Source organism: Phragmites australis, chromosome 8 (assembly GCF_958298935.1).
Source record: "Phragmites australis chromosome 8, lpPhrAust1.1, whole genome shotgun sequence".
Classification (NCBI taxonomy): domain Eukaryota; kingdom Viridiplantae; phylum Streptophyta; class Magnoliopsida; order Poales; family Poaceae; genus Phragmites; species Phragmites australis.
This window is the reverse complement of record NC_084928.1, coordinates 28,925,722-28,996,988: the sequence shown is the minus strand read 5'-3', so window position 1 is coordinate 28,996,988 and position 71,267 is coordinate 28,925,722. Positions and strand designations below refer to the sequence as shown.

Sequence of the window (71,267 nt, the reverse complement as noted above, 5' to 3'; positions counted from 1 at the left end):
TAATTTACATGGGAGAAAATTGTACTAATCAAATCCTTATTCATTCTGAAAACTTGACTGGTAACCTAACACCCAGTCGCTAGGTTCATGTTTATTCAAATAACTAATAACTACTGCATATAGTTCTAATTTATTATGTGGAAATGTCACTTTCTTTCAACAAGTTAACAAGGACACCGTACCTGCCAGTATCATTATCTTCATGGACAGCAAATGGGGTCTCTGAGAAAATCTGAAAGATAAGAAAGGTTACAACTTAGCTGTCAGGTAGGCAAATGAGGATCTTCAGCAATCATTTGAACTCACCTTGCCATTCTTGCTAGTTGATATCATTGGAAGACTAAACTCATTGATTTTCGATGTGAGCGTCTTGTCCAGCAGGACATTTTCTATGTTGAGATCGTTCAGTACAATGCCTGGAGCAGTCACATTGTGCAAAAACTGAATCCCTCTCGCAACACCAATGGAAGCAGACACTCGTTGCGGCCATTTGAGCATTTCGCGTTTTCTCCACTCTGTAAAACCAGTGGATCCGTAAGTTGGCAGTCTTGAAGACTTCAGTTATATAATTGCATGCATGATGTTGTTCACTATAATTACCAGTAAGATGACTTCTTAGAGATCCATTTGACACGCATTCAGAAATGAGGTATACTGAGCTAGCAATATTAGGATTCTCCCCATCATTGGCAATACAATGACCAATGATGCTGACCAAATGCCGATGCCGAAGTTTAGAAATTATCTCCATGTACTGGACAAGGCTCTGGGGAGAATACTTCGGCTTTAGCCTCAGACATCTGACCAAGACTCTTGAGCCATCTTGAAGCTGGCTGTTGTAATGCTGGGAGAATGAGGCACACAAAAGCTCAAAATTAGTCTTCACAAAATTTTCTAGCATAAAGCGGTAGCACTGATGGTAAGGGTGTGACGTAAGGCCAACATTAATTGATGACAGAAAATATGCATAATACACAGAATAAAATGGAAAAAAAAACAGCAATAAATCACTAAGCCTGCAGGCCTGAAGGTACTATGGGACAGCAATTGTTTATCAAAATAATAAATGCGACAGAATTTGAGCCTTAAGTTCAGTTAGACACTGATAAATTATTGTAAATATCAGAAAAAAGAAATACTATCAATCCTAATTACTTGATTTGTTCCCATTTGGACTTGTCTTGTTTTTCTCGAACGTGCAGGAGAGCTGCGTGTCATTTTATTGAAAAGGAAGAGAGGATTTGTCTTGTTATGTTAGTTAAAGTTGAAAGTCTTCAATCGCAAGTTAAGTTTTTTTGATACAAGAAACTTGTTGAGTTTATTAAAATTTTCTTTTACAACTAGCCAAAGCCTGTGTTTATCAATTGTAGAAACTGGCCCAAATGCAAATAACATAACAGGACAATAATTGGCAGTACACGGTTGAATCCTGCCATAAGTGGAGATGATTCAGTGGACCATTTGAAAATTTTCTAGCCTAGAATGCTAGCAGAACTAAACGTGTTTAAAAAAATATATAAACAGAAAAGTGAGAAACAAAATTAAGAAAATTGAGCATGACATTATTTGTCAACCACACTTCGAACTGCAGAAGTAGAACCATTCTACGGAGGAAGTAGTACACCCTATACGGCGAGCAATCGAACATTTATTTTGTATATTCATTGTTTTCCACCTAGCAATTGAAGCTGAAGGAATCCATTACTGCATACCTGTGCAAGAGGACTACTCTTGATCAGGTTGGTTGAACTAAAGTTGTTGGTTGCTTCTTGGAGCTCCTCCAGTGTATACACACGGTACCCAGGTACTTCCAGGGTATTCACCCTTGCAGCTTGTGATGCATGCCCTGTGAAAATGGAGACCATGTGCGAATGAAATGCAAAATCTCCAAACTTTATCTCGATAAACTAAAATTACTGATCACTAGAGCCTTTTACTTTCCTTTATTGGTTGCGTGACTTTGAAGCCTTTTACTTTCTCAAAGTCTTCTTTGAAGTAAGGAGTAAAGATCAATCACATGTTTCAAAAGCTCAGAGTCTAAGTAAAGATCCACACTACCTCAAGCAAAGATTCCCAATGTTTGACTAAAGTGAGTAGACTTTATTCACAAATAAAAAAAAATGCAGGAGAAAATGAAAGCAGCTACTAGATGTTCAAAGGCACTGGCACTCCAATTCTATATTGTCCCTTTGTACCACTAATCATAGATCACTCATGCATTTGTAATTACTGGCCCATAATCTTCTGTTCCATTCTTAAAGGAAACTAAGACTAAGAACCACACTAACAATTGAAGAACATAACAAAAATGTGTTGAACCGGGCAATGCAATTATGCAAACGAATTTCTCCTCTTACTCTTATCAACAGGAGTAATGATCTTCTGGGTCGCCTTAGCCGAAGCCTTCCGGCCATCCGCCTTCTTCGCCGGGGTAGCCACCGCCGAGTTAGGCAAGACGTTCAAATCTGGATGCTGCCTCCTCGCCGTCCTCAGCACCACCACCATCACCAGCACAATCAGCAATGCGCCACCCACAACGCTGCCCGCAATGGCAAGAACCATCCCGACCTCACCGCCCTTTCCCTTCTCCTGCCCTCCCCATCCGTTCCCCTGCGGTGGCGGCAGCACGGCGGCCAGCGCCCCGGGATTGCAGTACGTGCTCGGCCGCTGCTGCTTCCCGCCGGCGAAGCAGTTGCCCGCGTCAAGAACCGTGCGCGCCGAGGAGTTGCCCCTCATGCACGCCGGGCGCACCCCGGTGAGCAGGTTGGCCGAGACGTCCACGAACTCCAGTGCATCCGAGCATGCCGTGCTCGCCGGCAGCTGCCCGGCGAGCCGGTTGCGCGACAGGTTGATGTACCGCAGCGCCGGGAGCGCGAAGATTGAGGAGGGGATCCACCCCTGGAGCCGGTTCCCGGACACGTCCATGAACTGGAGCTGCCCCAGCGAGCTCACCCCCGCCGGAATCTTCCCGGTGAAGTTGTTGTCGGCCAAGACCAACCGCACCACCGCCTTCCCCACCTCCGGGAACGCCGGTCCCAGCCTGTTGTGCGCCAAGTCCAGCTCCTCAAGAAACTGGAGCCCGGACAGGGACGGCACGGTGCCGTTGAGCCAGTTGTTGGACAGCACGAGGCTCTGCAGCGAGTACATCCGGGAGAGATCCCCGGGGACGGCTCCGTGGAGGTAGTTGGAGCTGAGGTTGAGCACCTGCAGCGCCTGGAGGCGGCGGAGCTTGGCCCCCGGGAGCGGGCCCCAGACGCCGAGCCTCACGAGCGAGAGGCGTGCCAGCGCCGGGAGCCTGGTGAGCGTGGTAAAGAGCGCCTCGGAGGAGAAGCTGGACGGGAGTGCGGCGCGCCACGCAGCGTCGGGGTCGCGGTCCCCGAGGACGGAGAGCGCCGTGACCTGCCCGCCCTCGCAGGCGACGGTGAGTGCCGGCGTGGGCGGCAGGGCGCAGGGGTCCGGCGCCGCCCGAAGCGCGTCGAGAACGGGCGGGAAGAGCAGCAGGCGGCGCACGCGGAGGAGCGCCTTGGCCTGAGAGGACGCCAGCGGCTGGGCGGCCGCGAGGGTGGCAATGGTCGTGCAGAGGAGAAGTACTAGGAGAAGCAGAGCGGCCGGCTTGTGAGACGAGGAAGAGGGTGCCATTGTGTCGTGGCAGTGTTACATACGGCTGAGGATCTAAGCTGAACTGGCAGCAATGGCGAAGCTGGGCAGAGAGAGAGAGAGAGGTCAGTAAGGGGAGGGAGAAGGAAGGCGTGTGCGGCAGGTGGCCATGGACGACGAGTGCGAGTGGCGAGTGCTTTCCAGCCGAACTTGCATTGGGGACACTAGGACTAGTTTGCACCCCGGGGTTGGACTAGTCTCTGACACGTGGGGTCGTCCACTCGGGCTGGGTCCGTGTGTCAGTACAGTAGTGCGATGCGTGGCGTGGTGGGCTGGGCCCGGAACACGTGGCGGAGCGGAGGTATGCGTACGGCGACGCGGATCCCAGCTGGCGCGTCCGCGATAACGCCGGAAGCGGCGTGGGAGGTGTGTGTCACTGAGCTGTGGGATCGAGGCTGTTCCCTGGGCCCATGGGTCGGGGCCAGGCGATTATTGACGGCGAGTGCTGCGCAGGCCGGAGTTAACTTCACGCAGATGCAGGCCGGAGCAGGGAGTAGGCAAATACTAAGAGTCTGTTTGTCTACGTTTTTTATTTTGATTTTTTTTAAAAACTGTTTTTAATTTTAGTTATTGATTTTATAATAATTTTTTCGACTTATCAGTATACTGTTTCTCAACTTCTAGTACATTTTTTTAAAGAGATTTTTAGTTTTTTTAAAAGTCACTTTTCAGCAAATCCGTTTATCCGTACTTCTAACTTCTGAACTTCTGACAGAAGCAGAAGTCAAAAACAACATAAAACAAACAGATTCTAATTCTACGTGGAGTTTCATTTCATTTTTTACAAGAAAAATAAGAATTTTAGATATAGGTGAGCGTTCTAACTCTGTGAAAACACAAGGTTAAGGTTTGTTTCGTTTTTAACAGAGCAAACCAATTTGTACGCAAAGTCATAAATATGCGACTGATGGTGTCAATTTGGATCATGGCTAAATCGTTCTAAAAGATATTTTCACTGGTAACAATTTTCCAGCGAACGAGCATGAAAAACAGTGTAGAGTTGGAGTGCAGTGATGCTGCTGATAGTGATGCGTGGTTAAGCAGTAGGCGCCAAGGACGGTGCGGAACACAAGGCCGGAAGTCGCCGCGTATCGGGCCGGCTGGCTTGTCCCTGCCACCGTGCTCGGCTTGGGCTACGTGCAGCTCGGCGTGAGAACTCTTGCACTAGGGACCCCAGGCCTCCAGCTTGGACTGCACCCAACTTCCATTCCACGAGTCAACCAATCGAGTGCACTGGCCGCGGCAGTACTGCTTGCTACTCCTGCCTCTTGGATCGCTTCTCTTTCCCTGTCACCTTTACCAAAAAGCCAAGGCTGCTGCAGCGCATGCGCGGCCGGTGCTGGGGTCAAACTGGCAGGGTTGCTTCAGCTTCTGATTCCCGGCCGGCGGATCGGTCCAGTCCAGGCCCGGCCACAGTTTGGCAGCAACCGGCCGGCACGACGAGTCGACGACGACGACTAATGATCGGCTACGGCTATTACGGGCTCTAGAGACGACAAACGTCTGAGTGGGTTCGGTGAGGACGCATCTGTTCGTTATGCGTCGGGGATGGCGAAGATCGTATCAAACTCAAACGGATTAGGCTGACTTAGACGGGAGTTTAGCTGTAAACTTTTATATATATCAGATGGGTGATATATGATGTAGTGCTGTTTATAAATGTGTTTGATTGGAAAGATTGCTAGAAAGCTGGACTAGAAGTATATATGAAGTGAAATAAATGAAACTTAAATTGCTTAGATGAAAACTTATGTTCCCTTCTCGCAAAGAAATAATATTTATGTTACCAGTTGTGTTTTTCTTTTGTGTTTCTTGATAAATCCACAAGTGTAAGGGATTTTAGCTCTGTACACACCCATGTACTACAAAGTTAGATACCGAGATTTGAATTTCAGTGGATAAAAGTCATACTCAGATGATTCTACCGTTGCACCACTGTCGAGACTAATCTCATCTATGTGCTGAGTTTAGAAATTAATCCTAACATATAATAACTTTATAGATAAATATTATTATAATATCAAGCTTAATCATCATTAAATGTCTTACAAAAGTAATCTTAAGGGCAAAGATCCAAATAAAACTCTGCAGCAAAACTATATAGACTCTAATATTTTAAGACGACTCCACAGGCACGACCGATATAGAATGCACCTTAGAACAATCCATCATCAATGAACTCTTCAATTTCTTCTTCAACTGAGTGTTTGGTAATAATAAGAGTGAGTACATACGTACTTAGCAAATTGTGAGGAAATAATATACGTATGAAGGCTTCATATCAATATGACAATATGCCTCTTTTGCACAAAACAACATTTAAACAAAACATTTGGAAACCGGTAATAATTAAGTGAACAATAGTAAATAAACAATTATCTCAAGATTCTAACCATCTTGACTTAATCATCCTACTAACACTTCAACCAAGGTTTCCAACACCAAGATTAAACAACATCTCAATCATAGTTCTCACCACTATGATTGACCAAACCATCAAGTTCTAATCATGTGAGGTTTTTCTTGCCACTCGTAATTATGAGTACGACTGATTAACTAGTTTTATACTTTACAGATGTCATACACTTTACCTACAAGTCATGATTTTCTATTGTGCATGTGCTCATAAAACACTAACACACTTCTGAGGTGTGCGGCGAGAAAATCACTTCAAAACCTTTACATTCACCCCTCTCAGCACGTGTATACCCGCTAAGGTTTCACTGCCGCGTGAATACACCTCATCAAAGAAGCTCCATCTTGTGCCAATAGAACACTGGAAGTATACCCTTCTGTTCCACACAACTAAATGATCTACACAATGCTGAGAGTATGCAAATTAATTGGATAGGTATGTTCTATCCTAGGCTTGTGGTTGTAGTGTTTATTTAAAAAGATCACTTCATGAACCGGTCCTTAGATTTGAACAAGACAACCACAACCCAACCGTACAACCTATATCGGTCTCAATAAACCATTGCTCAAATCCCTATACCATAATGCTACAAAAATTATACCATCATCTTTTATCATTGTTACATATGACCATTATCATATTCATTGGGTCATTATCATGATCATCATCTAAAAGCCTTGCTTTGAGATGATGAGCATCATCTACCCTTCCATAACCAAACCATAGCTATGGCAACAAAGATGATAAGGGTAAAATCTAACTCTGAGATTCCTAACAAATTATTAGCATGCATGTTTATAAAATAAAATATTTTAAAAACTAGAATAAATATGATTAAAAACATAACTTACCTTCACTATAATCAGTTAGATCTTCAAAGTCTTAATCATAAAGTCCTTCTACCTCCTCTGAAATGTTGGTGTCTACTCGCAAACATAAGCAAAAGGCAACACATAAATACCAAAAGTCCAAAAATAACCAAATATCATACAACAAACATCATCACACACAAGATAACACTTTTTTGGATGATCTGGACAAAGAATGGGTTAAAACGAAGCTACAATTAACAAGTTACGACTTCCTAAATATTCAACATGACTAAAAAGATTAACTACATATGAGATTATGTGATTAAGAATTTTTCTAGAATTTTCCAAAGTCATATATGGTTTTCTAGGATTTTCTATTTTTGTTTGAATTTTCTAACATTTATTTAATTTATAAAACTATATAAAAACATTAAATAGAATTAAACAAATAGTAAATATTATTAAAATTATTTTGTAATTTATTCCTATTTTTAGAATTATTTTTGTGCCGAAAATCTATCTATAGCGTAATATATAAGGTTTATGATGCCATCAGAATAGTAAAACAAAAATTGAAAAGAATTGCTAACTAGGCGCTTGACGTGGCAGCCACGCGTGTGACACTTCAACACAGGAGGGTGAGGTGATGGCTGACTGGACAACTAAGTAACTAATAGTGGCGGTTGATGGCATCAAGGTTCAACTAACGTCGTTAGATCTTCATAAAATCCGGTGCATCCATGACGGATTGGAGGGTCGACATCTAATCTAATTCAACCGATATACTCAATCTAATCTTGGTCGCATACTTAAGATCAGACCACTCATAGCGTACCTCAATGAACTTCGGCTTGGGAACAACGACTCGATGTAGTTTCGTGGAGGAGCTTCGCCAAAAGGTCACCAGAGTCACGTCTTGTTGCTTGGTTGTCTCCGACGAGCAACAGAACACGTTCTCCGGTGCACGCTAATTATGTAATTAAGCCTACGTAATCATCATGATGTTATGTTTATACATATTTGGTTGTTAAATTGAGTTAAAAATGTTTCAAAAGTACTAGGAGATAGTTTAGAGCCCTGTAGGAAAACCCTAAATGCGTTGGAGATGAAGAAGAATAGAAATTTGCAAATAGAATCAAGTTTTCAGCATAAGACCGCTTTCGCGGTCTGACTGTCAGAAGCGCAGAGGCTCACTTAAGGGATCGATCGGTCTTCTCTCTCTCTCTCTCTCTCTCTCTCTCTCTCTCTCTCTCTCTCTCTCTCTCTCTCTCTCTCTCTCTCTCTCTCTCTCTCTCTCTCTCATTTTCCCTTCCTCACTCCCCCTTCTCCCCAAACCCTAGAGAGAGAAGGTGAGGTCCGTCCGTGGCGTTTGGAGGCCAGATATCGTCGATGAAGACTTGTCCGAGCTTTCAAAGGCTTCCTTAACTTCTTCCCCCTCTTTCCGTACCGAAATCGTCTCCTCGGACGTTCTCCCACCGTGAGCTCTAACACCACTTCGGAAGCCCGATCCGGGAATCGAAGCTCTCCCAGAGGATTCCAATTCACTAAGAAGTTCCTCTACACAGAGGTAAACGTCCCACTGCCATTTTTCTGTCGTTTCCTAGTCCTAGGCGATCGCCGTTGTGATTTTTGCTATGAAACCCTAGTGAAAGCTAGATCTAGATCTCATTTTGGGGTTTTACGTGTTTGCACCGTGCATGTCGTTCGAACGACTACGTAAAATATTCCCCTAGTTTTGTGGAGTACTTTGGTGCCCTTCGTCGTTGAAGGTTTCGCCGGAGTCCTTGCCAATGACCCCACAAAGGCCCTGTCGACAATATCTGGCGGTCTGACCACCGCTAGGGCCAGTCTAACCGCCAGTTAGGACCGGAACATTGAATTCAAACCCTTATACAAGATTCACACCACCGTTAGGGCCAATCTGACCGTTGGTCGGTGGTTTGACCACCACCATGCCTTCGGTCAGACTGCTGGGCACAAAAACACTCTGTTGGTTGTCGGTCTGACCGCCACTTCAACACCGGTCTGGTCGCTAGCCATTCAAGGTTGTATGCACTTAGGTTACCTTGTCCAGGGTTTTAAACTTTGAAACTCTAATCTTTTGGAGGTCTTTTGCAAATGTTTTCGAAATATGTCGCTCTATTATTTTTCAAGCATGCATCATATGGACAATTTTTCATCGTTTGATTATTTATTCGATGCATTCGTATTTTGTTTAGAGAGTGATGCATCGTCGTTCTTCGTGGTCAAGATTGACGCCAGATTGGTTGTAATCGTGAGCGAAGCACCTGGAGCAGCAAGGCAAGTATCTAAACATATTGCACCCTTTAGTTGAATTTAATGGAGTCTAAATTGATAATTTATCGCATATGTATGTTTGCATGTTGAGCGATGTTGATGTCGGGTTTATATGAGTAGAACCTATATTATTTTGCATTACTTCTACCTTGAATTGTTGGTGATCCATATCCTTGTAGCCTTGATAACATTGTCGATGTCTAACTTAATAGTTATTCAAAATGCTTAGCGATGCTTAGGTCTTCGGTAGAAGTCGAGTGATGGTTCAACCATTGTTTGCGAACTTAGAGCTTACTTATTGTTCATAATAATATTGATTATGATATTAGAATGTATGAGATGTGAGGATGAGACGAGATGTGGACGGTGCTAGGAGTATTTTCTTTACCGGAGGAGTTTCTTGGTGTAGTTTGGGAAAGGTACCCGGATGCCATAAACTGCTTGCATCGGTTAAGCACCGACCGTTGTTGTAGTTAGCTTATGCGCTTTCCGTACTTACCACATACCCGGATATGGGATGGGTAAGACAAGTATCGTAAGTTGTCGCGTTCATTTGACCCATGAGTTGAGGTGTGAGTGAGAATCATGTTAGGGGCGCCTGAGATTATGTCTAGTAAGTCATCGTACGCTAGGGATCTAGGTGGCCTCCACATTACTCGACATGAGAACAAAGGTTCGGGGTGGGTACGTGAATGGTTCGGACGTGAATCATCACTCTCAACTGACAGGTTGTGTGGATGGTGGTCTCGTGTCGTGTGGGTCCAGGAGTACTGTCGGAGAGTTAACTCCTGTCGCAGGGATACTGAGGGACCCCTTTTTAGAGATTCGGCCGGAGGGATGATTGTCACGTCCCAAATTCTTAATCACGCAATTAAACATAATCATGCTTTTAAGCATTATATTTAAATTTGCGTAATTCTAATTCGGATTACTAATGCAATTCGTTTGAGATCATTTGGATGAGAGAAAGAAATTCGGGAGAGAAAAGAATTAAATTCGTGAGAGAAAAGAATTAAATTCATAGTTAAAATATACCTCTTTCTCTCTAACATGTGGGACCCACCTGGCCCCACCATCCCTCCCTCCACTTGGGCAGCAGCCCCACCTGCTCCCTCACTCCCACTCACGTGCCTATCTCCTCTCCCAACCAGCCAAAGCAAGGGAGCAAGAGCTCACTCTCCCTCTCACTTCCTCTCTCCTTTCTCCCTCAAATCCGCGCTCTAGGAGCCGAATCAAGGTATGCATGTGGTACCATTGCGATCACAAGCTCACAAGCATTTCATTCCTCCAATTTGTTTGCTCATTCCCGAAGGATTTGAGCCGTATTTGGTGTCTTTTGGTGTTAGGGTTGAAATGTGAAGAACACCAGATTTCTTCGTCTCCCGAGCTTTTCCCTCCGTTTCCTCCTTCAATCGATGGTCCACAACCTTGGTAAAGGACTTTGGGTGAGTCCCCTAAACTCCCATGGCAAGAATCCACCTTTTGGATGGTTGGATTTCGAATTTTGAGTTACGGGTTTGAAGTTCATGAGTTCTTGATGAATTAGAAGCAATAGCCGAGTTTTGGTCGATTTCGACGTATGCATGTTGTCCTATGTGGTAGAGGAAGTCAATGTGATGCTCTAGGTCCAAGTCCCCACTCCAAATATCACCGGAATCGTCGCCGGTGAGCTCCCTAAGTGCCCCCGGCGACTCCCAGCGGTCTGACCGCCACCCTAGGCCGGTCAGACCGCCAGGGGCCAAAACTCTCTGTACTGGGGCGGTCTGACCGCGTTTCTAGCAGTCTAACTGTGAGTCTTGGCGGTTTGATCGCCAGTGACCCTCGGTCTGACCGCTGTACACCCACACAGCACATTTACTGCTTGCTAAAACTTGTAAAATTCATAATAAATTCTCTGTAGCTCCAAAAATTATGAAACAAATTGTGTTGGTTTCATAATAACCTACTCTACCTATTAAAAATATCTCCAGCCATGAAATAATGAATTGAATTTCTGAGATTAATTAATTAGGTTAAAGCTTCATTAATTCACCGTTAATTCATCATAAGTCCAAAATTGATGAATCCAATTTTGCTAGTTTCCTTATGACTTGTTCTATCTAGGAAAAATGTTTTCATCCATTATATGAATATTGTGGCATGTATTTGCACTTCATTCATACTCATTGCATTGCACGCGTTGATCCTTTTTAGAGAACGTCGATCCGTCGATCCCGGAGGCCGAGGTCGATCCCGACGTGCCTTTGTGAACCAGTGCATCAAAGCAAGAATCTATCATATTGCACCGTGTTAACTTGAAAGTCTAAAGTGTTATCTATGCTTATGTATGTATGCATGTGTTGGGCACCTTTGGGTAGAACCTATGTCGTTGCATTCTTCTACCTTAGTCACGAGTTCATGTATGTTCCCTGAAGCCTAGAGATGATGTCGATGTCTAAAGGTCTTCGCTATGCTTAGCAATGCTTAGGTATTTTGGTAGAAGTCGAACGACGGTGTTCTCCGTTGTTCGCGAGGATAGGATCTACTACTGTTCACAATTACATGTTGATGGTGATGGTATGGTTGGTGAGTGGTGAGTATGAGGCGAGGTGTGAGCGGTGCTAGGAGGGTGTTTAGCCTGCCCGGATGTGGAGTTCCCCTGGGTAGGACGGTAGAGGAAAATCGGGCACCGTAGACCGTTTGCACCGGTTAAGCACCGATCGTCGGGGTTGTTGGATTTAGCACTTACCTTACTCACCACATGCCGATCTAATGGTAAGGCGAGCCGAATACCTTTGCAGCTGTGTCTTTGTGGGCGTGAACAACGACGGTGTGAGCGGGCGGGCTTGTAAGCGGTACTAGTTTGCGTAGGGAGTAGTTCTAGTACCGCCGCGCCGATCGTTGCATGCCCCACACGGTTGGGGCTGGTTGGGAAAGGTTGTCACGAGTACCCCCTTGTGCGCACTTTGGCCGGTGGCACAAGCCGAATGGTCCTCGTGTCGTGTGGGTCCAGAAGTATCCCCCTGCAGGGTGTATAAACATTTCGAAATGCCGCGCTCTCGATCATGAGCATGCTATTGTTTCATCTGCACCTGTCATAGAGTTCTCGTTGTGGTTTGTGGATGATGGAATGAGGTTGATGGGTGGGCATGTGATTTTGGTCTGGGTACGGTGGTTGGTGGTTCGAGTTGGCACTTGTTCACATTGATATACTTGTTGTTACTTTTATATATGCTTAGTTGTTGGTTATGGCAGTGTAGTTTCATATATGTTGGTTAAGCTAGTTGCTCACACATACGTCCAGGTTGCTTACCGCTTAATTAACTTAACCATGTTAATTCTTGCTACCAGTTTAATGCATGATCGTTGGAGTCGAGAATATATATACCCATATTGTGTAAGACTTGCGAGTACCTTCGTACTCAGAGTGCTACCCTTAAGTTGATGCAGGTTCACAGGTTGGCGAGGAAGAGGCGGTGTTTGGCTACTTTGTGCCTGCCGATCAGGGTGGCGGGCAGGAGTAGCACATTCTACTCTGAACTCGGTGTTCTTGTTATGGAGCCTAAGGGCATGTGGCTCCATATCCTTTTGTTGTATAGTTTATTTTCTTCCGCTGCGTAGATCTTTTGTTGGTTAGGAGTTGAGGGATTTTGTCTCCTCCTAGCTCGCTTTTGTTGTAAATTGTTGAAATCAGTTGCATGCTTAATATTTGTAATATAAATGTTTATTACTTGCTCTTTATTAAGATGTGTTGTGATGCACTATGTTGGAGGCATGTGTTCCGATCCTTGGGCACAAAACACGTGCCGGGACTGCCGGAATGATATTCGGGTTAATCGTCGAGGTTGGATTATGAATAATGATCCGTCTGATGATTAATTTGAATATTGTTTGGACGGGTCCTCACAATGATCCTGAATATGTCTGTGACTGGCTGACACCTCATCAGTGGGCCCCTGTGGGGGCCACTGTCAGGGGGCTTCCTGGGTCGTCGGGGAACTGAGTGCTCGGGGGTCACTGTTCACCTCCCCGAGCACTCTCTCCCGAGAACGCCCTTCTTGGTCCTCGGGGAACCGAGTGCTCGGGGGCTACTGTTCACCTCCCGGGCACTCTCTCCCGGGCACGCTTGTACGGATCCTCGGGGGACCGAGTGCTCGGGGGCCGCTGCACGCAGCCTCGAGCACTCTCTCCCGGAACTTCCTTCAGTGGGTCCTCGGGATACTTGGGTGCCCAGGGGGCCACCGCTCGCGACCCCGGGCACACTTCTTCCAGTACTTAGCTTTCCTCGTTGTCTGGGGACTCGGGTGCTTGGGGCTCACCGCATACCTCCCCGAGCACTTTCCTCCCGGCACTTAAACTTCGCAGATCATCGGGGAACCTGGGTACTCGGGGACCACTGACCGTGGCCCCGAGCGCCCTCTCCCGGGACTTAATCTTTTTTACCTTGCGAAGGAGACCCCGCGGAATGGCGCCACGTGGCGGATTGCTGGCCTGGCCTCGGGATTCGGGGACCCTCGGTTCCTGATTCACCGACAACTACCCCCTGTAGGGTATAAAAACAATTTGAATTGTCATGCTCTCGGTCATGAGCATGTTTTATGTCCATTTGCAGAGTCGTAGAGTTCTGCCTTTGAGAATTTAGGGTATGTTGGGTTACGGTTGAGATGGTTATGTTCACAGCGATTACTGTTATTGTTCCAGTTACCTTTATGTTCCTGTTGTTGGTTACAAGGTAGAAAGATATATGTGGTTAAGTCTAGATGCTTACACATAGGTGTTAAGGTTGTTTACGCATATAAATTTACTTAACCTTATGGCCTACTGCTTACTAATGGCTCAATTGCATATTTCTTGGAGTCGGGTTATTATTTGTATCTAATATAGATTATTCTTGTGAGTACCTTCGTACTCACGATGCTCTTTCAGGTTTGCAGGCGAGGAAAGGATAGCTGTCGGCTACTTCATGTCCGTCAACACTGGTGGCAGGCAAGAGTAGTGTTATCTACTCGAGTGGCGTGCTTTTGGTTGGAGCTTAAGGGCATTTGGTTTCATCTAGTTATTGTTCATAGATGTTACTTTTTTGCTATGTAGTATCTCTGTAAATTGTTGTAAATGATAATCTTCTAAATGTTTGTAATATAATTTAATTACTCACTCTTTATTAAGCTTTGTTGTGATACTATATGTTGGAAAGACATGTGTTCTGATCTTGGGCACAAAACACGTGTCGGTACTACCGGGATGGTATTCCGGTTAATCATCGTGGTCGTGATTAAGCAAATGATCATTCTGATAATTAATTATAATACTATTTGGATGGTTCCTCGTAGCTTGGGTTGCTTTAAGGGGTCCCGTTAGGCGCACATATATACCCCCAGTCGAGCTAGAATCCAAATCCAACTCGATTTAGGGTATTGGGTCGCCTGCAATTTTATTCCTCTCGGTTTCCATAATCAAATCATGATTTACTTGGATATATGGTGTCCATGCGGTCATGTATCCCTCACGGACTCTATTGCGAGCTTCTAGATGGATAGGACCCCGTGTACCGGTTGGATTTGCGGTGAGATGTCGTACTCGTGCCGGATTGTGCACAGTGTCGATAGGGATTTTGGCAAGGTGGAAGACGACCTCGGCGCAGGTTGGCTAGGCGTCTCACGTGCGTTGGGCCGTAGGGAAAGAGATAGCACGTGACCCAGAACAGAGCGGCGGGTTGAGAGAAGTAGAGGGCAGGGTGGATCGGGCCAGCAAGAGGGAGTGTTGGGCTGGGTTGAGAGGTGGGTTTCGGCCTGAGAGACTTTATCCTTTTCCTTTTTCTTTTCTATTTCCTTTTCCTCCCTACTATTGTATATACATGTATATTTGTATATATACATCATATACTCTTAATATATATAAGGTCACATAAGTAATCAAACAACTAACAAGCAATTATTTATTTATAGATATATACCTATATATACTTATATATATAATATTGTTATGTATACTCATATATACATAACAATATTATGTGTACATATGCATGTGTACACATATATATCCTTAGGATTTATTTAATTTTGCAAAACTTTTTATTTCCTTTGTAAAATAGCTTTTTTCTGTTAGGTTCAGAATTTGGGATGTTACAACAACTTCATGTACACTTTATTCAATTTGTAGTTTTTTTAAGGATTAATTCCTTATATGTTATTAGGATAAGCTTATATCCTAGATCTGTCACTAGTAAACTTGATATCTCTTCAATGCCACTAAGTTAAATTTTTATTTCGTAAAAGCTAGCGGGAACAAAACCTCTATACATGTTCATTAATCGAGAAATTCCCCTCATGCTATGGTGTTTTGTTGTAGAGCAATTTAGAACTTGCCACTAAATAAGTGGTGATTCCGCTATCCACCATCAGCCATCACTAAACCAATCAGTTAACCTTGCAAAAGACCATTTTGCCCCTACAAAAAAGACTATTTATATGTAACACCCGGGAGACCACCACAAGCTAGGAGTGTCGCCAAACTAGCCTACAAGACTACCGAACCCTAAAAAAATTCAGCAGAACCTGGCAAGAGTAAGAGATAAGTATATTATCACTAACAGTAATAAGCATCCTAGCAAGAGGAACATACCTCAATCATACAACTATGCCACAACGAGACAAACAGACATCATAATGACTAAGAGATACCAAACTGATATTACAACCAAAAGGACAAAAAATGAAGGTGATCGTGCATAAGTCATGATGCTACCCATCCGCATGCTCGACGTCACCTCAAGGTGCACCTGGAAAGATAGCAAGTGTGAGATTCAAAAATACCAGCAAGTGAATTTCTTTAACAAGCTATTTAATTATAATTGATTAAATATTCATCTTTAACAAAGATATTAAGCTGAACATATTTAATATTTTCTAAAAAAACATAATTAAATATGACGATACAACATCTACATTGTTTCATACGCTTAAGACTTCGCAATTGTAGTATCATCCAAAACGATATTAAAGACTTCCTAGCAACATAAGATCCACATCGATCCATTTGAAATAAAGACATACATATGAATGCATATGCATGCACATGACATGCTCTTCCTTACCCTTACCCCTCCACGAGCAACGTAAAGTTATGCACTGTACCCTTTATTGGGTAACATACGGTGTGGTACCAATACAATTGTGGCTATAGGACGACAACATAACTTCCAATAAGTAGGATAAATATGTATGACATGTTTCATGCATAACCAACAATATAAATTCTAAGATATGCACGATACTTCAAGATTTAAGTAAACTTCATAAAAGTAAGTATTAAGACAACAAGCTCATGCATAATCGAAATACATAACTTCCAACATAGATATACACATCATGCTACACATACGAGAAATATTAACAACTGCCCCCATCTTAGTTGCACCCGCCCCCTGCTCTCATCGGCCAGTGGCTAGGCAGCGCTTCGATTGAGTAACGACAGGGGCAGGAGATGCAGCACGATTGGCAGCTCTCCGATTGGGCGATGCCAGCGGGGCAGGCTACGACGGTAATGTGGCTAGGTGGCGAGGCGGCGGATGGCAGTCGAGCTGTGGAAGGGCAGCGATGGCTAGGGTTATGGAGGTGACTAGGTGTGTGGCGTCGGGGGCGAGCCGACTTATTCGGTTCTTTTTATTTTTTAATCTAACTATCTAAATTTATTGGACTCGTATAGCTTCACCGAGTGTCCAAACAAGATGTTAGATAGTAAAATGAAATCGTCTCAACGAGATCTATGCATCTGTGGTCTCCGATCGTCCATCTGAGCAATGATTCAAAAGGTCACACTTCGCACTAGTTGCGGGTCCTGTGGTCCACATTTGATTTTTTTTTTTAAAAAAAACCTCGGGTATGGCATTATATTTGAGGCACTTTATCACCTAGCATTTCACGATAGACAAAACTTATATAGATTGTATCTAAACCATTTAACATAAAAATAACACATAAATGAATTAGAATTGGAGGGGTGGTTTTGACTGGCTGCAGCATGCGAGCTGACGTTTTACTAGTCGCGTGTTGGATTCAGAAATCAAAATACACCAAATTAAAAAATTATCAAAATTTTTATATAAGATTATCAGGTTTATCTTTTTTTTCGGCAATAAATTTTTCAAAGACCCTTCCTCCCACGACTCATTCCTCTTTCTCCTCGCCCTTCCCATCCACTCGGTCTCTCTCCGGCACGTGCTCCGCACCGTTGCCGGCTCCATCCGCTGCCACGGGTCCTTGCGCCTCATCTGCCGCCGCGTTTCTCTGCCTCCTCTGCGCCGTCTGCCAGGGAGCTCCTCGCCCTTTCCCTAACCCGCGTCGCCTTCTTCCCAGCCGGACCGGTCGCGCGCGCGGTCGTCTTCCTCATGACCGACGACTCTCCTCATGGCCAAGAAGAGCAGAGGCAACTGTGCAGCAAACATCTCCGTCGATCCCCTTCGTCCTCACCTTCCACTCCGCGGTCGAGCTTGAGCTACGCTACCGTCTTCCTCAACTCCGGGCGGCAACCGCGCGAGGTCGACCCCACCATCGATCTGCCACCACAGCACTCCTCCGACCCAGCTAACCGCAGCACCAACCCAGCAACATGCCCGCGCGCCCATCCCCTACTCCATGCGCTCAGCTGCTCCCTCCCCGGCAGGTGCTTCGCTGCCCGGCCGCCTCCCCGTGCCACTCTGCCTCCTCCCTAGTCGCCTGGGTGGCCTCGGTGCCGGTGTCGGCCTGCCGACCAGAGAGCTCGGTGGCGGTGTCAGCCCGTCTGGCCAGTGGCTCAGAGGCACGATGGCTCCACCAGATCACGCGCGCGCCCATAGGACGCAGCGCGGTGCGACCTAGTCTGTCTCTCCATCGGCGGTCATGACATGATGGCTGCGGTGGCGCAACATCAACTGTGACCAGCTCACCAGCCCGTCAGCCTCGAAGGGCTCACGCGGCGAGCCCTTCAGTGCCGGTTGGTCTGCCCTCTCGGCCTCTCTCCTCGAGCCGCGTATCGTCCCGGTCCGTTCCGATCCATGAATGAAGAAGAAGAAGAAACGGGCGAGCCTTCTGCGTCGGTGGTGATGCGGACGGATTCCTTGCCGCGTGTTCCGAGCTCATGTCAAGGCGTGTGGAGCCCGCGGCTGAAGAGGAACGCGTTGCAGATCTTGCACAGGAAGAGAGCTGCGCATATCATCATGCCACGGCTTTTAGTTGGTGCGGCAGATGGGCTTCATATGGATGGCCTCTTCCTGTCGTCTCCCTCTTCAGCTCATGATTCGGCTCCCGGGCGCACTGCATGCCACCGCGACAATCGCCATTTTCTTCATGAAATAAACACTCGATCTTGCCGATGCTGCTAAACCATGTCGAGAAGATTCTGGTTTGAAGCTCAACATGGTGCTCTTCCCTTGAACAAAATGGAGAAAGAAGCAAGGAAACGCTTGCCCATTGCAAGTGCCACGTCAAGAACAGAGTTACACTAGGGATGCGATGCAAGAACCTCGCCATCAGCTTTCGCCACTGCCCAACTGATATTCCTTCCACCAAACTTTCCTTGTTCTCTTCTTCGGCATCGCGCTGCTGCATCTGTTTTCTCACGCGACCCACTAATACCAAAACGTCATTTTGTGCGGCAGGACACGTATCTTCTTTGTCATCTCCTGTCCTGTACAATTGTTATAATCTTATACCTCTCACGAGTCTACTCTCCAGTAGGTGTAGGCCTCGCTGGACTGGATTGCGACGTGGAAACTAATCTGCAGTGTCCGTTTGGCCTTGCATGAGGTGATGGCCATGTTTCCAGCATCTTATGCTGTTGAAATACCTTAATCACGTCAGCATCTCTCAGCTCCTAAAGCCAAGTTCAAATATCATGAAAAATATAGGGAAAAACAGTGATGAACACAAATGGAATGAAGAAAAGGACATGAGCACCGAAAACCCGATATCGGGCGAATAATTTGTAGGCAAAAAGTTTTGTTACGTAATGTTTACAGTTAATCGAAACCAACATGTGTGCTCTGGATTCTGTGGTGGATCCAATAATAAGGAAAACCACGTGATCACACAGCACATACTCCTGCCCCCATACAGCATAACGTGCGCACACGTGCATAGAATTCCATGAAAGCACGCAATTGAGGAATCATTACATGAACTTGACACAAACATCAGGAAAGATCTTCTGGCCAGAAGAATTACACATAAAAAATCAACTATATTCAGATGCACGACTAGCGCATGCAAAGCTGCAAACCTAATAAAGGAATACAAGCAGGTATGGAAATCACGCAGACAATCTTAAAGACCTGTTTACGGTTTGGCAATCACATAGACAAGCTCCAGAAACATATTAACAATGGAAACCAAAACAAGCAGCACACACTGGTACTTCATCTTCAGCGATAAAATAGGATTGAATCTGAAGTCGATCCGGCTGTTCTAGATCTCCTGGGCTACTCCAGCATCCATAGCCATTTCAGAATATCCCTACAAGCAAATGAAATCGATTAGCAAGACCAAAACAATAACCTGTTGCTGTCCTAAGAAAAGCTCGAACATGTGTAATATTTACCCTGTTCTCTTTATCTACATGTGTAATCTCCTTCACATCGACTGAAAAGTAAAAATACAGTTAGCACCGCATAATATTGCATGCATGTCATATTATCATTGCACAATGATATTTACCAGACTCCTGATCTGGAGGGACTGCCAAAGCCTCACTATCTCCACTGCAAATTTCCTGCTGACCCTTGGCCTGTTTCTTAGTTTTCTTACTAGTGTTTTTGGCAACTACTTCCTTGGCAGTGGTGCTTTTGGCTGGATTCCTGTTATAGGAGCCTCTGACCTTTGCATCAGGCTTTATCTTCTGAATGTTCTCTTTCTTTCCAGCTTCCTTATTTTGAGTTGCATCAGAGTTCAGTGACCTTGGCTTCAGGTTACCATTTGGTGACGCATTGGTGGTAGTAAGCACAACAGCCTTGTCAGACTTTTTTGGTTGCTGTGAGGGACCTGCAGAGATCTTCAGCTTCTCAAAATCCTCCACAATATCATAAACCTGTAGAATGTCCTTCACTGGGTCCTCCAGTTCTGCTGACAGGCCATGCCGGACTATGTAGGACTTGAGTTCTTCCCTCATCCGATCCACAGGCTGTAAAAAACACGCATCATTCGAATATGATTGATGTAACAAACTTAATAACAATTCAGAAGTAACCAAGTAATGAAACAGTACTCACCTCGCATTCTGATTCAAGAGCAAGCTTAAAGAAGCCTAGAGACACCGAGTGCTTGGAAGCAGCCTCTGCCAGCCTGATCTGTGTCATCCAGTATGAGATTGAGGACAGTGTGCTGAACTTGCGCCTTGCAGTGGGCATGGACATTTCTGATGTCGGAGTATCAAACCTCCCCTGGCTGTCCAATCTCCTTGACCGAACCCCAGACACCGGAGTGACAGTTCCAGAAGGAGTTGGCCTGGGACTAGCTCCTGGCTTGGTTTGTATTGAGTGCCTCCGTGGAGGTTTGGCTGATTTATCCTTCACAGAAAGGTCAAGAACACACATGCTCTTGCTGACATCTGAAGGCTGTCTTGCCCTATATGAGGAATCAAATGAAAAATGCTTTGTTAGAGCATGTTAGTTCCTATAAAATATTAAGCTGGACCTTGATAGGTGTCCAACAAAAATTCAAGACAAATGAACATTGACATAACACCAAACGATCAGCTGCTTAGTTTTGAAGCGATATTCTGCACATCTGCACTCTTGAAGGCTGACGGATGGTTTCCCCAGAGACTGTTTGAAATATTGATAGCTCAGCCTTGTGATGAGTAATGCTCCTCAACAAATCAGTGTGGGACTACCATACCAGGACGTACGATATCTAAAGTTGTACTACATCAAAAATAAGACCCACAAAGAAACACCACAGAATTAACGTTTCTGACTTATCTCGTAGACATGCACTCTCAGTTCGAACTGTTGAGTTCACGAACAGAGAAATTACAATATGGCAAGCAGGATGATATTCGCCCTATCTTAGTTTTTTTTTCTTTTTTTTTAGAAATAGGACCCACACTCATCCATTTTTCAGATAAAATGGACGAGCACCCCGGGGGAGCGTCAGGGTTCGAACCCGGATCGCCCCCGGGAGCTGCCTCAGGGACCATTCAGTCCGACAGCCCCCTATCGCCCCCATCTCAGTTAGACAGCTCAAACTACACGAATGGATATTTTCCTCTTTTTAACTATTTTTCAGTTCTTTAAGTACCCAGCTATAGCGACCAGGCTTACTTTTCTAATTTTAGATTATCAAAGTAGAGTTTCCCCGTAAAATCTTCGGAAGCTCTCCTAAAACTCATCGCCTATATCTCCATATAGTTCTCCGTAAAAGATTCCTCCTCTATATCTCCTCTCTCCAACATAACCCCTATTTGTAAATTAGTGCATCAATTAACTGTGATTACTGGAGAGGCCACACAATTCTTCGCGGGACCCACCTGCTGACCTCTCTCTTTTGTCTATTTTCTCCCCACCCGTGGCTCTCTCCCTCATTTCCTTCTCTCCCAAGATTCCTGTGTCCGCTCGTCAGAGTTCACCCTACCCCAGCTCCCCGCTCGCAGTCGCAAACTTTCGCGTGCGCTGTGTAGTCGTCTTCCGCCGCCCGGTCATCGAGCGTGCCGCTCTCAAGGAGCTGCCCGCCTAGTCCCCGACTCCCTGTCCCCGCCCTCGACGCTGCCGCAGAAGGCAGAGGAGACCACAATCAAGGCGGGCTTGAGCGAGGGCCGGGTCCAAGGGATTTGGACCGGGGCTCCCGGCCGGCGTCGCAGCCACCGGGAGGTGCCGGCGTGCTGCTGCTCTCTCCGGGGACCACCGCCTCTGTTGTGCCATTTTCGTTTTGGCTTCCATCTCCGGCGCTCGAGAGCAGCAGCAGCCGCCCACCCTCCACCCGTCCCCATCGCCTGAGCTCACGAGAAGGACGTCCACGGTGAGTTCCTCCACTACCTCCAGCTGCCCCACTGTCCTTGCCAGACCCGAGTCCAGCGACCTATTCTTCTTCTTCGTCGAGCTGCGCGAGCACCCCAACGTTGATCTCCTCGCCCTGGCCCTCCTCCGTCCAAGCCAACCGCACCATGAGATCGCCCATGAGCTGGTGAGCCTCCAGCGCCCCACCCTCTCTCCCTCTCTCCCTCTCTCCCTCTCTCCCTCTCTCCCTCTCTCCCTCTCTCCCTCTCTCCCTCTCCCTCTCCCTCTCCCTCTCCCTCTCCCTCTCCCTCTGCCATGCGGGTCTGTTGCACGCTAACATGCGGGAGTGAGCTGTGGCCACGCGGTGCGGTGAGGGACCGAGCTGACGCCGTGCAGAAGCGGGAGCCGGAGCGCGCAGGGATAGGGGATCGAATACAACCCCTGCATTTGGGGATTGGGAGGTTGATTTAGAGGATGGGGAAAAATAGGGAACCATACAGGGCATCTATTGGAGTTGCTCGAACATTCCTGAAGAGGAATCGCACCTACAGCCCTTCACATGTCAGCAAACGCATCATTATATAGTTTCATGTAGGCTACATTTGACCCTGAGTCGTTTTCTGAAAAAGGCAAAACCATTTGCAGAGCTATCAGCCACTAATCGAGAACTACTTCCTAACAATGCGATGAGGGTTATGGGCACGAGTGCAAAACTTTGTTCCAGAACTCTTTTCTACTATTCCATTCCATGTGAGAAAAATCGAAGTTGAACAGGTGTCACCCGAACAGTCGCATTTCAGTACGCGTTCTACAGCTACACAACGGAATTACTAGTTCGCAACTAAATCACAATATTTAAAACCGCGCATAAGAATCGCGGATCCACGCATGAAACAATCCGATTGCCCCATCGTGAAAGAGGATAAAAAGCAATAAGATGAAAAGGCACCTTCTCGGAGCGGAGACGGTGGGAGGCGCATCCGCCGCCGGGGGCGCGGCCGCCTTACCCCTGCTCGCCGACCTCAGTGGGTACCTCAGCTTCGTCACCCTCGCCGCAGAGCCTTAAAAGAAGATCACAGGAAACCATCATCGCCCGTCATACACACGTATTTCACCTCAAAATCCACCGAAACCAACCAAAAAACAAAACTAATCCCCCATACCGCCGCCAGCCGATTGATCACCGGAAGTGGCCATCGAACTCAAACCCTGCCGCGCGCTCGGGCTTGACCACCACGGGAGTTGAAGAAACCGGCGACGCGAAATGGAACCTTGGAGGGGGCGGTGTGGGACTGTGGGTTTTGGGTTCGGACTACCGGTTTCGTCGTGAGGGGGAAGAGGAGCGTATAAATAACGGCGCTCGCGGCCACGCACAGCCGGGCGGGGTACCCACGGGGCCCACGAGGGCGAGCTGTCACGCCGGCGTGCGGACCCTGTTGGTTTTTGGGCACACCTGTCAGTGAGGTACGGTGGAAGGAGCTGGGTGGGTTGCGGTTTGATGGGATGGGGAGCGGGGGTGCGCCGCCGTTTGATTCGCAAGTCGCGGGGCGGGAAAACGGGGGATTTTGAAATCCGAATATGGGAGGAGAGTATATTTAGCGGGGTGTGGGGCCCTGGGCAGGGCAGGGAAGGTTGGTGACTGGCGCGGCAGGACGGGAGGGGTTTAAGGGTCTGTGGGTCCGTTTTGAATAGCTGTTACTACTGCACCTGGTGTTATCTGGACTGGGCCTACTCACTTGTGAACCATGCTCGGATGGGATGGGTTACTTAGGCCATCTTGAGCAGAGGTAGTATTTTTCAGATCCAGCTGCTACAGTGTTGCGGGGACACTGTTCACGTACTGTAGCAATTCAAATAGAATCGGTGCCTAGTGCTACAGTACTGCGAAGAGAGAAAATTGATCTGCAAATCTGCGGAGCTACTGTAGCACCGTGACACTGCATTAATACTGTAGCAGTACTGTATTAATACTGAAGAAAACGAAGTCCGTACTGTAGCAATACTGTAGTTGCACTGTAGCTGCGCTGTTCACAGAGGCTGACAGCGGGTCCGGAGAGAGAAAAAGAGGAGTAGAAGATAGAAAATAAGGTAGTTGGTAGAGATGAAAAAATAAGGGATGCTGTAATAGTATTTTTGAGGATGAAAATTTAAACTAGCTGTTGGAGATGAGCTTATAACGGATTTTAGGGCTCGTTTGGAGTGGTCCAAAGCTGTCCTACTAATTTTCTATGTTGATCATTCTGAAGTTGTGGTTGTTTGAATTGATACATTAACTTTTGGCTCATCCACGCTCATGTTGGCTCACACGGTCAATTTCACGCTAATGTAGATGTGGGCGGCGGAACCATGCGCCAATTATTTCACGAGCTAACATTGGGCAAGAGGGGCACATGTGCAATCCAAACAACCCTTAGCCATGCCAACCCAATCACAGGCGACTGAGCCTGTGTGAAACCCGTTTGTACCCATGCTGTGCTCCACCAATCAAACTTTAACAAACCAAACTCTCATCCATCGGATTTATTTAACCAGGATTTGAAGACAAATCATCGGCATTTGATAAGCCACTCGTACTCACCTACCAACTCTTCGTCTGTAGAGCATATGCACTTTCTTTTTGGTGAAAATGCTTCGGCGAGTTCTCTTTTTAAAATTGAGGAGAAGATCCGGTATTCTTTGGACATCAAATTGTGACCGCCAAGGATCAAATTTTGGCTGGCTTGGTATACTCATGTGTCTTGCCACCACACTAAGCACTTGTGTGCTTCCACTAGTGCTCCTGGGTTTGATATTTATTTTCATGGAAAATTTTCCTGTGAAGAGTGATCTTGACTATGCACGCTGATCTTTTTTACATGCAAATTATTGTAACGAATGAGCAAGGCCCTGTTCAGGTTTCCCCATTTTTCCATGTCCAGATTTGAACCGTTTCATTCGTTCATTCATACGAGTTTACTAGATTCCCAAATGGCCAAATGGGCGTAACCGATTTCTCTTCGGGTAGACAACATCCGGTACAGTCCAAAATGCCACCTAAGCACAGCCCAAGTGCTCAAATTTAATTGGTTAGCGGCAATCATATTTTACTTTAGACCATGTTCGGAACCCAATATCCGGATGAATAATCTCAGATAATCCACGTGACGGGATTTAAATTTGATCCGGATTATGAAATTTCCACGAGTCCAGGTCGAAGGGATAACCTGTGGTATTTTGCAAGCCGTGGAATCACGGGTCATCATCTTGAATTTTAGGGTATGATTGATTGAGCTGATGTTTTTTAAAAGCTATTTATAGAAAAGCTAATTTTGAATTTGTTTTTGATGTATATGAAATGTATAATATATGTAATACTATTTAAAATATCATCTCTCGAACGCTAAAAAAACTACTCCAGACTAGCTTCTAGTTTTTATAATAATAACAGTTTTTGCTTTTCAAAAGCTATTTTCAGAAACAGACTGTTTAGTTCAGTTTTCTGTTTCTAAATGGTAGAAGTTGAACGAAACAGGGTCTTAAGCATCAAACCCATTGGACGGCATGCAAACCGCATGATCTGGCCCAGGGGAGAGAGAGATGATCTTGCACCCTCCGTGCTGTGAAGTCAAACAGTTGATTTGTTGCAAAGCCAGTCTTGATCGACAATTAGGGATAGACGTGAAGCAATCTGTGAATCTATTTTAGTTTAACTCAATCAACTAACTAGTTATTTCGACTGGATCGAAACTACTAATTAGTTAATTAAATTATGCTAACGTAGATTCATAAATATTCATTGGTGCTCCACATCCATCCCTATTAGCAATCAGCAATATTGGACTGGTCCACTTAATTCGAGGAGCTTCATTCAAGATGGTTACAAACTCATAAACAACTACTCCAACAAACATGATAAGTGATTGATCCTTCCTGGAAATTAACAATCTGTTCAATTCATCATTGTCTCTCGGTAATATCTTTTGGGTTCGTCTATAGGGCACTTTAAGTGTCTCTTAGGTGCCCAACGCTTCAATAGCCTCATGTTTTTCTCTCCTCTATCTTGTTGTAGGATCGAAAATGACGACTAGAGGGAGACTGAATATGCGCCTTATCAGATTCTTTCGAATTGGATGGCCTTCTTCTTTGTTTCATCCAACGAACCTCAAAACTCAAGAGGAAGCAAAATCTAGAAAGAAGCAAGTTACAATCAAGAAAACAAATGAAATCATAGCTCTTATGGTTGTATATAAACCCTAGGTTCCATTGAAATTAATTTTATAAGTCATAGCCATAAAATATTACAATTTAAAAGAAGAAACAATTTGATCCAAAAGAATAGATAACAGGGGAAGAAAACTCTCTAAGTTGATGATTTAGAGGCAATAAAATTCAATACTCGATTGTGTACGTTTGTACTTGAATTTTATACCTTTAGCAATGAGAAGAATGATTCCAACAAGGTGAAAAATTTCAGCATAAGCACAAAAACGAAAATCACAACTACAAACCGAAAAACTTGCAAACTTGCAAATGAACTAATAGAGTGAAACTAAAAGGATGTGAATACAAACATTTGAAGAAAAATAAACTTTACTACTTCCAAAATCAGCCATATTTTAAGCAGATTATAAAGATCAACGCGGTTCAACATCAACGCACGAAGCATGTCGAGATTGATCTCCATTTCGTGCGTGACCGCGTTGGCTTGGGCGACGTGCGTGTTCTCCATGTGCCGACCACATCCCAGTATACCGACATTTTCACCAAAGGGCTTCCAACCTTCGTCTTCACCGAATTTCGCTCCAGTCTGAACTTGCGTACGGCCGTCGTTCCGACTGCAGGGGCATGTTAGACTACGTCCTGTGATTACCGGTGAACCGAGCCTGTAGCCCATCCAGCATACCCGCCCAGCAGGCATGCATCACGCCCTCATGCATGATCTGTTAGGCATTCATGCAGCCCTGTTAGGCATGCACTTAATTGCCGCACCACCTGCCATATTCGGCTGATCCTATTTCCATAAGTCAGGCCACAGATATGGCAGGTGCATGCGTGAGCTTGCTATTTGTATCACCTGTGATTCATCAATCGATTTATTGCGTGATTCCAATACGCTCTCAAAAAATATATTATAAAACCACAAAGGGGTCAGACATCACAGTTATAACTGGAAAAAGTATCATGTGGTGACAAAAATATGGCAACACTATCCTAAACAGTAAGAGGGTGTGATAACAAAAACTCTGTCAGCCATACGAATGGAATAGCCCTTTGAGATGTCATTTTAGGAAAACTCTCCATTCTCGCAGCTTTGATGGAGAAAATACAAACCAGGTAAATAAAAGTAGTACTTGATCAAATCTATTAGCCTAAGATAGGACAATTCTCAACAAGTTTGGTCCAATAGATAATGGACTGATGTGTCCAGATTTCCAATGTAAGCCTAAGTAGCTACTTAATCAGTTGATTCCCATCTAAGAATCTTCACCAAAATAAAATTTGGAGAGTCAAAGTATCTAAATATGAACTTTGTCATAAAAATATAAGAAGGAAAAGGTGTAGACATGATTGGTTATGTATTCCCTTTGTTTGACATTCCAAACCAAGTTGACAATCCTCAAAAGAAAACCAGGTTGAGATTCCAAGCAGTAAGGAAATTGAGGAACAATTATTAAAATTTGTGCTCCTGTTGGACATTTCTTAAAGCCCAGTTGATAAGTATTTCAGAGGGGGGGGAGGGGGAGATTGTTGTTTCCTTGGCTCAAGACAATGCCAGCATATTGGCTCAACCAGTAGAGATTCTAATTTCATCCAACGAGAAAACTTCATATGGATGTGATTTTGTGCCAGCTGCGAGAGAGGGATATTATACTGAACATATAACTTGAGTAAACTAAAAGTGGTAATGATGCTATATTGTTGTATGTACTGACCAAACACAAACTTGTATACATATGAACCCAAGAAAAAAGAGCTGATGACAAGAAGCAAACTCTAAATACACAAAACGTTGAAATTTTTTGAACAATCTACTGACTGTAGGATCTACTTTATTATCAGTAGATGATTGGACTTAACTTATGTATTTTCATTTCTTATCAAAATAAAATTAGAGCTAAAAATATTTGGAAAAATGTGAAAAATGTGCTCTCTTAAGTTTGAAGATGTACTACAAATCTTAAGTCCTGCCATTATCCTATAGGGTCTCCATTTCATGTGCTTGATAGCAATCTCATAAAGCATTCTGAAAGAGGTTAGCTTCATGAACCAAAATCATGAAATTCTAATAATTTCACCCTGAATAACAAGTGAATCAGAGCCCGAGTTTTGATAGAAGTTTGACTCATTTCATACATGAAGCTAGACCAGCATCACTTCTGTTTTGGCCATTCTCTTCACTAAAGTGCACACACAAACTTCTAGCTGGCAATTAGAACTGCAAGATTTGCCCAACTAATTTGAGGGAAAGCCCACAAAACAACAGAATTTAATTATTGCAAGGCTGCTTGATGCCTTCACCTACCACACAAATTTGCAGAACACTACAGTTATCATAGTGGTCTATGTGGCATCACGAAGAGCAATGGTGGTTGCAAGTTTGCAACAAGGTGACTGGAAAGGCAATGGCAATGTGAACAGTCATGATAAAATCTTAGCGGTGACAAACAATAGTGGCAATACTGTCAAGGGGGACCATTAAGGGCTTAATACTGAATGGATGCGCAAGTGGCATGCTAATGAAGGTAGTATATCTGAAGTGAGGATGCAGTGACAATCTAACTATAATGTACATCGTAACCAAAAAAAATATGAGGAGGAAACAATTTTCATTCAAAATCAGTAGTACCTAAACAATGATGTAATGCATATCTATGTAACAATAGTTTAAACGTGATGCGGTGTCCATTCAACTGACCAGCGTGAGTATTCATGGAAAATAAATTAAAACAGTGAACATTGTACAAGCCAGCGAACACAATGTACGTAGCATAGCATAGTGACATAAACCAAGACAAAGAGTGGAAATCTGATTATTGATGTGGACGGGGTCGCTCTCTTGCTCGCCCCTCTGCCCCTCTGAATCGAGACGAAGCATCTCGGACACATCACCACCTCATGAATGCAAGGGGGGAAATCGAGACGAAGCATCTCAGATACATCACCACCATCAGAGATGGCAAAAAAAATCGAAGGGGGAAACGAAACACCTTACCTTAGTGACACCTTCAACGGTAGAGTGAAAGATGTCAAGCCCGCGCCTTGGCGTCCTCCTCGCCAACCTAGCCTTCCTGCTTCTCGTCCTCCTCGCAGCACCCTAGCTTCCTTGTAGTCGAGAGGGATAGCACTCACCTCATTCGTCGTCACTTTGAGATGGAAAGGAATAAACAACAACATACTTATAGGGGGGCGGAGGAGCCGGAGGTCGGGGGGTGGGCGGAGGAGCCGGAGGGTGAGGGATGGTGGTGGAGGATGGGGCTACAGATGGGGCGCTGTGGTATTGTCGGCGGTGCTGGCAGCGGGATAACCACCACGGGCCACAACAGGGCGCCAGATAGGGTGCGGAGAAGCCAGGGGCGGGGCTGGTGGCTGTGGGTTGGGGGGTGCGTTGTGCATTGCGATGGGAGTGGGCTCTCCGAGACCACACGATGGCAGAGAAGCCAGGGCAGCAGAGAGGTGGGGATGAGGATGGTGCGTACGGCAATCTCGGGAGTGGGGCGAGAAGGATGTGGCATGGGCGGAGAAGCCGAGGGTGAGGAATCAGGGAGAGAGGGGTGGGGCAGTCGTGTGGGCCACGGGCATGGGCATCTGATCAGGAATGAACATCGATCGAAAACAGATAATGCCAGAGGAATTATCCAAGCGGACGAAACATGTCTTACTGTTTTTTTAAAGTAGGAGAGATAGTTTTTAGGATCACGTTAAGTCCTGAAACATAGAACCAAGCTTGGGCTGGCCCAGCCCAAGATAGAGAAATATAAACCATGCCTGATGTGCCGGATGGATTAATTTGGAAATGGTTGTCAACTGGCGTCTACTCAGCGTCGAGTGTTTACCAAAGCATTTTTCCATGGCTAATATATGTTACTTCCCAGGTGGCAAGGAACTTTGGAAACTCAAGCAGTGGCGAACACAAGATTTCTAGAATGGCCAATTGAATATCGGAAATTTCTAGCATAAAGTGTTCGAGGGAAAAGCAAGCAAATTTCATAATACAATGCAAATTGTTCATACTAGATACCAACTCAAATAGTTAAGAGAAATTATAAAATAACTAGTACAATTTAACTTAATGCTCCTTCATAGTTGGGAGGCGAGATATCACGGACTCACCCTTGACAGGGCCGATCGATGGAAGACTGTATTAGGATGAGACAAGAGATTGTGGCCCAATATGATATATACACATAACTGTCATATACTCGTTTTTTTTTTCCTACAAAATTTGGGCACTCAACTGAATGCTCATGAGCCCAGGTGTGTCCGCCCTGAAGTCAAGGCACCTTCGAAGAGCAAGTTCTTCTTCTGGCCGACTATGTACAAGCGCTGCAGGACACCCAAGAGATTGTAGCGAGCCGGGCAGAGTTCTCACTGAGGCATCTGGAGCCGTGGCTCAGGTCCCGGTCCGTGTTTTGCTCTTTATTTTTCTATAGCTCCTATAGATTACCGGTCACGGCTCGTGTTCGGCTTGGACATGGCTCGAGTCTTGAGCCATGCCTAGTTCCGCCCCTCACAACTAGCGACATGGGTTTCCAAACCGTGGTCATGGATGCGTATGCAACAGAGAATGTTTGGACCAGAATTCTGCTCGGCTCTGGAAACCAGCACCTTCTCGGCTTCTCCCAACCGTGACTGATTCCTTAGCGCACCGGTGGCTTCGCACAAGAAAGATCATCAGCAGGGAGAATGGGAAGGGGCTTTGAATCTTTTAGTCATTGTGCTTGTCTGGCAACTATGGACAAAGAAGAAGAACCGCGTTTGCAAAAGCACCTGCCTGCAAGTCCCGCTGATCAATGTCCAAGCGAACTCGATCAGGATGAAGCTCGCTTCTTGGGTTCAGTCGGGCATTACCCTTCGGTCACATTTCACTCGAAATGGTTAGAGGTTCTGGAGGTTTCGGTAGTATGCATCGGTCGCCGGCCTCTAATGTTTATCAATAATAAGTCAGTTAAAGTATACAATTAATTGTCTATTTTTATTCATTAACTTAGTTTTTTTAATGAGTTGATTGGTATATACAACTTAATATGGTATGAGAGCTAAATGTCTCAAGTTCGAGTCCTTACCGGCACAATTTAAATAAAAGAATTATGAATTGTTGGCTACTCTACTCCGTATCTGAGATCTGAATGAGCCTCACACGAGATGAAGTATTAAAGTATAAGTAAATTATTTATATTTTCTCATCAGTTTAGATTTTTAGTGAGTTGATCCGTGAATGCATCCCAATAAAATCCCTTCAGGTTATGTTTGGCAGCTAGCTATCTTCGTGTAAAACCTTTTCTTTTCATGAAATACGTGCCATTCACGTTAGAAAAAGGAAACTACATACATCTACAAGCTTAAGAGTGTGCTAATCTATATCTGCACGCTTTATTCCGGTACACTTAGAGTCAACGGACGCCCCCATAAGCTTCTTGTCCGTTGCCTATGGTCTTCAGGACAAGCTTCGATCCAAATTCCCATTTAACCTCTCGAATGGCCGAAACACTCGTCCGTTCCCATATTTGCTTAGCACAAGCGCTAATTCCCCGAGATCACCGCACAAACCCTTTTTTACATTCTTTCTTTGATGACACCCTTTACTTTTTCAAGCTGTTTTTGGCTAGGATAAACTGCCAAACCGCATTATAAATCTGAGTATCAAAATTTTCTCGCAACGACAAAGATACATGAGCATAGCACATTGACTGTCACCCAAGTAGGTCGGCACCCCTTATGTTGGTTTGAAACAAAGAAAATGTGGTGGATTGGATGCCACAAATCATGTGTAGCTTTATGGTGTATAAATTGTTCTTCTATGGGAGTGGGTGGGTGGTGGGGGCATCTCACAACAGGAAAGAAAATAAAATGCAGTTCCCACCTCCTCTTTTTTCTCTCCCTATTTGCTATCGTCATTACACCTCGAACCTTGATCATCCTGATAGAAAACCTGCTACTCCTTGTCATGGTGACCTCGACATCAGCATTCCCTATATACTCAACTTGACACTACAACCTCCACTTGCTGCTCTCCGCAATGCTCCACTCGCCGCGCTCCACAATGCCTCCACCTCCACTCATCGTCCCTCGTGCTGCCTCTGCTTCCAATCGCCTATGTTGCTGCGTTTTGCTCCCAGCGACACCACCTCCCTCCATAGTCTTCACCTCCACTTTGAATTTTGTAATCGCTTTGGTGCGAACCAAGGAATCTTTGGCTAACCGAACCGAATGAATCCCTGGCTTCGGTTCAACTGCTCCAATTGTTGCATTTCTTCTCGAAAGCCACCAATGGTTACATTTGAACTCAAGCCCTCTCCCTGCTCTTCCAAGTTGGGTTCAACGGCAGCTGGTAGCGCGCGTTTACTGCTGAGTTTTTTTTATAATTTTTTGATTAAAAATTTAAATAAATAGATTCCTCAATAAAATATTTGTAAAACTAGACATCCTAAGAGGGCGGGTGGGCTAACCGCCCTCTGAGAGAGCGGCAAGGGGCCTAACCGCCCTCTCAGAGGGCGGGTAGGAGCAACCACCTACTGAGAGGGCGGCTAGATTCCAACCGCCCTCTCAGGGGGCGGGTAGATCATTTTTTTAATGTTGCAAAATATGTTGCAAAATGTTGCTTAATATTTGAAATTGATATGTTGCAAAATTTAGAATTAAAATGGTTAAAAAGTGGCTAATACGGTATAATGGGGAAGCGATATTTGGAGTAGTTTACGTATTGTTAGGAGGATACAAAATCAATATTTGTGAACAAATTATATATGTGAAGCTCTCGCAGCATATTATGCGGCAATGAGGTTACAAACGGTGACAAACATAAGATTATACGTATGGTGAAAAACATTATATGAGACTATAACCACGAAGACACGACGACAAAAAAAAGTGACATGTACGGTTCGCACAAAGACCTACTTAATAGTGTGCCGCTCCTAATCATAACACGCCTTAGGGAGTAGAAACATGTTGGGTTACATTAGATACTCTCTACTGATTGCACCTAGGATATTTGCCCTTTCGCAGGGCATCAGGACCTGCCGCCTTAGCACGACGGGTCCTCTCCCACTTCCTTACCCTCTCAGCTTTGCGAGCCTAAGCCGCAGTATGGTCTTACGTTGCCTTCCTAATGCGCTCTTCTTCCTATCGCTTCAGGCGTAGTTCCTCTTATTGTTGCTCATACTCCCGGCGTGCGTAAGCTTCCCTTCTTCACCGCATGGTCATGTCGACCCACCGCTTCTGGTCTTCATTTTGCTCAATGTCAAGCCATTCAATAAAGTCACAGATAGGTGGAGGAGACTAGACAAATAGAACAAGATGAGAGATTGGTAAAACATTGTTGAGATCGGGAAATATGTGGCTGATCTTTGTTGCTATACCGGTGGATACTCATACGGTCGATGTTGAGGCTTGTTGTATTGGTAGTTGACACACATGAAGAAGCGTAGCTGTCGGTGGGTGAACACCGCAAGCGAGGATCCTGAGGGACCCCCTTTGAGATTCGACCAGAGGGCTGATTTTGGATCTAACTCGTACGTGGATTTAATGCGAATATGTGAGATGTAGGCGGGATGGATGATCGTCTGCTAGTGGGAGTAAATGCTCAAGGGATTTTAGACAGGTTCGAGCCGCACGGAGCATAATACCCTACTCCTGTGTGTATGCTATTAATGCTCTTGGAATATCTCTCTCTGGATCTCTTATATTACAAGGTTTTTTTGTCTAAGTCTAGAGCTTCGGTCTTGCTTCGAGCTTGGTGAACCTCTGCTCAGCTTGTGTGCTAGAACTTCTGAGACTTGTTCGTCGGGCTTCAGGCTTCTTGCTCTCTATTCTCGCCTGTCCTTCTCCGAAGTGCACCCCCCCTTTTATCCTGTTGGGGGAGGCTTGACGTGCACAGAAAGGAGGGCACAAGTTCACATGAGCCATAAATGGAAAGCAACCATCATGGGGCTGGAGTTTGATGTTACAGGGGTTGAAAATGCGCCTTCGGCCGGTCCTGTCGCTCATTACGCTAACTGTAGCAGGTGCAGGGGGGCCCATCGGGCAGCCATCGAACAACCCCGCATGCCCGTTTGGTCAGAGCAGGTCTGACACAGCAGGGGCAGGCGATATGCCTCGAGCCCAGCAACGATATCTCCAAGCCGTTTCCCTTATAGGCCCCGCATGGTGACGTACGATGGGACCCGTCGTATTAAATGTCTCCACGCCTTCCTGCCAGGCGGTGGCAGAGACTGACGTACTTAGTACGACAGGCGTGGGGGGTGGTTGGAAGTGACAGGCCACGCTCCCTCTTAAATGCAGCATCGGGCCTCTCAATAATTGACACCTCACCATTGAGCCCTTATGGGGTCCACCAGCAAGGGGCTTCTCAGGTCCTCGGGGAACTCTGGGTGCTTGAGGACTACTGTTCATAGCTCCGAGCGTCCTCTCCCGGATATGTCTCTTCTCTGTCCTCGGGGAACTCCGGGTACTCGGGGGACCACTGTTCATGGCCCCGAGCACCCCTCCGGGAACTGTGTCTTCTCGGATCCTCGGGGAACTATAGGTACTCGGGGACCACTGTTTATGGCCCCGAGCACTTCTCTCGGAACTAGGTCTTCTCGGGCCTCGGGGAGATAGTCCCCGAGGGAAGGTACCACGTGGCATTCTGCTGTCCTAGCCTCGGGACTCGGGGACCCCTGGTGTCCTAGCCTCGGGACTCGGGGACCCCTCGTGAAGAAAAGAGTGGGCGGAAGGGCTTAGCGGGGGGCAGGAGCATTGGATTCCCTCTTGAAGAATGGAAAAGTTGTGACATTGATGCTGGATAGAGATTCCATGTGTTAAGGTACATGTGCTGTCATTTAAATTTTGGTAAGAGCTGTCCCGTATTGTCACTTCTTGTCTATAGCCCGCGGAAGAACAAATGTGTTATCATTTCATGGTTAAAGTTGAGTGGTGCGGTCAATTCGTGTCTGCAGATTATGCCAGGACAAAGGTGATGTCATTTAATGGTTAAAGTTCAGTCGTGTGGTCACTTCATGACTAAAGTTAGACTCCCGACAGAGTTTTCGAGTGGTCACTTCGTATATAAGTAGCTTTGTAAGAAATACTTTTCTAGGTCTGTCGTGAACGGTTCATAGATATCCGAGGACGGTAGAAAGTAGCGTGTGGTCATGTTGAATTAAGAAATGCAACGAGTGTGCGGTCACATTGGAATAAGAAATGCAGTTACGACATGGTAAGTAGACCATAGAGATTAGACGCGTCCGTATATGTAAGAATATATCGTGAATTGAATATGCATATGTAAGTTACAAAAACAAATGTACAATCCTACTGTTGTCTCCCCGTTGACGTTGGCCATTCCCACCATCATGGTCCCGGTGCCGCTGCTGCTGGTTGGCCCTCATGTGGCCCTTAGAGTAGGTCAGGGCGTCGGGTGCACCAACCTGCCTGGTAGGCCTAGTAGGGATCACCGGTGTCGAGGCCTTTTCTTGGGTGTGCTGTGTCCGAAGTGGAGCACTGGGTAGCTGGGACTGTTGGAAGACATCGTAGTCTGGTGTGCCCCCGAAGAAGTCCCTCACGAGGTCGAATGGGGGGTCTGGCCCAGGCTCATCCTCCTGGCTTGGGTATGAAGACTACGAAGGTTCCACTGGCGTCCATGTGTACTGGCTGGAGGGGTCTACGAATAGATGAATGTATTAGATACGAAAAATGTGGAAATGAAAGTATTTGTATAAAATACACTATTGTACCTGTGTGGTATGCAGGTGCAGCAGCAGATGGCCAGATGTGCGTGCCGTAGTAGGGGTCGAACGCTGGTGGTGGGATCGACCGAGGTGTAGCTGAAGATGGCCCGGCCTCATCACCGAAGTAACCTGTGGACAATATTAGATATACTATTGAATATATTGAATACGGCAATGTAGTGTCGCCCAGTACCTGAGTGGCCTACGAGTGATGAGGGTGTCGGCATTGGGCTCGGTCTAGGTGGTAGCGTCGAGACATGTGTAGGCGCACCTAATATTTGTTTCAAATTAATGCACCAGTAACAAACAAATATCTTTAAACGCCATGCGTATGAAATATCCGTACCTATTGGGTTCGGACCTGTAGGTCGTGGTACAGGGGTTGTGTGGGTGCCGACCCCGGTGAACGGCGATGCACATCAGACCTCCTGGACGACTCTGCATGGACCTGGGAGGCGCTCTTGCGACATCTACGATGGACTAACAAGAGGTAAGCTTCAGGGCTCGCGCGGTCTTATCGAAAACCCGCTTAACGAACCCCGCTACATCCGCCGCACTGAGGTGCACCTCTTGCCTGAGGCGGTCCATGGTTCCAGCTGCGTTCCTATGGATATCATAAATGATATCGGCATGTGGAAACAAGCAAGGAATGAGAATTTCAGTTTATAGTCGTTCTTATGCGAGTACATGAAACTGAAATGAGATGTAAACTACACATACCACTAATGCAACGTCCTCATCCTAATAGCCCGGGTAGGCCTCCGTAGTCAACGTGACATGGGGCTGGACATTCTTTGGGGTGAAGGTGAACCGTGTACGTGTACGTGGCACGTACCACCGTAGGTACTCCTCGAAGCTCCGCTCATCGAATGGACGTGCCTCCTCCACGACATCCTGAAGGGCTTGGGCCCATGCTGAGACGTACGGGGCCAAGTGATCTGCCTAGAGGTTGCCACCCGACTGTCCCTTTCGTGTATACCGGCAAGTGAACTATGTTAAATAGACTGACAATGAGATGAATGTTATGAATTATTTACTTGATTATAGTTACCTGTGGACGTGCCCTGGAACCGTGCAAATGTTGACGAGGGGGAAAGCTTGGTAGCGCTCGAACTGCCGCATGACGCGGTGCGGTGAGTACTTCTCGACGAAGATGTCGAAGACGAGTGGTGTCTTCGTAAGCCAGTACTCCGCGTCGCGGGTATACAACGGAGACATGCCTAAACCCGAACGGCCTTGGATGGCCAAGTAGTTGTACGGGGTCCATACCACATTGTCTGGACGAAGTCGGTCGAACTATGATCGAAAAAGCTCATACGCGCTATGGGCCTGCTCATGCGCCCAGTGTGGCTGTGTGAGAAACATAGTCAGAATTCAGAACAAAAATATGTGAGAAACATAGTTTGAATCCATAAAAAAACATGTGACAATTAAAGCATTCAAAAATTACGTACGTACCCGACGTCGACACCATAGTGAAGCCATGGTGGGCCCATCCTTTTCGAGCTCGTCATACCATTCCTCAGGGTACGGGGAGCGATCCACAACTGACTGGCCTATGGCGAACCGCTCGTAAGACCACAGCTGCAATAGTAGTGGGCACCTAGCAAAAGTGGCTAGTGGCTCCTTCTTCGTGCTCGCATCGCACAACGCCCGTTATGTCGCAGCAAGGACAGCAGATGCCCAACTGAACTGTGGTACCTCATCGCCTACCGCATCCGCTATCAACCTCGCGTAAGGAACAAGGGTCCTCAATATCAGGTGGCCTTGGCTGCTGGTGAATATAACCTAGCTAAACAGCCAAATCAGCTAGGCCTCCAAATGCCTCGACACCGAGTACACGTCGGCCTCCGGGTGCATGTACGCAGGCTACAAGTATGACAAGTGATAATAAGAAAAATATTTGGATGCTCGAAAAGTAAATGAGAAGTTCAATTGGAAGGTACCTGGAACTGTAGGATCCACTTCTTCGTGGGCCCTCATGGATCGGACAAGAACTCAAGCACGTAGGGGGTGCATCGTCTGTCCACTAAACCAGATCGAAGCGCTGATGCATGATGTTTATCCAGTCAGCATCCATATTGATGACTCCAATGGCAGCTCCCGCGCAAGGTAAGCCTAACAGGTAGGCTACGTCCTGCAACGTCAGAGTTATCTCGCCGCAGGAGAGATGGAAAGTATGTGTCTCAGGCCTTCATTGGTCAACCAAGGCTGCTATCAGCGAGCGATCAAAATTGAATCGTCTCGTCGTTGCCTCGGGGTTCTCCGTCACTCGAGCCTCCACCAAACAACAAAGCGGTAGGAGTCCCGATGCTGCCAACCTGCACCATTGTGAATATAAATAAACTGGGGGATGCAATATATAAATGAAACGGCACATGCGTATGTAAACGCTACATCAGTTAAGGGGTAATGCTTGATGTCATAGTAACTTCCCGGGTTTCTTCCATATATTGTGGCTAATTGACGAGGTAGATTGTGATATGAATCTTCATATGTCCCGAACCTCATCTCAATAGCCTTCTGTTTCGCCCTCCATGCCTTCGCATAGTTTATTGTATACTGGAATCTTTGCTCAATAGCACGGATTATTGATCGTGGCTCATACTTCAGGTAGTCCATAATCTCCCCATACATAGCATTGGCAATAAAAGCAGATAACGGGTTCCGGTGGGCGAACTCTATTTCCTTAATGTGACAATTATGCTCCCTGACTATTGAACACTGCCAATAGTCTACCCATTTCCCCCTGAATGCGTGCACCCACTAAGGACATTTAGGCACCAAACACTTCACATCGTACCCCCTTTTACTCGACTTAACAACCTTGAACTGCCTCCGAAGAGACTGCGACCAGAATTTAACTGCATCAATAACAGACTCCTCTGTAGGGTACATAGCACCCTAAGACACCTCATTCTCATGATACTCCCACGATATCCGATCAACCTCACTAACCACCAGCTATGAAAATTCCTGATTCCTCTACTCTGCAGGAACAGAAGCATTCCCTCCTCGTCAGATGAATCCTCATCGGTAACGGCTTCCTCCAGCTCTGGATCCTCCAACTCCATCTCTTCAATTATGCTAGGGATGTGCTCTCCCTCATCGGTTACACCCATTGCCTGGCTCCGATATTTACCGGGTCTGATTCATCTACCACTGTCTGACTTGTTCCCGCTACTGCTTCCGCAGAGTTTATCTCTGTTGAATCCTTTTGGTACGCCTCAGCTAACAAAATCAGAGGGAGCTCACGTTCACATGATATATCTACATACTACTTTCAAGTAGATGTCGCATCGATCGGGACGAGCTCGCCAAAGTAGTCCTGACTAGCGCGGCTGAGAACAGCTCTCAGCTTAAGATCATATTGCTGCGGATTCAGTTGAAAATACCGTATTAGCCACTTGCACACACCCATAATGGTCCTCTCATTGGCTTTACTAAGACCCTTGACGACATGACAAAACCCAGAGAGATAAGGACCATAACTAATTTGACTTTCACCATAATATATCTGAAAATATAATTTATCTGCCATCCCTGAAAATATCCGCAAATATATCCAATGTTAAGACCGATAAACTATATTTCTAATTATCGAAACTAAAAAAATTACTGACACCGATTATTGCCTAACAATAGGTTCTTCAATAATGCCCCAAAGCAAACTGACATACAATTATTACTCTGTACAATCTAGATATTCAAAACTATCATACTAAAAATACTACTATATATTTAATGGCTATCCTACCATGTCGTAATTAATATTGATAATATACTACTAAATATAGCATTTTCTGAACCCTAAACCCTAGGTCATACAGTGTTAAACCCTAGGTTATACAGTACTACTTTATTTACTAACAACAATATGAGTATAAAAAAAATTACCAGAAAATACTCTTCAAATCCGCTGATTGAAAACAGTAGGGCTTCGCCGTGCTGTCTTCCTCTCCTCTCCTCTCATCTCTTTTTCTCTACTTTTCTCTTTTTTTTTTGAAATAAAATGAGGATTTTTTTCTCAATTTCACGGTTTATATAGAGAAGGGAGGAGCAGAGGGGGCGCGAGGCTAGCTCCTAACCGCCTCCTGAGAGGGCGGCAAGGGGCCTACCGCCATCTCAGAGGGGGTAAGGGTGACGGGCGTGCGGGTTGCCCCTACCCACCCTCTGAGAGGACGGTTAGTCCCCTTACCGCCCTCTTAGGAGGCGGTAAGGAGTCGTTACTGTTCTTTGAGAGAGCTGCAGTCCTGACGCCTAGTTTTGTAAATGTTTTCTCAAAGAATCTATTTATTTAAATTTTTAATAAAAAAATAAAAAAAAGCTCTTCGCTGCTAACTAGTCCGTACACCGAAGCTTTAGCCCAGTTTAAATTCGAGGCCGGGCTCGAGCTTTGGAATACGAAGCCCGGCTATAGGCCCAAAGCAGGAGGATCGCATGGGGCGCACGCGTCACGCTTCCGTTCCCAACCTCCTCCTCTTTGTCGCTGAACCCAAATCCATCTCTCTCTCTCTCTCTCTCTCTCTCTCTCTCTCTGGCTCGCCGCTGCGCCTGCTCACCCATCGTGTACCGGACGCTGAAGAGAAGCGGAGCGACACGACTCCTCCGCCGACGCCGCCCAGCCCAGTCCTGATCGGAGATCCGCGCTGTTGCTGCGATTGGTAAGCCCCCGACTTGCTTCCTTCTGCTCTTTCCTCCCAATCCGATTCGCGAGTAGGCTGAATCTCGACGCGAGTTGTTTCGATCCGGACGCTGGACGCGCGGATGCCTAGGTAGGGTAGGGGGAGACCGTCGGCTGGCAGATTGCCTGGTTTACTGCCGGTAGCTGTGCGCGCGCTCTAGGGTTCGCTCCGTGCGCACCAGGCGGAGCAGGAAAGCCGCTTGTTCTTGCGGCGAGACCTGTGGCCGCGCCGCCTAGCGTCGAGTGGGTTTTGAGTTGACGCCTTGTGGAGCGCAAATCTGCAGCAACCTTAGTGGAGTCCATGATGATTGGGTGTTTGGCTTGTGGCATTGCCTCGTTCTTGCGCTTGGGGTGCAAGCTCGCTAGCGGTTACTCTTGCGCTTGGGTTGGATGAAGCGATGCATTGCGCTTGAGTCCATGATGTACATTTAGGAAAACATATGGATCTCAACAGGTGCACAAAGCTACTGTAGTTATATTTACCGTTTACCTTTTTATGGTTCCTCTGGAACACACCAAAGGTTTATGTAAGTAAACTGTCCATCGACCTGCACCCATGACATTTGCCATCTCATGGAACACTGAATGTTATCGTTCTTCCACTGATGGCTTTGACATCAGTTTTCCCCCCTGTTTTGCTTGCTCTAAGTTGAGCTTAAAGTATTTGCAGTTATGCTAAAAATGAAATTCGCGCCAAAATTACTAGGATTTTCAGTTGCAACCAGTAACGGTTCTGTTTTGGAAGGTTTTGCATGGAATGATCAGCATATTGTTCAGCGAATCTATAGTTCTGTGCTACTATGTACTGCTATATGAGTCCTTGTACAGCTAGGCATGGATTTGCCTGGAATCTATTTCCATTATACCCTGTTTATTTGGCAATCGTAGATATCAGTTGGTATACATTGCTCAGTTTTCTGTCTAGTAACTCTGAGAACTGCCCAGGGCAGGTGGTAAAGGCTCCTGTTGAGAGCGTGCCCACCCGGGCTTGAACCCTGGTGCTCACAATATCGGGTGGAGACACTTAAAAAAAATATCTGTCTAGTAACTCTTAAATCTTCTTCGTGGAGACATATTAGTCCTGCATTAATGTGACGGGCAAACTTATCCGCTGTTTACTCGCAGACCATGTATCTATATGCTTATATCCTATCTGCTGATATGTATAGAAAGAATTGTCTGTAATTCTCAATGTATATTTAATCTTTTTGAAGTGTTGTCTGTAATTCTCAATGGTTGAATCTGTGCTTTGATTGTTTCATCTCAAGACATGGTGATCTATTAGCAGTTTAACATTGTGTGATGCATCTTTCAAATGTTTTTCTTGCTGGTGATCTTCTCAAATGGATTAATTGGTCTTGTGATATTTTTGGCCCATACAGGCTAGTCTGAAAACTGTGCTGCTTAGTTGGATGTGCTAAAATGGAGATTGATGGCGTAAGAGAGGCATTTGATCGAGTTGTTGGGAAATGTGTGTTATCTTCTGTTAAAGCTCAGGAAGCTGTTGATCAGATAGTGAATGAAGTTGAGCAGGCAATCACTAAGATGCAGATGATGAACACAGATTCTATGGGAACCGTTGACCCCTCTTCCATCCTTGCAGAACTGAAAGCTAAGCTGAATGCAATAGCGCCACTAAACCAACTTGAAGGTTGCCAGAAGGAATTAAATGTTGCCCTGAGCAAATATCTCAAGTTCCTTGAGAAGTCTTTCAATCCAGATATATCGAAGGCATACAGAAATGTGGATTTTGAGGTCCAAACAATAAACAACATCATAGCGAACCATTTCTACCGCCAAGGCCTCTTTGATCTTGGTGACTTGTTTATCCGTGATTGCGGGGAATCAGATGGAGCTTTCTTGAAGTTACCATTTCAGGAGATGTATGCAATACTTGAAGCGATGAAAGTGAGAAACCTTGAACCTGCCCTCAGTTGGGCTGCCAATAACCATGACCAACTGTTGCATAATGGTTCTATGCTTGAGTTCAAGCTTCATCGGTTTCAGTTTATTGAGATAATAAATAAAGGAATTAGAGATGAGTGTTTTGTGTATGCAAGGACTCACTTGGTCCCCTTTGCATCTGTGCACAAGGAAGAATTCCAGAAGCTAATGGCTTGCCTTCTCTGGGTTGGCCGGCTCGATCAATCCCCATATGCTGACTTAATGTCATCAGGGCATTGGGAGAAGCTAGCTGAGGAGCTCACCCATCAATTCTGCAGCCTTTTGGGGCAGTCTAGTGAGAGCCCACTGAGCATTGCAGTATCAGCTGGTTTTCAAGGACTACCAACCTTACTGAAGCTGACGACAGTCATGGCCGCAAAGAAGCAGGAATGGCAAGCGATGAAGCAGCTCCCAGTTCCCATAGACATCGGGCCGGAGTTCCAGTACCACTCTGTCTTTGTATGCCCAGTGCTCAGGGAACAGTCTAGCGACGAGAACCCTCCAATGTGGATGCCTTGCGGGCACGTCGTCTCGAAGCAGTCAATCATGAAGCTGTCGAAGAGCAGCTCCAGGCCTTTCAAGTGCCCGTACTGCCCCTCGGAGGCTGTTGCGTCCCATTGCAAGCAGCTATATTTCTAAATGTTGATCTTTTCTGGCTGCTCAGACCTCTTTACACATGCTTTTCCTCACGTTACCTGTTGCACCAATCCAATGACTTGTCTGCACTCTGTAATATAACCGTGTATCTTCAGTGTAACATGTGTTGCCTGAATGGATGTTAATCTGTACAGTTGCAAATTCCAATATGTTGTTTAAAATCCATCTGGAGGTTCAAGGAATTTCGATGTGTTACTGGACACATTGGCAGTCTGGGAGTATCTCATGTGTTACAATCATGCAGGTTATTTGACATCGCGAGTTACTGTAAAATTGAACCGTGTAGCTTTCCAGGCACCATATCTAAGTAGTGGTGTAGCTTGGCTGCCAGTCAGCCTGGGGTGATTTTGTAACTCGGGAGGTAAACTGAATGTTGATTAGCGGCAAAATTCGGATCCCCATGAGGAAACAAAACTGAATTTTAGGGTCTTTTGGTAGGATTTTGGGTTTTTCACATAAACGTTTTGGCTCCAATTTCATTCTGTAAATGTTTATCTGTTGAATCACAATTATTTTGTGCAATTATTTAGCTAGTTAGGTTTAGTTGGATGGATTCTCATTCTTAAGAGAGAATGGCGGAGATAAATCAGCTTTCTCCTTTTTCTCTCCTGTAGTATAAAAAATAGAAACTTTTCTCCTATTTCGGTTTCGAATTATATGCTAAAAGCACCGTCTGGTAGAGATGACTGATTTTGGTCAAAAATCCAAAACGTTTCTCACGTGCAAACAAGGCTTAGTTATAAGCGAAATTCAGACTGTTGCTCTTCCCTTAGATGTCCAGGATCAAACGCTCGCACGCCTTAGGCCCCTCGATCAGGGAAGAACCATCCGATCTTGATCGGATGGACTTAACGAGTCTGCAGCCATGGCACGAACTCGCGGTGACCTGTTCGCGTCGCCGTTGCTGCTCGCTTCTTTCCTCCCGACCGCGCCTTCCTCCGAATTCCAACGGCGCGGCGAGCAGCGGCGGCGATGTTGTCTTCTGATGCCCCTGCGTCGCAGGCTCGCTGGGGGCGCACGCAGAGACCCGGTCGCGGCACCGTCCAAGAAGCGCCGCCCGCAACGCGGGGGCTAGGGTTCTGCGACCGCCAGGTACGCCAACGCACGCTTAGCATTTTGATTGGTGACGTTGGGGGCTTTCGTACGTGCGGATAGGGTGAAATTTCGTATGCAAGCTTTTCTCCATGTTTCTGTTGCACCAATCAAAATGCGATCAATCGATGCATGAAGTATTTATTCCCTTCATTTGACGGTTGTACTGGAAAAGAATGGAGAAGATTATCACTAAATTATTCTGGAAATTCTTTTTGCGTTGTTGCCAGGATGGTTGTATCTTCACCACAGTTCAGTCTTTTTATCTAATCAGTATGCTGTTGAATCACAACTTCAGAACTACTATATGATTATCGCAGCTTGCAAACCCTTGTTCTGCTTATAGGAATTGAAATTTTGTATGATTGGGCATTATAGCAAATGCATGCTTTATGTCATAACCAAACTAGCACTTCCTGTCAGTATCATGCTCTTCGCAGTGGCTTGGTCTTGGGTGGAAAATTTAGGAAATATCAAGTTTCAAAGTGCTGAAATTTCTATTTTGCACAAAAATGGTTAGACCAAACTTGCCCTGTTTCCAGGGTGGTTCTATGGGTTGTTTCGGTTAGACCAAGGTTAGAGGTCGGTTAGACCTACTCTGTCCAGTGAGGTCGTCTCGGTTTGAGTTTCCTTTGCATACATTTTTCTTTTGATGAGACAAATTCTTCCGTTTGTGCATTTGAGGCTTTTGTTTTGCTCTTCTTGTATTCCAAGAGATTGTCTCAATGCATCTTAGCATTTGCTTGAGAAGTGCAAGAGTTCAGGTACGAAGGAAGAAAAGTTTTTGAGGGCGCCTATTCACCTCACAACCCCTCTAGTCGCCGCTGTTGGTCCTATAGAAGGCAAAGTTTTCCCCCTAAACAGAAAAAAGAAAACAAAGTTGTAATTGCAATCTCTGGTGAGGAGGCTAACATGAATGCGGCTGACAATAGTCCCAATATTTTGTTTCATCAGGAAGATAAATGAGTGGTAAGGCACATCTAAACATATTTCAGTTATCCTTGGATTTTTGGGCACAAGAATTCAGGGAATAGCCAGTAATACACATGGGCTAAAGCCCGAGCTGGGGCTCGGTTGGCTATGACGGGGAGAGCAAGGAGCTCAAGCCCATGAGCCACCCACGCTCAATTCCCAAGGGGGGCGGCGTGGGATGCACCCATTTACGCCTCCAATGAAGGCACCGGGGATGGGTCTAATTGAGGTTGGCCTGGAGTGAGCCCTAGTTTAAAGCTGACTCAAAATTATACCTGATGGCTGATGGTCTGGCCTGATATTTTTGTCCAGTCCACTGCCTGAAGTTAATTATATTCTGAAAATTTCTACAATAGGACGTAGAATACAAGGTGCTTATCAGCTGACTCAAGTTGTCAGTTTTGAAAACACTAAAACAGCCATTATGCTTCTGCAGTGAACTTGGATTCCTTGTAATATAAACATAGGGTGAAACTTATTAGAATGTAAAGAAAATAGTACTGACCTATTTATACACAATGCCCCCCTTTCATCATCTACTGTTTATGTTTGAGAATGAACTTTTGATCGCGTAGACTTTGGAAGAAATGTTTGCTGCACTCAGTCGGTCTTTCGGTGACTCCATGGAGCACAATAGCCCTACCTTGATTAGCGGGACAATGCAACTCTGCATGGTCAGGATTGTTTGATTATCATTTGCCATGTTTTCTTGCATTATAATGGGGTCATTTCTTTCTGGGAATGCTGAGTTCACAAAGTTAGAGTTAGGTTGTTATATGACATGTCTAAATCTCTGGAGAGTGAAGAAATGTGTAGGAGCTCAGTTGGTATGCTCCCGCTACAGCGAGTTGTGAGAAAGGTTTAATTCTCGCAAATTCTGATATTCACCTAAGCTCCTAGGTATAGTCCCATTCAGGTGATTCTGTTGTAAATAAAGCTCACTCAGCTGCACAATATTGCCAAACGAATCTGGAATCAGCCAGACAGCTTGTCCTAGATTGCCAATGACTGACCCAATCGCCCAAATACTCAAATAGTGTCTGAATGCAAGCGGGATCCCCGAGACATGTATCCATACATTATGGAGATGAAAAGCGGGCATCGGCTCAGTAGGTTTCCATTCTCCAATGGAAAGAGAGACACAATGGAGTCGGAATTTGACATCAATCATCTTGCAAAGCTCTTCCGTTGATGGTAAAAGTCGCAAGAAAGCTACCATCACCTTGCGAAACCGCCTCCTAGTTCCAATCAGATCAGATGAGGCGTTTTAGCTCAAACTATACCACATCCACCTGCAGACTTCCCCTCGTGATGGTCACGATTTTTGTTGGAGGATTATCAGTTGCATCTCCCTTGAAATTAGACAATGAGATCTGAAGAAAACCCAGTTAGTGGCACCAAAGCCAAAAAGTGTCGCGTTAGGTTTAGGAAGCTTAAGCATAGGACACTTGGTGGTGAGATGATATTCAACATAACTATTTACGTTGATTCCGTATCTACTTCGTATTGTACTCTTTATACGTGGGTACCTTTTCAAAACATTTGTTAATTGCGTCTGGACTCCTTTTTCCAATTTAGGGCTCCTTTGAAACTTAGGAATTTCATAAGAATGATATAGAAATTTCACAAGAACCAATTGAATTCCATAGGAAAAAACATAGGTTTCGAAAAAAAATCTCTCAATCCAAAAGATGCCTTAATTGACTCGCGTGTCCAGGCATAGGGAGATTGCGTATGACGTACATGTATGGAGATCATTGCAATTGGATGGTATCCGTCTGCATCAAGGGTACATGTGTCGATCATTGCTTTCCAATCCTATCTGTAGATGTATATTAGCTTAAGAGGTTGGATGCGATTGGATGTTTTCGATTTCTCTTTTTTCTTAACGTGTCTCGTTTCACAAGTACCTTAGAGCTCTTAGAGAAGCCTCTAATTAGTAAATATAGGATATGATAGGGGTAAGGCCTCAGATGTATTAGTGGTAGAAGTTTTCACATATATGCTCATCTATGTAAAATATGTCTCTACTCTTTCTTATATATAAGATGTGGTGTTCCTAAGTTGTACATATAGTCATCAATAAAGTAAAGCGATATCAAACTGCAATTTGTATTTTCTATGTGCTGTTTATTTAAATTCTTATTTAATTAGTATGTGGCAACTTAATTATTACAATTTTTCATTCTAAAATGACCTTTTACCCATTTTGACATGCATTCCTAACGCCTTAAGCACGCGCGCACTGGACTCCGGAGCACCTCGAGCACGGCACAACCATCTGATTTTGATCGGATGTGTTGCAGAGCTTGAAGTCAAACACAACAACCCGCTGCTGGTCCAGTCGCTGTTGCTCCACGGTAGTAGAGGTGGGACCTGTGAGAGTTCTCTCTTCTCCATTCTAGCCGAATTCAAATCATCTAACTTCACCTTAGCCAGAAGAAATAGTAATTTGTAGGCAATTAGGATTCTAAGAAGTCACGGTGACTTCAATTAAGAAGTAAAGTTATGGTGACTTCAATTCATTGTGAGGTGTTCCATTTCACATGAATAAGTAAGATTTGATGCCGTAGTGTTGTGACCAGTAAAACTAATACAATAACGGACTACAATTACTCTAGCTCCTCATAAATTACTGTTCCCTCTGCCTTCACAAGATCCGGATTACCTTTCTCCGTTCCAAGTTCCAACGGCGCTGCGAGCAGCGGCACCGGCGGCGGCGTTGGTTCGAGCAGGCGCAGCACGAAACGTCGCGACCCATGGAGTCCTAAGGTAGCGGGGGCGTCGGCTCACGGTGGCGCGCGCAGGCAACTGCGACGTGGTCTGAGCTGCGCGTACCCGGGAGGAAGCGGTGCGGGAGCCAGGGTTCTGCGACTCCCAGGTAGGCTTATGCACAGCTGACTGTTTGTTTGGTGCAAATGTGCTGTTACTTCGTGCGGATTGGGGCGAAATTTCATGTTGGAGTCATCCCTGGCTCCACACGAGTTCCAGGTTGGCTCCCAATTCTGACCCCAAATCGGTTTCTAGAATCCTCAATCTAATACTGATATGTAATTGCTTGCTTGAGTTGAGATTGTACAAATTCGCAACACAATAAATAAACAAAACTGACATGAACTGCTTAATGGCAAGCAATAGGCAAACTTTCTGCAGATGAAGGCAGTTTTGACTAGCCATACAGAATGCAGAAGGGTAATACATAATAAAAGAGCCGCACGCAGGAATCACTAGAACTAGGTACAATCTAGCCAATCTGTTTTGACGGATCCTCTATGTTTGAGAACATATTTTTGATTGTATGAATATCGGTAGAAACTTGTCCCATTTCCGGTCGCTCTTTGGGTGACGCCGTGGAGCAAGACAGTCCTATTTTAACCAAGGGAATGATGCAATTCTGCAACAGTCTGGTCGCACTGGCATTATCTTGCAGCATGGCGGGATCAACAACCTCTTTGATATTATTTGGAAATGCTCTATCAACAAACTCATGCAGACTTGTACCGCCATTGAATTCGTCATCGGTGGGACGATGCCCTGTTATCATTTCTAAGAGGAGCACTCCAAAACTATAAACATCGCCCTTGGTTGATCTCTCTTCACTTATGCCATACTCTGCATGTACATTCCAGATGTAATTAAAATAGATAAGTGGTCATTTTGTACAAACTGTAAAGAACACGCAGAACAAAGAACTTACAAATAAGCTTATCTCACCTGGCGGGATGTATCCGATGGATCCTTTTAGGCAAGCTAAACTTGTTGAGCGGTCTTGATGTGTCCTTGATATGGCAAATGAAAACCTTGCTAGGCCAAAGTCGGTGATATATACAGTCATGTCAAGATCCAAAAGAATATTGCTTGGCTTCAGGTCGCAATGTATTAACGGAGATGCACATTGGTTATGAAGATAATCCAAAGCAGATGCAACATCTAGTACTATATTGATTCTTTGACTTAAAGTCAGAACCTTTCTTTGACTATTTTCATGGGCCTTTGGATGTAGCCACAAATCTAGGTTCCCATTCTTCATGTATGGGAATACTATGGCCTTGAAGTCTGCCCCAGTCGGATCCACTGAAGAGCATAGAGTAATGATTTTTACAAGATTTCGATGCCGGACATTTCTGAGGGCTTCACATTCTGCAAAGAAGCTCCTATGTGCTCCATATGTGTTGAGGTTAAAAATCTTGATGGCCACTTGATCTTCCTGAGGCTGAAGAATACCCTTATAAACCATTCCAAATGATCCTGAGCCAAGTAAGTTAGCAGAAGAGAACATATCTGTTGCCCTTACAATGTCCTTATATGTTATTTTCTTCATGTGCTCATTGAGTTGTTGCAAATGTGGCTTTTCTTGCATTCTCTTCCTCCAAATAAATGTTGCAAGACAGAATAAAGTCATTATAGCAATAGCAACAACTGGTATTACTACCTTCGCGACTAGAACAGAAGACTTGTGTTTCATTTTTCTGTCATTCATTGCTGAACAAAGAGGCATGTCTCCTGTTTGAACTCTTGTACACAAACGGCTGTTTCCTTCGATTGACACTGCGCTAGCATTGCCAAAAATACCGCTGGTTGGAACTGCTCCATCAAAATTGTTGAAGGATAAATTGAGATATTGCAGATAATTCAAGGATGTGAGAAACTCTGGGATTTGTCTGGACAAATTGTTCCGAGACATGTCCAACTCCTTGATGCTTACCAATTTTGCCAAAGATTGTGGAATGCTTCCTGCAAAGAAGTTGTTTTGCATCTCAAGATACTCCAGAAGCACACACTGGCCGAGAGCGGATGGGATGTTGCCGGACAACATGTTGTTTGAGATGCTAAGTTTATTCAGATTAATGAGATTGCCAATTTCCTCCGGTATTCCTCCAGACAAGTAATTGTGTGACAAGTCAAACTCTTGAGAAAGAGAAGAAATTTTGAAGATTGTTCTCGGTATACTCCCGTTTAGTGAGTTGTGAGCAAGATTGAGTATTTTTAGTTGAGTACAACGTCCTATACTTGCAGGTATCCTGCCACTCAAGTTGTTCGCATCCAATTTCAGATCAGTCAGCTGAACAAGATTGCCAATACCATCAGGGATTGCACCTGAGAGTCTGTTTTGTGCAATGTTTAGAACTACCAATTTTTCCAGATTTCCAATTGTTGGTGGTATACTACCAGTGAAACGATTGTAATCCATATACAACGTTTTGAGGTTCTTGAGATTTCCCATCTCTTGTGGTATTGGCCCAGAAATTTTGTTTTCCCTTAGCCACAGTACCTCGAGACTACTGGAAAGATTGCCGATAGAACTTGGCAATTCCCCTTGGAGATTGTTCCCAACCAAATACAGTCTAGTCAATCTGGAGCAATTTGATAGTGAAGAGACAAAGCCCCAGTCTCCTGCGTCTAGCATGTTGTTTGACACTTCGAGTACCTCCAATTTTGGCAGTGATCCAAAGAATGGCATTAACCCTGTTAGCCTGTTTCTTCCTAGGTAAAGCCTCTCCAAGTGGTAAGCATTGAGAAGAGAAGCTGGAATTGGGCCATCAAACTTGTTTGATGCGAGGATTAATATCTTAATGTTTGGGAGTGTGTAGCCGATGTTGGAAGGCAATCTTCCAATAAGTGAGTTGTTTCCCAGCGCAAGAGCTGTTAAGGAGGACAAGTTGAAGATAGATGGAGGGACTGGCCCGGACAAGTTGTTTAAATTCAAGTTCAGTAAACCTAATGTTGGCAAATGACCTAAGCTCTCAGGGATGCTCCCAACTAACTTGTTCCGTGTAAGACGAAGATCAAGTAGGTAGGAAAGGTTCCCTAATGAGGCAGGTATTGTTCCTGAGAGAGAGTTACCTCCCAAATGGAGATGTTTTATAGGGGGAGAGATGGCGAAAACGGGTGGTATAGAACCAACAAAGTTGTTATCTTGGAGGCAAATGGCAATTAGTGATGAGGTGTTAAAGAGAGCCTTTGGGAGTTCTCCACTAAGACTATTGCTCATCAGCCTAAGTACTTGGAGAGATGAACTGTTTGCCAAAGACTCTGGGATCCCCTCTGTGAGAGCATTTCTACCAAGATCAACATATGCGAGAGAAAGGCTGCTGCCCAAAGATGGCGGTATGTTTCCACTAAGCCTGTTCCTAGCAAGAACTAGTATTCGCAGCTCTGAAAGACTTCCAAAAGCAGAGGGGATGCTCCCTTGGAGCTTGTTGTTGCTAAGGTTAATCTCCTGAAGATGAATGCATTGACTAAGGCTCGGTGGTATATCACCGTTGAGGGAATTGTTCCACAGACCCAGGATTTGAAGTTGGGAACATGAAGAGAGTTCAGAAGGTATGTTACCTTCTAAAGAGTTCATGCTGAGGTTCAGATTGCTGAGTTGGCTGAGGAGTCCAAGCTCTGACGGTATGCTACCATGGAAGTTATTGTTTGACAGTTGCAGCCTTGTAAGAAAGGTAAGGTTGGCAATGCAAGGTGATATGGTACCTGTGATGCCTTCTGATGCGAGGTCCAGCGCAATAACACGGCGAGGAGACCTTGCGCTGCAAGTGACCCCATGCCAGCTGCAGAACTCCAAGGATGTATTGCTCCATGATGCGAAAACATCAGCTGGACCAGATAGCTGCGACTTGAAGCAGAGGAGAGCTTGTCGATCATTTTCTCTCTCATCACAGATGACTAATGGTAGGCAGCAAAAGAAGGTAAGGAGATAAACAAGCCAAACAAGACATAGAGACAAGACGAGCAAAGAGGCCATTGCTGTTAATTACAGTTACGGAGATGGAGGTCCTTTTGCATGAGGTTGCTATGACTTTAAGGCTATATATGGCACACGGAACTGTAGTCCAAGGCACGGCGGGAACAAGGAAGATGCATGAACGCATGCTTACACGGGATTGTAGTCCAAGGTACGGTGGGAATGCATGAACGCATGCTTTCTGAATTCAACTTCATTGCCGTCATTGGAGCAATTTGCTGCCGCTGGTTTTACTTGGGTGTAGTTGTTGAGCCTACTTTTGCAATATAGAAGAGAAAGTTGTCAGGAAGGCGCCTTGAAATTGAGTTGCTTGGAAGGACATGGGGATGGTATCTAAGGTGCCATCTTGTTTTTTTAAAAAGAGTTCCTACCGCTACACCTCGATCGGCTGAAGTTTTGTTTACTTCGTATCGGACACAGCCAGGGCAACAAAAGCAAATTTATGCAAAACTCAAATTATCAGTTTTGATTTCAGCCACATAAGTCCAAAGTAGACTTCCAGAACAATTTTAAAAAACTCGATAATATTTTGACATGATTACTAAAGGCCAACTTTAGCTAGACTATTTTCGCTAAAATTCGTGCCGCGCCCGTGTACGTGCGCGCGCATGCTGCTGTGCAGGGACGGACGAGGCCGTCGTCGGCTTCCGTGCTGGAGTCGGTGGTTGCGGGCCCCACCGTATACGCGTACATGTGTATACATATGCACTGTTCATGTACAAGATGTGATGATCAATATAATGTAGGGCTTGATGCCGCAGATTGCGTGACGCGATGATCAATAGATTTGAAATTGCTCTTTATATCATGATGTTGTTACCAACAACGTATTACATGAGAAACTATCCGTCAATATTTGGCTTCGGAGACCGCACCTTGTCAAACCGTGCCATATATTCTAAAACGGATGAAGTATATGCAGAATTTGGAGTGCCGACAAATGACCTATCGACAATCCACGTGTTGACATTCTATGTGGCTATAGGCTCGAGGTCCTGTCGGCATGCAAATGCTGTTTGAGAGGCTTGTCGGCACTTAGTACAAGCGATAAGTGGAGGAAGCAAACAAGCAGATACAGGAGCTACGCGAAGAACGCAGGTCCCTCCGCTGAACTGCTACCTGAGCAGGAGATGAAGCTATTGTCTTCCGGGCCAACGAGGATATCTTTTCCCGACACTGAATGACTTGTCATGAGTTCCTAGGGAGTTGATAGAACATCATCTGAACGTAGCTTCGGGAGTGAAGCCCAGAAAGCAGAAGCTCTGGAAGATGTATGCGGACCGCCAGGAAGTCGCTCGGGTCGAAGTTAAAAAGCTCTTAGCAGCATGAGTGATACGCGAGGTCATACATCCTGAATGGTTGGGTAACCCAGTGCTGGTAAAAAAAAGCAATGGAATGTGGCGCATGTACGTGGACTTCACTGATCTAAGCAAAGTGTGCCTAAAAGACGATTTTCCCATGACCCAAATAGACCAGCTGGTAGATGCAACCATATATAGGGTCGGAGCTGATAAGTTTCTTTGATGCATATCCCGAGTACAACCAGGTCTAGATGGCCAAGGAGGACGAAGCAAAAACAAGCTTCATCACGCCCTCCAGAACATATTGTTATGTCCGGATGCCATTCGGCCTTCGCAATGCCGAGGCCACCATTGCACGGTTGATAAGCAATGTCATTCGAACATAGCTAGACCACAACATAGCTATGTATGTCGATGACATTGTGGTTCGAAGCCAACACGAAGGGAACCATGACGCTGATTTGGAAGAAACCTTTGCTAACCTTTGGAAGGCAGGTTACCTAATACTTAATTTACTATTAACTGAAAACAACCAAACAATGGTTCTGTTTATTTTTTCTCAAAAATAACATCCGGGTTACCTACATTCTCATTCTTTCTTGGAAGGCCATGGAGACGAAGGTTCATTGGAAATGGACTGGAGCATCTCGTTTTTAAATAAACGAGTTCCTACTTGCTACGCTTCAATTTGTTAAAGTGTTATGTTTAGTTAGTATAGGACACAGCCGGGATAACAAAAAGTTTCATCTATCCAAAACTCATATTATATTATCAGTTTGTTCTTAAGTCAAATTCAGGAAAAGCGTTGTAGAACCATTTTTTAATGATGGAAATAAAGTTTATGGCATCTGCACCAAATAGTGCACACAACCTAATTCGTTGTTACAACTTGAAAGCTCAACTCAAGCATGTTTGAGTAAGCACAAAATTAGAGAGGTACATAAAATAGAGAATTCATCCAGCGCATATCCTGGAATTAAAGTGCATAATTTGGAATTAAAATACCATCCATTCTGGGTGAAGACTTCCAACAACGCAAGGTCCTCTAGTCTTTGGCAGGCCTTGGCATATGATCACTCTCTTCTTTTTTTTCTGTAGCAAGCTCTAATGTCGAAGCCAATGTGTTTCTCTGAAAAAACCTGCATGAAAGATGTGCATGTTGATTTTTTATCAAATGTGATATCATTGTGGTATAGTCAGGTCGTCCGACATAAGGTCTGACAAAAAGCCAATGTGTTTCTCTGAAAAGTCTGTGGAATAAAACTTAAAGCGCGGTATATTGCTCATAAAAAGAAATAATCGATAACATTTGACATGATTACTGAAAATCAACTTTAGCTGGACAGTCATTCTCTGCATGATAATTGGTATGAACGCACGCCTTCCACTCTACGTAAGTTCTTCGACTTCCCGACGACCCGGTCCTGGTCATGGAGTGGTGTGCTGCCGTTCCCGGACAAACTTGTTAGGATTATTTAGGAGTAGACTGTCAGATGCCAACAACCTCTGCATACGTTGCATGGACTTGACCAGCAGCACACCAATCACTCTCTACATGATACTTCATATGAGATGAACGCACGCCTTCCTCGCTCTTCGGTTCGCCCAGGCTGGTAGCAGGGTGACCGACGGCCCGGTCATGAGATACTGGCATCTAACTCATGCATAAATACCCCTTACAAGCAGCCAGTCTGGATCGGAGGCAGCGAAAGTTTACACTTTTCAGCTTGTGTTCTGCAGAATGGCGCTTGTTTTCTTGAGGACACAACGGTGGGGTTTGCGCACCTGCAAGATGGCATTTGTTAGCAGCTACACCGCCGCCCCCGCCGTTCCGCCGGCCGCTGCAGCCGGCGATCCTCCTGCCGCGACGACCGTTAAGCCTCCAGCCGCTCCAAGCAGCGATCCTCCAGCTGATACAGCCGTTAGGTCTCCGACCACTCCATGCAGCGATAACCCTCCAAATGCTCCGGCCGTTAAGCCTCCAGCCGATGCACCCCGTGGCTGTCGTCCATATGCTCCACAAGGTATCTCACGGCCATAATCTTCTCGTACCGTGAATTAGGGACTAGTTTAACAATTAAAATCTAGTTTGTCATATGGATTTTTCCCGTTCCAACAATTGTTATATGTTCCAACAATTGTTATATCTAGAAATTGTTGTAATATGGGGCTATTAATGTGGACATTTAAAAGAGAAATGACAAATTTCTTTGTTGTTAAATGGTGCCTTAGTCATTCTAGTCTTTTCTTGAGCTTCACAGCGACATTTGTGCGACAAGTTATACTTTGCCCAACAGCAATTACAAATTTACATGCAACACTAATGAGTTTTGTCGCCCAAGCTTAAACCATATGAGAAGCAGAGTAATCCAAGATATTAGGTCTCACGAATGCTGCAATATTCTTCTATATGCTGTTCTTCTTTTTGTGGATTTAGTTCGGCTAATTAATTGCTCCGTGATATTGCAGGTCCGCCGGGTCATGGAAGTGATGGGAAGCCCCAGCCGCGGCCCAACTCTACACCGGAACTTCCGGACCCATAATGATGTGACCTGTGAGTAGCGAGAATCACGAGCGGTTATTGGGATCCAATCCCGATGTTGTTCCGAGAAATTTCCCAGTCGGGAACAAATAAAATTTCAGCTTTGGATTTAAGTGTATGTTAATATTTGTAAAGACTACTGTTAGTGTTAACGTAAATATCACCAATTGTTGCACATGCTATTTAGCAAATTAAAACCCAACCAGTTTTTGTAAACTTACTATATTGTTCCTACCAATTTGTCGGCGGCCGATTTCGTCGACCTCTGGCTATCCTCCGCTCCACGGCGGCCGCGCATCCGAGGGTCGTAGTTGGCTGGCGGTCGATTTCATCGGCTCACCTCCGCTGCACGGCGCGCGGCCGCGCAAGTTGAGTCAGGCAGGACGAATGGATCGGTCCATCAATTACTCGTTCATGGACGATGATGACGCAGGGGATTTTGCTTCGATTTCGTGAATGCTGATGTCCCTAGATCAGAGGATAGATGTTAAATCTAGTTCTTTATCTGAAGAGAACGAGTGTCTACTCCTGATTCAAGAATCTTAGAGAATGAGTAATGCTAGATGTTTATAGCTAGATGTTTATGATCAGGTGTGAAAAAAAGAGTGTTAAGCATATATATATATATAAATTGTAATTTTCAATGCAAATAAATACTATCGTTGTTTAAAATTGTAATTTCCTATGCAAATAAAGACTATATCTGTGCTTAAATATGATTAACTATCTTGTTAGCACTAATATAAGTAATGGTGCTTAAGTAAATATCTTATCTTCCACTAAGCACATGTGCTACTGCAGTTAAGAAAAAAAATCCGATTTTTCCATGAACATCTCCTCTAAGCACCCCATTATACATACTCTTATGAGTCATGATTTTCATTTATCTGAGCAACCTATGGGGTGTTTAGAGGAAATATTTATAAAAAAAATAAGATTTTTTTCTCAACTACACTGGACAGGTGCTTAAACAGAGGATAAGGTGAGCACTTAAGCACCGCTGCTTATACAGTGCTAACAAAATTTAAATACTGTAATCTTTATTGTATTAAAAATTATAAATTTTATATAAGCATCTAGCATTGTTTATGCCCTCACCGAATCAAATGCTTACGTTACTCACTTAGAATTGAATCTAGAGGTATATACAAACCACTGTGACTCAAATTTCATGGTTAGGTTTCAGGAACCCAACCAACGATCCTCTTCGTTAGAACAGCGCGTGTGGACGAGAGGAAACTAAAGAGCAGATCAATTTTTTTCTCTATTCAACGACGTGTGAAGTCCGAAAGTGGGATTAAGCCATTAATGATGCGAATTTCGTCGTCTTCGCCGGCCGACGTACTGGGCGCCGCAGCTTGCCGAAGGTGATGTACCCGCCGCCCGGCAACCCGGCCGTCGCCCTGGACACGCGACGCAACCTCGTCGAGCTCCGCCGTGCATCGCTCACGCCGTCTACTCGCCTGGCCGTGTCTTGTGTCGCTTGCCGTCTACTCGCGCACACCCACGCTATCGCGTATGCACATTATGTAAGAAACTAGCAAATGAGATATCATATTAGTGACGGTTGTTCAACACGTGTCACTAATATTATATTAGTGACGGGTTTAATAAAGACGCGTCACTAGTGTCCCTTCTGACCGAGACCAGATATAGACCCGTCACTAATGAATCGTCATTAATAATGGGTCGTAACATGATCCGTCACTGATGATAATAGTGATGGGTTAAATTGTGATCTGTCTCTAATTACTAGGTCATTAGTGATAGATCATTCTAAGCCAGTCATTAGTAACAGATCATAACTTGACTCGTCACTAACACTACAGCAGAACATGACACTGACGGATTTTGAACCACAACTGATTAATCGGTACTGATAGTCAGTGACTATCAAACTGGCACTAAAAACCATATCAGTACCGGTTGATGGCTTCAACCGGCACTAATATGTTTTTACACGATTCAAATTTTTGGGGGCCGAAAAAAGTAAGATTTTTTTTTTCAACTAGAGGCACACGATCAGTCACGCTGCTTTCCCAATCACATAAGTAATGTAATTTTTGCTCGCATGCAGCAACCAAAACTCGAACTCACAACCTCACAGTAGACCCTCGCGTGTGACAGCTCTAACCACCTCAGCTATCGTTCTTTCTCGATTATAATAGTAAAATCAATCCTTTTGACATCTTTTGACCGAACATTTGAATAGCTATATGGACGTCTAAATGACCCCAAAAAAATTGACCAACTACAAAGTCGTAGATCTCGTTGAGAGCTATAATTTTCATATAAAATTTGTCTTCATCCGACTTCGTATGAAAACGTTATAATTTTTTTAAGATGAGTTGTCATCGAACATAGCTGAAACTTTGTTAAGATTATTTAGGCCTTTAAATGATCTTAAATTAAAAAGTTATCAAATAAAAATTTATAGATTTCGTCGAGATCTACAATTTTCATATAAAGTTTTTCCGTATTCGACTTCGTGTGAAAAATTATGATTTTTTTAAGATAAGCTGTGACAATAGTTATCATCAGTGTTGGTTCGTGGTTAGAACCGGCACTGATACTAATTTATTAGTACTGATTCGTGGCTGGAACTGGCACTGATGTGTCAGTGTACATCAATGTCGGTTCGTGGCTAGAACCAGCACTGATAAATGGTTTCAGTGCTAGTTCTTAGCGGCTCACTCATTGTTCGTGTGTGGAGGCTTAAGAACCGTTACTGATACATCTTTAGTTCCTATTTCAGTACAACCAACACTGATGTGTCACTACTTTTAACTCATTCTGTAGTAGTGTAATGATCCACTCATTAGTGACAGGTCATCCAATACCAGTCCTTAGTGACAGGTCAACTTATAATCTGTCACTAATAACTAACTCCAGTCACTAATGACGGTATTCACAAATATTTTTTATTTTTATTTTATTTTTCTCTATCTCAGCAGTACTAGAATAGGAACTATAGTACATTTATGCTTAAGTTTGATGTAAAGGGTGATGGCTATATACACAAACGCACGTTCCAAAAACAGTGCAGAAACTTCTGAGGGCGAGAACTCAATCTTTCAAGTCATTTTTTGCCTCGAAAAAATCGCCGAACTTGACAAAGTCAATGAGAAACTGATGTAACTTTTTTAGATGTCCGTAAAGTCAAAAAACATCGAAATCGGAGTTCGTATACAAAAGTTATACCTGTTTTACCGAATACACTCTGGGTCACCAATCAAATTATAACCCTCGACAAAATTTAGCAAAATTAGTCATTAGTAACAGATCATGATTATGACACGTCACTAATGACCTTCAGCAAAGAAGGTTAAAAGGATAAAATATCCTGTTTCTATCGTAACTACGTGATAACAGATGTGGTAAAATGGCTACACGTGCAAGTAGGAGGTCGCGAGTTCGATTCCCATGGAACGCAAACTTGAAAATAATGTGAAAAAGTATGACTTGTGAGGTATATGGGATGAGCCTGTGTTGGGATGGTTCGGGTGAAAAAATATATTTTTTGACTTTTTTGTGTCCAAAAAATATGAAAAATGTTCATCTGTCATTAGTGATCGGTCAAGATTACAATCCATCACTAATGTTCAGTCAATAGTGACGGGTCACGACCCGTCACTAATGTTCAGTCATTAGTGACCTATATTAGTGATGGGTAATCACCCATCACCAATGACCTATATTAGTGACGTGATAAGAGTGACAGGTACAGGACCCGTCACTAATGCCGGTTATTACCCGTCACTAATGACTTTTTTCATATAGTGGCAAGTTCTCGCCGCCTTACCGAATGAGGCATTCTCTGTGTCGTATTGTTGTTGGAGTTAGGGTTTATGCAAGTTATGGGCTTACTGATGGTATACCGATTGGAGTTTGGACATTAACGTTAGAAAATACCCTTCATAATTTACCCTTTTAAGTCAGGGTAAAGACTAGTTTTTGAGCGTGCATACGTTTGTGCTCTGGCCCGCATGCTTCGGTAGCCATCCGATCGGGATCATGTGGTTGCTTCTAGTCAGATTGCGATTGTTTTTCCTTCCCACTTCCCCGGTCTTTGTTCCCTGTTCCCCATTATGCCCTCTCCTAGTCTCCTCTCCTCTCCTCTCCTGGTACGCCTCCCTCCCCTCCCTCTCTCCCTCTCGATTTTCCTTTTTAACTAATCCACTTCATATTCCATAGTTGAAAGACCAAAAAATTTAGAAATCTCCATTGGAATCTCAACCTTGTTCATATGCATATGGTTTGAGGTTGCTGAGTGTAGGCAACGACACCAGTCCAATCGCCAAGTAGAAGGCCACACGCTCCATGTGGTCCCCATCGTCAAAAGCGGTGGCGCGCGCCTTGACAAGCTCTATGGCGGAGAGCGCTAGGTCTGCGACCCAGGTACATGACCAGGCGAGGAGGGGCTGGAGGATGGGAATGGAGCAGGAGCATGGCCTCTTTAAGTATGGTACCGATGTCGGTGGCTGGATCTATGAGCTAGCCGCCCAGACCGACCTCCCTTGGCGATGGGGGCACCCAATCCTACCCTACGCCGCACTGCACACCAACATGCTTGATGAGATCATGGGCTTCCTCGATGGACATGGTTTTTTGAGGCGGAGTTGCAGGAGAAGGATCAGGGAAATGCAGGAGAGGAGAAGGATCAGGGGAATGCAGGATAGGAGAAGGATTAGGGGAATTGTTTTTCATTTTTTTTTTCATTTATCCAAATTTTGCTTCTCAAAATCACCCAATTTTTTGAGCAAATGTTAGGTTGATTTGCTTTTGTCTTTCGAACTTAAACTGGAGATTTTTTTTATTTTTTAGTTGAAACATTTTTGTATTTGATTTGCTTATACAACCACATATTTTTGCTTATCGATTTGTTCATATATGCTTATACATAATTATATTTTTACAGTTTTGTTTATGATCTTGGATGATTTGATGGTTCTTTGTGGTTGATTTGCATTGAGATGTCCTCATTGATCCCAGGTGCAAACATTCCATGAACTTTGATAGGATTTGGAGCTCATTTGAACAGGGCTTGGTTTCTCCCAAAGCATTCTTCCTCTTCCTAATTCTATACTACCAGCAAATCTACAGAATGGCTAAATGTCATTGAAATGAAATTTGAGGGTGAAATCATTTAAATTTGTAGCCACAAGACTTGTGAGGAGATTCGTGCTCACTGGTGGGTTTTTGTCTTCTCCGGCGAGGTTGTCTTCTCCAGTGAGGTTAGGGTTGAGAGTTAGGGTTTAGGGTTTAGTGGGCACTGGGCGTTAAAGGGATGGTGGGGGAGGTCGGTTGGCCCGACAGTGGTGGCAAGTGGTGGGGGCTCCGTTGGCTATGGTGGCAGAGGATGGCCAGTGGGCGGTGATGATTGGGGGGGGGGGGGTCGTGCTCGCAGTGGTTAGGGGAGGTGGCAGTCGAGGACGGTGGTTTCGGTGGTGGTAGTGCCGCTAGAGCCGGTCGTGGTAGCGATGAAGGTGGGGGAACCACGAATGGATTTGCCAATGTTGAGGAAGACCATTTGTGTGCAGGGTGGTGGAAGTGGTTGTCGGTGGGCCACACTATTGCTGGGGATGGCGACGCTGAGGTGGTGGGGGACGCAGAGCGCATGGTGGGGTGGAGTCGGGAGGTGGTGGTAGGATTTGGGCACAATGGGGTGGGGTAGAGACATGGAGTGAGGATTAGAGTTAGGAGGTTTTATATGAGCCCAGATTGATATGGAGCGTTGGATTGAGATCGGATGACCTAAAATTTGAATTATTCCATTTATGGGTGTTAACAGTAGCAAACAAATCCTCATTTCACTTGTTTTTCATTGTTGCTTCCACTATGACCATTTAGCAGAAATTTTAGCTTACCAATGGGCAGTTGTGACTACCCATAGGTTCCTATTTTGAATTGTCATGGTTTAGGATACTACCGAAAATGATATATTTTTTATTTGAGACTTTTATCAACACCTCTAGTTGCATTCACGATCTTCTAGCCTGTTCAATATTTGTTTTACAACTTGCCAGAATTCAGATGGTCTAAAATGTGCTTATGATACAGATGGGAAGTTGTTATCAGAAGTCAAAGGACACTTATAAGTTAGTTAATTTGGACAGTCACTGAACCCGGTGCACTTGGCCAATGACTCGTCACCCCTAGGGTTGGCAACGGGTCGGGGCGGGTCAGGTCCCTACAGGTTTTAGACCCGGTGGGGGCTGGGGCAGGTTCCAAATTAGCCCTGCAGGGTTGCGGGTCAGGGACCCGATTACTTTTTAGGTCCAGCGCTGTTGGTGTATCAGGAACCGGGGGTCCTTGAGTCCCGAGGCAAAGCCAGCCGTCCGCCATGTGTCACCATCCCGCGAGGTCCCTCCTGCGGGATGAGGAAAATCTAAGTTCTGGGAGAAGGTGCTCGGGGCCACAGCCTCTGGTCCCCGAGCACCCCAGTTCCCCGATGACCCGCAGAGTCCAAGTACCGGGAAGAAAGTGCTCGGGGAGGTGCCCGGTCGCCCCCAAGCACCCTAGTCCCCCGACGATCAGAAGAGCTAAGTTCCGGGAGAGAGCGCTCGGGGGACTGCGTGCGGCAGCCCCCGAGCGCCCGGTTCCCCGAGGGTCAGTGCAAAAGTGCTCGGGAGAGAGTGCTCGGGGTTGCACGTGGCAGCCCCCGAGCACTCGGTTCCCCGAAGGTTCGTGCGAGAGTGCTCGGGGAGGTAAACAGTGCCCCCGAGCGCCCGGTACCCCGAGGGCAAGGGTAGGCATTCTCGGGAGAGGGTGCTCGGGGAGGTGAACAGTACCCCCGAGCACTCGGTGCCCCGACGACCCAGAAGGGCCCCCGAGGGGCCCGCCGATGAGGTGTTAACCAGTCAGAGGTTCGAGGCCGCATTTAATGGGCGTGCGCGGCCTGACATCCCCAACTGCTCCCGCCGCAGTGTCAGTCCCTGCCATGCTTTGGCAGAGAGGCGTAGGGCCATTAATTGCACGGGTCCCGTCCCGTATCATCCGGTGTATCTCGGGATAACGTTGCCAGGATCAAGGCGTTCCGCCTGCCGCCCTGCCGTGGCAGAGGAACAAGACAGGGCGGGCACGCCGGGTGCCTCTGTGGCTGCCCGGTGGGCCCTCTCAACGGCGCCCGTCACCAGGGCGTCCACAGTGACGAGTGACCGGACGCGCGCCGCGTTTTTCCACCGCCCCTGTCACTTCGCCCAGAGGAAATGATGACGCCTTTCTCAGTCGTGGCGTTTTGGAACTTGTGCCCCTTCCTTCCCGTTCGGGGTATGTCGCGGCCGGCGAGTGCATAAAAGGATCGGCATACAGAGAGAAGAAGACATTGAAACATTGAAGGAGAGAACAATTGAAAAAGAGACAAGCCCAAGCAGTCGACCGTGCCACACTCAGACGAAAACATTGCAAGCAAACTTGAGCAGAGCTCCTGCCGAAGAACAAGGAGCCTCAAACTCTTAGTTAGACACGATATTCTTGTAACCAGATATATCCATGAGGGATCCCCCTCAGGGTAAGTTATTGCATCCATACAGGAGTAGGGTATTACGCCCCCGTGCGGCCCGAACCTGTCGAAACTCCGGTGCACTTACTTCCCTTTGCGCTAGGTCGATCATCCCGCACCACCGGCCGTTGCATTTATTTCCACTTCCATTTATTTCTCCGACGAACTTATTCAGGATCATCCCCCTGGCCAAATCTTTAAAAAGGGGTCTCTCGGGATCCCTGCGACAGGAGTTAATCCTCCGACAAGCGCGGGGTAGCTTTTCACCCACGGGAGTAGGTAGGCGCCCGATAAAGGTCCATCTAACCCTAGCCCTATCTGCCACTCTGTCCAGTCCGCGTCACCGCTCCCGCTGCAGTCTGTGTTGCCACTCCCGCCTGCATGTCACATCATCGCTCCCGTAGCGTCGTCACACCACTGCACTCCGCTCCAGCCATAGCATCGTCACGCAGCCGCCTGATGCCCGCTGCTCCCGCTCGCCCACTGCCATCCTCTGCTCTTGTCGTAGCACCATCATGCCACCGCCCATTGCTCCTGCAGCGCTCACCTCTGCCCTCCGCTCTCGCAACGCTATCGCTCTTTGTTCCCACCTGCGCCCGCCTCTGCTCCTACCCACCCGCCACCACCCACGCCTACCTCTACTCCTGCTGTTTCTCCCACCCGTCGAGCAGCCTCTTGCACTCACCCGTAGTGCCGCCACCTGCGGGGTCCCCGTCAGGTTTTGGTTCCCCCACCAGGTTTAGGGCCCGGGGCAATTTTTCACCCGTTAAAAGTTTCAGGGGCGGGTTTGGTTTCCCGATTCGGGTTTTGGGTCAAGCGCGTTCTTGCTAAACCCAGCCTTGATTCACCCTGTTGCCAGGCCTAGTCTACCCTAAATATCACCTACGTGGTGGCTAGAGAGCCACCTGAGCATGTGTATAATTGGGTGACATCAGCCGTCGAGAATAGGTGTCATTTATGATTTTGTCTAATATAAAGGAGAGAGGAGAGGGAGAAAAGCCGTCTAGCATGCAATGTATGATCTATTAGTGAGAAACTAAGCTTTTATGGATGACTTTCTACCCATTGTATGGATGCCATATGCAAGGTCATGCATTTTGTCCCTCCATCCTGATCCATTGCTTCAAGCCTCCATGGTGCACAATTGCTTCTCCTAACGCACAATAGTGTCTTCTTCCATGCACGCTTTCCTCCCCTAGCTATCCCGCGCATGGGTTCTTCTTTAGATAGGCAAAGTTTCAATTCAATGTTATCCGACACCTATAGTCCGGAACTCTAGATAGGAAATCTTTTGGTCAACCCTGGAGAGGTTTATGTATACCTAGGTACATGGAGGTTTATGTTTAGATCACATATTGATCCACTTAGGAGGTGTTGGTGATGCCATGAGCACCACGGTGAGGCAGTGGATGGTGGTGATGAGTGATGATGCGATGGTTGTAGTGCCGAACATCAGACTCATCGATGGCAGCATCGCCCCGGCAAGTGAGGACATGGTGACGACGATGATAGCGACGGTGCGGAGGAACTTGGAGGCCAACGGAGCTCAAATTGAGGCTCGTATGTGGGCAACGGTGTGGGAAGAAAGGGAGGGGTGCTCTATGGTGATCGCTCAGTCACCGGAGGTATGCACACCAGTTTCATGTTTAAAGGGGCAACCACGTTTGGAGGTGGTTCCGATCCTTTGGCTGATTGACGGCATGAGACCTGAAAATTCTGGAGGTCATCAACGAATGATGCGAACTCCGATGATATAGTACACCAACTTCAGTTGAGATCCTTCACAGAGCGATCAAAGAAGGATACACAATAAAACAAGTGTGGGAGGTTGAGGCACAATTGCGAATAGAGGATGATGCATCTAGGTTATGGCTCAGGAGCAGGGACTACCAGCCATGGCTCAAAAGATTGTTGTTGACTTAGTGCAACATCGCCAGAAACCATGACATGGTCCATTCCCGAAACCTCGTATTTCACCTCCGAGAATGCTCGGTGACGCAGCTGTTCGGGACTATTGCAAAAATAGTAAGGGTTGTCATCTGTTCCAACATCGTTTAAGTCGGTACTACAGGCAACGATGCGAAATGAGCAAAAACCACCCACGACTGTTTGTTTTCACTGGCAATGGAGAAGATGAATATGACTGTGAGCAACAACGATCCACTTTTTGAAAATTTGTATCTTTCTAAGGAGAAGAAAGTGGATTGAGAGGTCACGGTTTCAAATTTGGAATTAGTATCTGGATTTTTGGATTATACAATGACTCAACATGTATAAGCCAGGTTTCAGAAGAGAATACATGTGCTATGTTGGAAATACATGGGCTAAGACTTGAGTCCAGGAGGCCCCTTGTTTCAAATCTGACAACACCATCATTTTCATTCCCTAATGGACTTAAATGGGCCAGTTTTTGCCCATCATAGGGATTGATTGGCTTCTTCGCTCGCACCATATGGCCTAACATACCAAAATCATGAAAACCTAATCTTCCTCTGTCGACTTTATCATTTGTTCTAGCGCCACGCATCGTTGTCTCGGTGAGAGTAGCCACTGCTCCCTCTTGTCTGACGTACACTGGAGTGGTGAATAGGGTGATGGAACATGGTGGAGAGCATGGAGGAGAGGACAATGGTGGTGCCAGGAGGGGTTCTGGTGGTCACGGTGTTGATAGTGGGGCTGACTAAGGTGATAGTGGTCAGGGTTACGACTTCAAACGCAACTAAGGTTATGGCTCCAACTATGGAGGATACGACGACTACCATGGTGCGGCCATAGACTTCCATCCTGGGTATGATGGACACGACCGTGGTTTTGGTGGTGGTCGTGGAGGACGTGGAGGACCACGGTACCATGCAAGAGGTCCTCATGGAGGTAGATGTGGAGTGTATCGTGGAGGTTGGCAGTCGAATGGCGGTGCGGGCATGAAGCTGCCCCTTGCTCACCATGGGGTTGGTGGGGTGCCTCTTGCATAATGTGCTGCTCCAGAACTTGCAATTGAAGCTGGGCCTCCTCCTGTAGGAGACAACCTAACAACATCTGCTGTGGAGGCGGCTGTTGCACCTATTGGGCCAGATACCATCGCACCACCAGCTCAACTGACCGCTTCCACTCCAAAGTTGTCACATGGATAGGCAACTTCTACTGGGGATATAGTTGGGACCTCAACAATTGGTCCCGAGTTGGGTGACGGTAGTGGTAACTAGAGAAAAGGCAAGGATAAATTTTGCTTTTGTTGCTTCCACAAGGGACACCTTACAAATGAGTGTCGGGCAATACTCTTTTGTGATGTTTGCAGAAGCAATGACCATGTAACACACAAGTGTCCATAATTAAAATGGCCTAAGACAAAAGGAACAGTCGGTGGGTTATGCAGTAAAAGGAATGGGATTTTATTGGATCCCACATGCTCCTATCTAAATGCCAAAGAAAGGAAACAAGGCCGTATTGGTGACAATGTTAGGTAGACAATTGTCCATCCTACAAGTCACAGCTTAAATGCAGAGATTGGTACCTATAAAGTGAGTCTAGAAACCAAAAGAACATGGTGAAAACTCTTTCTTGGTCCCGTTTCCTTCGAGACTATACCTATAGAGAACTATGGCCTTTGGAAGTGCGGAGATAAAGGTGCATGGAGTGAAATTATAGTTTCATGAATGGCAAGAGCCTGATGAAGGTAACATTTTACCAAAGGTATGGGTGAGATTATTCAATATTCCTAAAAAATTTAGAGAAGAGTTGCCAATTCTACGGGGTGTGGGATCTATGATTGGTGCACCACAATCTGTTGACATGAAGACTACATTGAAGAATGAGTTCAGTAGGATAAAGGTGGTTGTACTTGATCCAAAACGAATTCCGAAAACTCTAAATGCGGTGATTGGGGATATGTGGTTCGATGCTCACTTGGTGGTTGAGCAGGAAATTGAGGATGGAAAGGATATGGAGATGGAGGTAGATGATACTCAAGAAGATGGTGAGCACAAAGAAATAATGAGGAAGATATGATAGCCAGGGAAGCAAAAGACCAAAGAATGTGGAGACACCTAAAAATAGTGATGCCAAAACATCAACAACTTCCAGTGGTAGTCACGGCACAACTGCTTTGGATTCTTGGTCTGTGCAAGGTCTTAGTCGATGTGTGATGGGGGAAGGCTATGTGAGAGAGGAGGTGATGGGGCATGATGTTTTTTGGAAGGGGATCCGTTAGTTACATCTGATGCGGTGGCAGTAGGGGTCGAAATCCATTTAGGCCAAGACTACTCACCAGGTGCGACTACGTTTCAAGCGAAGGTAGCTGTGGTGTAGGGGCTGGGCCGGGTTCTGCATGCTGTAGAAGCTACAGTGAGAATGCAGATTGTGAAAGTGCCCAGTCGTTGGACCGTAACCTGGAGGGTGCGGAGGCGAACCATCAAGTCATTTGCCAAGAGTAGCTGAACACTCTAGTTGCAGGGGAATCTTTGGTGACATCCATTCTAGAAACGAGTCATGCAACAAAACCTAAGACTACACCTCCATTCCCATCCAGATGGAGCAAGAGGAGGGAGACATCTATGGATGAAAATTCGCTCGAGAGGTAGGAGAAATTGAAGGCATGACACAATCTTGACTCTACAACAAATAGTATGTAAAATTCTATTTTATCCTTTTCAGATTCCCAGCATTTCATCCAATATACATAATTTAGGCATTTCTCTTGGTAACAACAGTGATGAAGTGGGGGTGCAGGTTAATCATATTAAGAATATAGAATAGGAAATATTTTCTTTTACTCCTTAAAAAAAGTTGTTAGGTGCTAATGAGGATGAAATAGCTTTTTTTACACATCAGTCTGACTCCAATCACTATGATGGATTCAATAACCTTTCCCTTAGTCACCTTTGTGGTGAAGTAAAGGAGGAGGTTATGGATGATGATGGCAGTCACCTTAGTGGTGACTTTAAAGTCAAACCAAGAAAAGAAGTATCGGTTAAGAAAAAGTCAAATTGTTCTAAATGAAGGGCATGTTTTGGAATAGTAGAGGTTTTCGAGACTTGACTAAATTTAATTTCTTATGTGATACCTCTATTGAACAGCGCTTAGATTTTATTGCTATTCTCGAGATAGGTAGAGATAATTTCTCTGATGCTGATCTTAGATGCTTTTTTGGTGGAAGTAATTTCATATGGAGTTGGTCACCTCCTCATGGCAGATCGGGGGGAATTTTGGTGGGTGTTAATTTGAATTTTTTTGACATTGGAACTATAACACATGGATATTATTATGTTAAGATCAATCTAAAAAATAGGTCAGATGGTTAACAATGAATTTTGATGGCTATGTATGGTGCTGCATAACAAGAATATAAAGGATTTTTTTTTTATCCGAAATGGTCCATGCATGGACAATTGAGTCATTACCAATGATGATTGGGGGGATTGTAATATAATCCGAAACCCCGATGAAAAAAGTAATGACAAATATGATGATAGGTGGCCCTTCTTATTCAACACTGTAATTCATAGCTTTGAGAACTACAATTGTCTGGTCACAAATACACATGGGAAAGCTCTATGCAAACACCGACTTATGAGAAGCTTGATAGAATCCTTGTCACCACAGAATTGGAACTCAAATATCCCAAAGCATGGTTGAAGCTTTATCCCATGATATTTTTGACCATACTCCTTTATTGCTTGATTCGGGGGATGCAAATAGAGGAAATAATAAGCATAGGTTCAAATTTGAACTTGCTTGGCTAACCTAAGATGGATTCTATGAGCTAGTAGCTGGGATTTGGGAACAGGAGAACATGGGTAGGTCACCTCTCCAGAATGGAAAATAAATAAGAATACTTCATCAATTCCTTAGAGGGTGGGCACAAAATGCGAGTGTTGCTTATAAAATAGAAAAACAAAAACTTCTGGAGAAAGTGAACTTTCTTGATAAGAAGGCTAAAACAATTTTACTCCAACCTCATGAATTGACCTAAAACACTGCTTGAAAGAGAGATTGGTTCAATTGCTAAGGTAGGAGGAAACCAAATGGTACAAGCGTGCCAAAACAACTAATTTGCAAGAAGGCGATTGTAATACAAAATATTTTCTTTTGGTAGCAAAAGGGAAACATAGGAAGACTAGGATTTTTAAGTTAGAAGATGGGGATCAAATTATTAGAGGGGAGGAACAATTGAAATTATACATAACATAATACTATCAAGGCCTTTTTGGTCTATCTGACTGTTTTGATGTTACTATGGTTGAAGATCGTACAATTGATATTCTTCAAGTTTCTAATGCTGATAATGAGATATTGACTGCGGTTTTTACTGAAAAAGAGGTGAATGAAGCAATATTCCAAACGGAACATAACAAAGCACCTGGACCAGATGGATTCCTAGTAGAATTCTATCATGTGTTTTGGGAAGTCATTAAAAATGACCTGATGGCACTTTTTCATGACTTCCATAAAGGAACTTTGCCTCTCTTCAGCCTTAATTTTGGGATTATAACCTTGTTACCAAAATTGAAAGACATGGCACAAATAAAGCAGTTTAGACCTGTTTGCCTGCTTAATGTAAGCTCTAAGATCTTCACTAAGGTTGGGGTGAATTGGATCTCAAGTGTTGCTGCAAGTATAATTAGACCTTCACAAACTGCGTTTATGTCGGGAAGGAATATCATGGAAGGGGTAGTTATCCTACATGAGACGATCCTTGAGAGGAATCAACAAAAATTAAATGGGGTAATCCTCAAACTTGACTTTGAAAAGGCATACAATAAGGTTAAATGGACTTTTCTACAACAAACTTTAAGGACGAAGGACTTCTCAACCCAATGGTGCACTTGGATTGAATAGTCTGTAACAAAAGGCAGTGTCGGGGTCAAAGTTAATGATGACAATGGCGTTTTTTCCAAACCAAGAAAGGACTAAGACATGGAGATCCTCTATCTCCAATTTTGTTTAACTTCATTGTTGACATGTTAGCAATTTTAATAGCAAGAGCTAAAGTAGATGGTTAGATACGTGGTGTGGTTCCCCATTTAGTAGGTAACAGTCTTCCTATTTTACAATATGTAGGTGATACAATCCTATTTATGGAACATGATCTTGAACAAGCCAAGAATATGAAGCTATTTTTGTGTGCTTTTGAGCAGTTATCTAGCTTAAAGATTAATTTCCATAATAGTGAATTATTCTACTATGGTGATGTGAAAGATCATGTAGAACAATACACTCAACTATTTGGGTATGCGATGGGGAGTTATCCTTTTAGATATTTAGGAATACCGATGAATCGTAGGAAAATAAGTAATGGAGATTGGAAGATAATGGAACAGATGTTTGAAAAGAAACTGAGCAGTTGGAAGGGCAAACATTTATCCTATAGGGGCTACTTAGTCTTAATCAATTCTGTCTTAAGCAGTATAGCTATGTTCATGATGTCTTTTTTTTAGATTCCAAAAGGGGTTCTCAAGAAACTGGACTACTACCGATCTAGGTTTTTTTTGTCAAGGTGATGAACACAAGAGAAATTATAGACTTGCTAAGTGGAATATTCTATGTAGACCAAGAATTCAAGATCTAGGTGTCCTCAACAAATGTCTTTTAAGCAAATAGTTATTCAAGCTGATCAATGAAGATGGGCAATGGCAACAATTACTTAGAAGGAAATATCTAGGCAATAAGACTATAGCTCAGGTGGAGAAATGACTAGGGGGTTCACAATTCTAGACTGGTGTTGGGGAAATCGCTATTAAAGACCCCTGACGTACGTTGACCCTAGAAGTCTGAGCTCGAATACTGTCACACTC

General features: G+C 45.1%; 5 protein-coding genes across 5 annotated transcripts in view; 2 read left to right on the top strand and 3 right to left on the bottom strand.

Moving 5' to 3' along the window:
- Positions 1–3,820, bottom strand: part of LOC133926937 (probable LRR receptor-like serine/threonine-protein kinase At1g14390) — a 4,615-nt gene extending 795 nt beyond the window's left edge. The window contains exons 1-5 of the mRNA XM_062373116.1: positions 2,358–3,820; positions 1,713–1,846; positions 601–844; positions 307–515; positions 183–232 (exon numbers count right to left, since the gene is read on the bottom strand). Coding sequence (XP_062229100.1) covers positions 183–232; positions 307–515; positions 601–844; positions 1,713–1,846; positions 2,358–3,639 — 1,919 coding nt within the window. The 5' untranslated portion in view covers positions 3,640–3,820. The remainder of the gene's footprint in view (positions 1–182; positions 233–306; positions 516–600; positions 845–1,712; positions 1,847–2,357) is intronic.
- Positions 3,821–19,360: 15,540 nt separating this feature from the next.
- On the bottom strand, positions 19,361–23,459 carry LOC133926936 (uncharacterized). Its single transcript, XM_062373115.1, has 6 exons — positions 23,293–23,459; positions 23,079–23,190; positions 20,405–20,759; positions 19,854–20,316; positions 19,738–19,778; positions 19,361–19,652 (listed from the first exon to the last, which is right to left on the bottom strand). The coding sequence occupies exons 1-6, from the start codon at positions 23,324–23,326 to the stop codon at positions 19,605–19,607; spliced, it is 1,053 nt and encodes a 350-aa protein (XP_062229099.1). The 5' UTR covers positions 23,327–23,459; the 3' UTR covers positions 19,361–19,604.
- A 17,075-nt stretch (positions 23,460–40,534) lies between these two features.
- On the top strand, positions 40,535–43,486 carry LOC133926935 (protein RMD5 homolog). The gene is made up of 2 exons (XM_062373114.1): positions 40,535–40,700; positions 42,103–43,486. The coding sequence occupies exon 2, from the start codon at positions 42,143–42,145 to the stop codon at positions 43,301–43,303; it is 1,161 nt and encodes a 386-aa protein (XP_062229098.1). The 5' UTR covers positions 40,535–40,700; positions 42,103–42,142; the 3' UTR covers positions 43,304–43,486.
- A 5,143-nt stretch (positions 43,487–48,629) lies between these two features.
- On the bottom strand, positions 48,630–52,148 carry LOC133927714 (receptor kinase-like protein Xa21). The gene is made up of 2 exons (XM_062374135.1): positions 49,100–52,148; positions 48,630–48,997 (listed from the first exon to the last, which is right to left on the bottom strand). The coding sequence occupies exons 1-2, from the start codon at positions 52,131–52,133 to the stop codon at positions 48,630–48,632; spliced, it is 3,402 nt and encodes a 1,133-aa protein (XP_062230119.1). The 5' UTR covers positions 52,134–52,148.
- Positions 52,149–54,995: 2,847 nt separating this feature from the next.
- LOC133925939 (proline-rich receptor-like protein kinase PERK8) lies at positions 54,996–56,089 on the top strand. The gene is made up of 2 exons (XM_062371679.1): positions 54,996–55,458; positions 55,904–56,089. The coding sequence occupies exons 1-2, from the start codon at positions 55,176–55,178 to the stop codon at positions 55,975–55,977; spliced, it is 357 nt and encodes a 118-aa protein (XP_062227663.1). The 5' UTR covers positions 54,996–55,175; the 3' UTR covers positions 55,978–56,089.
- The last annotated feature ends 15,178 nt before the right edge of the window (positions 56,090–71,267 follow it).

Excerpts from the sequence above, each read along its gene's own strand:
- LOC133926936 (XM_062373115.1), bottom strand. The coding sequence starts at position 23,326 with ATGGCCACTTCCGGTGATCAATCGGCTGGCGGCG. Across the intron at positions 23,191-23,292 it reads TGATCAATCGGCTGGCGGCG|GCTCTGCGGCGAGGGTGACG; the intron begins GTATGGGGGATT and ends TCTTCTTTTAAG. Across the intron at positions 19,653-19,737 it reads ATGTAGATAAAGAGAACAGG|GGATATTCTGAAATGGCTAT; the intron begins GTAAATATTACA and ends ATTTGCTTGTAG.
- LOC133926935 (XM_062373114.1), top strand. The coding sequence starts at position 42,143 with ATGGAGATTGATGGCGTAAGAGAGGCATTTGATCGAGTTGTTGGGAAA.
- LOC133927714 (XM_062374135.1), bottom strand. The coding sequence starts at position 52,133 with ATGGCCTCTTTGCTCGTCTTGTCTCTATGTCTTGTTTGGCTTGTTTAT. Across the intron at positions 48,998-49,099 it reads CATCGGATACATCCCGCCAG|AGTATGGCATAAGTGAAGAG; the intron begins GTGAGATAAGCT and ends ATGTACATGCAG.
- LOC133925939 (XM_062371679.1), top strand. The coding sequence starts at position 55,176 with ATGGCGCTTGTTTTCTTGAGGACACAACGGTGGGGTTTGCGCACCTGC. Across the intron at positions 55,459-55,903 it reads TCGTCCATATGCTCCACAAG|GTCCGCCGGGTCATGGAAGT; the intron begins GTATCTCACGGC and ends GTGATATTGCAG.